Genomic DNA, 72,089 nt, shown 5'->3' with positions numbered 1-72,089 from the left:
TATAATTACATGATCGTAGGTGTGAATCTTGTAGAATAAGTGTCAATCTTGTAGAAAAATATTAAGTACTAAGTACATGTACTGAACTAGAGAACTATTAATCACCATGCTAAAGTAGATAACCATTGTCTTTATCAAGTCCACTGACTTAGCACCTTGCAAGAATCCTTGTTGCAAGTACAGAGTTCTTGCCCATAATAAGTTATCTTCTCTTTTTCTTCTTGCTGAAATTTGATGACAGGAAGAATAAGACTAAGGACTTTGAGCAACTTTGCTTCACTTAAATTGAATTTATATGCAACACTCAAAATATCATTCCATCACGTCATTGCTCCTCCTCAAAACAAAGATCAAACAAATTGTAGGTAGTCACTGAAATCTTTTTCAAGTTTGATTATTAAATTTTGTTAATTGTGATACCTACCTTTAAGGAATTACTCCTCTAATAAAGTAAATGTAATAAAGAAAAAAATTAATACAAGGAAATGCCTAAAAACAGATCAATCAAAAATATAGAATGGATAAGTACAGCTCAGTCTTGGTGAATCTTCTGTATGGAGGTGATGCTTGAAGTTATGACATCATTAAAAGTTTGAAGGAGACTAGACAGCAAAGGGAAGGCAGGGGAAAAGAGGAGAAGAAAAAGAATAAAAGAGAAGAGAGGGAGAGGGTATAAAGGAAAAAAATGGATGAAAGCAGAAGCAAGTTCAACAGTTCAAAGAAACTGTTCATTGCAGGAACAGCCAGACATTATGATCAAAGGCATGAAGATTGAAAAAAGGCAAAAGTAAAAAGAGTCAAGACTAGTCAAGTAGTTAGGAGAGTTTTATGTCTTTACAATATGAAAAATAATGGAAAAATACTGAAAGGAGAAAGGCCACTTGAAAATTGAGCACAGTAGCAAAGGTAACAAAATAAGGAGGACCTGATAGTGAAAGTATGAAAGGGTAGGCTTTGGAGTGATTTAAGGGAAATTGAGGCTTTAGAAAGAAGAGGACAGAATGATTGACAAGATAAAGGGGACAAAAGGTAAAAGGAAATGTTAAGGATGCTCCCTATTGTGGTTCAGATGCAGGTGATTAGGAAGGCAAAGATTTCAGAAGGAGAGAAGTTGGTAAAAAGTGGTTATATTGAAAGAAACTCAAGAATTCAATTTTGCCCGAGGGACATGTTGATGTACCTAGCTAGGAAGAAGTTTGGTATTAGGTACTGTAGCTCAGTCTTAGTGAATCATCTTTACTGAGGTGATTCTTGAGGGCATGATATCATTAAAAATAGTTTGAAGAAGAATAAACTGCAAAGGAAAGGCAGAGGAGAAGAGAGAGAAGGAATAAAAGAGAAGGAGAATGGTGAAAAGGAAAAAAATCAGTGGGAATAGAGGGAGAGAGTCTAAAGAAAAAGGGTTGAAAACAGAATCAATTGAAGGAATATAAATAGAAAGATTGGTAGGGATGAAAAGAGGAAGAAAAGGGAGTGAGGACAAGGGGAAGGGGATATATTATAATATATGTGTAGGAGAAGAAGAAAGTACTTCAATCCTCATGTCAAAATCAATGTCTTCTGAACTTTTCATGATGCTTTTCATTCATATTATGAGTGTACTAACCAAATCAAATGTTTATTTTCTAATTTCCAATGTTGGAAGGTTGTCTTTCCTTTATATATACTCAGCAAACTTTTAACTAAAACGAAACCAAAAACACACACTCATTTCTACTACCCTTTATAATCTACCATATAGTCTTTTGTCAATTCTATATATTTGGAATCTTAAGATGAGAATCATAATGTTTGCCTCCTGCAAGGAGAGGGAGATTGGAAATCAATTAACAAAATGACTTAAAATGACAAGTTATTATGTCCTGACATATTCTTTCAAGTAAGAATAATCTACTAGGTTTAACCACAACCTGAATAGCCCCCTCCCCTCCAGCTGCTATGGAACATCTGTTCAGATGGGTTGAGAAATGTGGTTATACAATGATTATTTTATAGAGAGCTAATTGAAATCAGGCTTTCAAGCATCTATCAGGCAAAGAGGAGTAAGACCTATCCTCTACAAATATCATTTTAAGGGAAAATAGACTTTCATAGTCTTGGATTATATCTCTTTTTTTCTTTATTACCCTAAGCATGAGGTGTATAGGGTATTCATGGATGTAAGGAGTCATTAAGAATCATTAGCACATAACTGTACAATATTTCAGAGTCCAATTCTTTTGGTACAGCAAAATAATGGTTTGGACATGTATACTTATTTTTATTCAATTTATACTCTAATATATTTAACATGTATTGGTCATCCTGCCATCTAGGGGAGGGGGTGGGGGGAAGGAGGGGAAAAATTGGAACAAAAGGTTTGGCAATTGTCAATGCTGTAAAATTACCCATGCATATATCTTGTAAATAAAAACCTATTAAAAATAAAAATAAATAAAAAGATAGGTAATAATAATTAAAAAGAATCATTACCACATCTGAGGTGAGGGTTTGCCAATTCTTTATCAGGGCTACTTATTCATTTTTGAATATCAACATAGTATTCAGTTTCAAGAAGCTATAGAATGCCCAGTGGCCATAACCAAATCTAGATGGGTTGAATCAGGTTGGGTGTAACTGACAGATCTCAATTTTGTTGGTGAATTAGAAGATTTCCTCCCCTTAACATATGAAGACTTTCCCTGATACAATAAGCAGATGAGAACAATTTATTCCAATGAATATAAAGTCAGCTGAATAAAAAAAAAATGAAAAAAAGCTTAATGAAGTTCTGTGGAGCTCTCAGAGCTTGGTAAACATCAAACATCCTAAGGTTATTCATTGTATTTTGGGCAATCACTAGTCATCTTGACTTATGACTTACCATTGCATTTTAATGACCTTGGAATAGAAAGTAAGGTTGATGACTACAAGTCTGCCTCACTTAAATCTAATTCACATATGAGTCAAGATATCATATTACAGTGTCAAAGTAGAGTGGTCCTCTTCAAAAGTGAAAGGCAAAGAATAACAATGACAATGAATTATAGGAGAACTTTGTGGATTTCTGACATATAGAGTGATTTTATTTCTCATTTTACCATTAACTTCCTAGCAATATCTCTGGAATGGATGATGCTTACATTTGAATACCTCTAAAAAAGCTCATCTTAAAAGCTACATCCAAACTAAAGGGACTAACTGGAGGAATTAAACAAAATGACTTTCAGGTGTCCTGAGTTACCTTTTTTTGTTCCATTCTTCTCTCTTGCATCATCTCTCTTTCCCTGGACCTTCTATGTGGGAGTTGGAAAACAAATAATACACATTGGGTTGGTGTTTTCTATCAGTTGATCTTAATATAACACTTTGGTGGCTACCCCATTTCTTTTTTTGTTGTTGTTTGTTTGTTTTGTTTTGCTTTTAGCTTTTTATTTTTTTTAAATATATGCAGTTTCTAACATTCATTCTTGTAAACCTTTGTATTCCAATTTTTTTCCCTCTCTTCTCCTACTCCCTCCCTTAGCAAGGAATCCAATATATGTTAAACATGTATAATTATTTTATACATGTTCCCGTGATTGTCATGCTGCACAATAAAAGTCAGTTCAAAGAGAAAAAAATGAGAAAGAAAACTACAACAAAAAATGATATTACTATGCTGTGATCCACATTCAGTCCCCCCCAGTCCACTTTCTGGATGCAGATGGGTCTCTCTGCATCACAAATCTTTTGGAATAGCCTGAATTGCCTCATTGCTGGAAAGTGGCTGCCCCATTTCTAAAAACTAATTAAGAATGGATTACCAATTGCTTTCAAATAGTAAGAAGCGCAGCACACAAATGTGACCTTAAGTAAGTTATGTCATTACAAAACCACATATAACCCTGATCCTCTAGGATATTCTTAGGTCCTGAAACCTGTCTTCTGGGCTTAGGGTTTGGAAGAAAAGCTATACCATCTAACTGTGCTGTTTCACTGAGAAATGCTCATTTTGAGTAATAATCTTTCATTTATTCCTTTAATTGTATATTATTAACATTTTATTTTTTGCATAAAAGATACGTGATGTGTTTGGAATACAGCATCAAATGATGAGATTGATGTAGGCAACAGATGTTGGAGTTTGATCATATGAAGAATCCCCAATGGCTATTCTCTTCCACAAAAGATAGGTTTATTTATGAGAAGAGGTTATAAATAAAATAAAGGATACAATAGACACTAGAAATGGTAAATATGAAGTAGAATTGGGAGAGCATTTAAGTAGACACCATAAAGGTTTTTTTTTTTTTTTTTTTTTTTTTTTTTTTTTTTTTTGTGGGTGTTAAAGAGAAGACACCATAAAATATGGGAGGATAAAAGGAAAGACACCATGAGGCTGATTGACATGGCAGGCTTAACCTTAAAAAGAGTTCAGCAAAGATGATGTGGGCCATGGAAAAATTTATAAAGGAAATTTAACCTCAGGGCTTTGATGTAACTTGGATTTCTGATTAGACACAGCAAAGTGGAGTTACCCACAAAATCCCAGAGAATAAGATATCATAAGGTTGAACTGATATCCATCAGTGCCCTTCTCTACTTGCCCCGGGGAATAATTTTATCAGTACTTCAGGCTTTCTATGCCAACTCCACTTAGTTACTCAGGTTCTCAGCACTTGTATATTTATCTTAATTCTCCTGTAAAGCTATAAATTCTTTGGGGATAAGGACTAGGTCTCATTCAATCTTTGAATCCCCTTAAGTTTTTACTTCACAGCAAACAGATATTTATTACATAGATGTGTTAGAGAAAGAATAAAGGAATAAAATCGACTGGGCTCAAATGGCTTAGAATGCTAATGAATAATCAAGTTAAGTGTATTTCCTTGAATTCCCATGCTGCCTTTATTAGAACTACTTCAATTTCTGTTGTAGAATCAAGTTTATCAGCAGAAGTGGAAAGAGTAACTGTGGGAAGATGAGCCTAAAAGTCAGAGTTAGGTTTTATTTTAGTTCTTCTATGAACTACTTGTATCATATGAGCCCAAGCACTTAAGATGTCTGTACTTTTCCCTCAATATCTCCAAAATAAGAAGATTTAATTAAATTACTTCTCTCCATGTCTATTATTCCATGATCTGTTTCTTTTTAATTGATCATCATGTAAATTCATAGGATTTTATGCAAACCATTTATGTGAGGTCATTGCAAATCTTAACACCATCATATTCCTGTTTTCATTTTTTTGAATCACTAGCAGAGTATCCTCCATTTTCAATGCTTCCCCACCCCAAAAGTCTTTCCTTAAAACAGTAAACAATGGAAACTCAGAAGACAAAAGTTAAAACACTTGCCTCTAGCTATAGTGCTATAGTGGTGGGGCAAGGAACCAGAACTAATCTTTTTCTTGGCAACCACATTTCTTTTTGATCATTAGTGAAGCTCAGGAACCTAATCTTGTATTCAGGGATTTGCCCTTCAGTATATAATCCTGAGTCTCTTTTTCCCCACTGCAACAATTGGGGTTAAGTAAAATCTGTTTTTAAGCCAAAAGGCAGCTTTGGGAATTACTAGCTCCATGGAAAATAGTCCTTTTTTATTCAGATGAGGAAATGTGAGCTGAATCTAGCTGTTCTTAAGATACAAAATACTAGCAGTGGTTAAAATAACTACTAGAAAATCAAATGATTTCTTATCTCAGTTGGCTAGAATATCAGTCATAACCTTGTTATGAACTGGTGGAGGCTATATTTAAAGGCTGGGATATGAAGCAATCAATAACTAGTAATTGAGAAACTTCCACTAGTTGTCTACAGGCTGCTAAAATGGAGTTCCATCGCACCTTTCCCTAAGTATCTCTTTCTCACAGGGTTAGAAGGAATTCTCTTCATGTTCACAGCTCAGAAAAATCTCCTTTCTTCTGTCAGAATCTTGAATCCTTCATTTCCAACCACATTATTATATTTTCTCTAAACAAACCCAAAGGGGATAACCAATTTTCTCAATCAATCTGAACTGATTTCCTGTCACATGATCCAATCCAATAACCATTTATGAGGTGCCTACTCTTTGCCAAGGCACTGTGCTGAGCACTGTGAATACACTATGAATACACTGTGAAAAAAATAAAGATAATCCCCACTCTCAAGGAGAGAAAGATATAAAACAGGATAGAAAGAGAAGTTAGACTGTGGAAAGGTGGACACCAGGGAGTGTCTAGGAAAGTACTCATCAATGTTTGTACTACTGAAAAGAGCAGTTATTCATAATTGGTCACTCTAGAACATTCCAATTACTTTGTATACAATACATTTCACTTTGCTAGAGTTCATGGAGGATTTTCTATGTTTTCTTCATCCTTAGAATATCTTTTTCTTCATTTCCCATAGAACAATAATATTCCATCATAAACACATGCCATGCCATAAACACATTATTGAGCCATTTTCCAATTGATAGGCATTCCCTCAATTTTTAATATTTTATCCTGAGAAGAAAGCTTCTGTGAATCAATCAATCTATCTATCATTGACATATAAAGAAAAATAACATATATGGATATATATGTTATTTTTTTTCTTTTTTTCTGAATCTTCTTTGGTATTTATGCATAAATTATTTATAAAACTATATAAAAATGGATAGGAACACATTGAGTAAATCAATGAAATCATTCCACCACTCCTAAAAGTAAGTGATCATTCTCTGATAAGACCTCATTTTTCAACCACAGAGTAAACTGAGTCAAATTTATAATAAATAAGAGCCATGTCCCAATTGATAAATGATCAAATGATATGATCTGTGCCCAAAAGGCTATAAACTCATGTATATCCCCAAAAGTTCTTCAATAATCTACAAAAATATATTATTCCAAATTTTGTATTTATAGTGTTTGACACAGTGAGTTCTTATTAACTGTTTCTTGGCTAATACGTTTATTTTATATTAACCAACATTTTCCCTAAAATAGCTTCCATCATTTTAATACTAATATTTTTGAATACGCATTACAATGCAAAGAAGATATGTAAGAGAAATGAAGTGAAAAATGTATGAAGAGGTGGTGGGCTAGCCACATACTTTTAACAAAAATAACAAGTATTGCCTCTTACCTTTTTAACGATAAAGTATATGAGTTGGACTAAATGGCTATTAAAGATTTAAAACTAGCCAAAAATATATAGAAAGCAAAATAGAGAGAAATTTCATTTAAAATAACTGCAAATATTATAAAATACTTTGGATTCTACTTGCCAAGATAAACCTGATAACTTTGTGTTACTTTTCCTCACTTAAATCCAATTTATGCAGTAAGCAAAAGACATCACCCATAGCAATTTATCATTTTTATCTATGTCCTGTAATGGCAGAGTAGTGTTCAAACAGCAAGTTGTAATCAAACCCTGCACACCAATGCCCCAGACCATAGGGTTCTCTTCTTCCTGGAAATAGCAGTGGAATTTGGCAGTCTGGGGTATCTGATAAGTCTTTTGAGGATTCCACTGCTCACTTTTTAGTGTGAGGAAGGAGCCAGGAAAGGTGCCCTAAAATTATCTGCTTAACCAATCTCCCAGATTACTATGGCAGGTAGGACCCCACCCTGTGGTTGAAACACACAAAAAAACAATTTACAAAAAGTTCTGCAAAGATGATTTTACTCATCATAAATACATGGAATATATATACACACTTATAGAAAAGACAACACAAAATACGGTAGATCTGAAAAACAAACAAGCAACAACAAAAAAAAAAAACAGTTTTGTTGGGAGAAAACTCAGCAGGTGTCACATACAAATAGCAGCTCTGAGTGAAAAAAAAAAGGTGGCAAATGAAGGTTAGCTTATTGAAGTTAGAACTTGAAACACAATTTTTCCTTTTTTTTTTTTTTTTTTTTTTTTTTTTTTGAGAATGGTAAAGGTAATGTGGGGCGAAGAATTTTGGAGTGATCAAATCCTCTTCAATATAAATATTCAACAAATGTGGCAATAAAACTACCAGAAGAATGACTGTCAATAGATTAGAATGCCTCTCTGAGTTCAACAGTTTGTTGCTATCTTAGAAGAAAAGATCAACCAACAATATTTGACAACAGTAGAATAAAAAAAGGAGTGGGCAGCTTTCATAGATTTTATATATAGCACAGCCTTTGCTTATAGGGTTCAGAACACTGACTTAAAAACTAGTTTGAGGAAAATAATGTAAAAATTCAAAAGCTGCTAAAAAAAAAGACTTTCACAAGAATTACCAGCAGGATATTTCATCCATCTCTAAGAAGGCAGCATTTAATTACATTAAAAGTGAATTACAAGTGATACTTTGAGACATACAAGGTCCTTGGTTCAGAAGGAAGGCAGATTAAATTCAGTTTTGTGTTGATAGTAGCAATCCAAAGCATTGTTATGGTATCATGAAGGCTATTTATAAGCTAGAGACCTATGAGGCATCTCAACTGATCAGCAATAATGCAGCCACATTGATTAGTGATAATGACATTATCCTAGAGAGATAGGCTGAACACTTCTATAGTAGCCTCACCAACCATTGCTAATCAATGCTACAGTTTTATAAATGCTACCATTTATCTCATGTTGAAGTCAATCCCTGTGTACCTCAAGTTCAAACTGAAGAAGAGGTTTTTTAATGTGATTTAGGTTACTTTCATGTGACATACCACTGGTGCTGATTCTATTCCAGCTGATATTTACAAGATAGGGACCCCATTGCTTATACAAAAGGTGATTGAAATTTGCTGGGTTATATGGCAAGAAAAAGTTATCCTCCAGGATTTCAAGAACATTTCCACTGTCCATCTCTATAAAGATAATGGAAATTGATTGCCCTGTGATAATCATTGGGAGTTCTTTTTCTTAGTTGTTGATGATAAGATTCTTTCCAGACTCAACCTTAATAGGCTGTTCCTTCAGAGAATGAGAGGAAAATGAGATATGGGAAAGGGTGAATGGCTGGTAAAAGAGAGGGCATATTTGGGGAGATTGTGGTCAGTAGCAAAAAACTTTTGAGGAGGGACAGGGTGAAAGGAGAGAGAAGAAATGGGGGTGAGTACGATTAACAATAGTACTTGTAAAACAAATTCAAAGCAAGTTTCTCTAATGGAATATTATTAATTTCTGAGAAACAATGAGCAGGGAGTTCTCAAGAAAACAACAACAAAACCTTGAAAGTCTTCCATGAACAAAATGAAACATGTTGTAAATAAAGGAATAGTGATGTTCTGGAATGAACATCTGTAAATAATTCTGTTATTCTCAATATTACAACCATCCACAGCTGTTTTAAAGATTTGTGATGAAAAAATCTATCCATATGCAGAGAAGGAGCTAATTAAGTCAGACTACAGATTGAAGCATTCTCTATTTCTCAATCTCTCTTTATTTTTAACTTAATTTTTCTTGAGGGTTTTATTTTTATTAGGGCAGGAGATCTATGTTTTCTTTCACAATTTGACTTTTATGGAAATGTTTTACATGACTTCACATGTAGTTTCCTAATGGTAGATAAGGATAAGGAAAGAAACCAAAACTCAAAATCTCAAAAACAAATGAAAAATTGCTTTTTGTATGTAACTAGGGGAAATATTAAATAAATAAAATTAAAAATAAAAATTAATAAAAAGTAAAAAAAAAATTAAAAATGGGATGATCCTTCACCTAGAAGAAAGTCATCTACATCAGAACCATTGTGACTTCAGAAAGAGCTAAAGAATGATCAATATGCTGTGTGCCAATCAGCAACTGCAGAAGGATCAGGAACATAGTACAAGTTTGTACACAATGTCTATAGAGCTTACCAAGGACTTTGATACCGCCATTGGCTTATGGAAAATTATGTCACAATTTGGTTGCCCACCAAAAATGTTCATCAGTAGTGTATATCTATTTTCTGACAGTAAGCTTGCCCAGATTCTGAAAAATGAACAATTCTCTCATGTTTTCTCAGTTACCTGTGGAATGAAATAAGTCTGTGTGCTTGCCCCCATCCTTTTTATCTAGATGTTGTCAAATATCTTTAATGAGGACAAATTCAGCATCAGGGTCAACTACCACACTAATGGTAAATACTTCTCTTTGACCAAAAGCCAAGACTAAAGTGGAGAGAAATTTGGTTCATGATTTTTTTTCTTCCCCTCAATAGTATTTTATTTTCCCAAATGTTTGTAAAATAATATATGGCATGAATTTTTGTGGGATTCTGGGTTCCAAAATATTACTCCCTTCCTCTTTTATTTCCCCTTTTTATTTCCCCCTTCCCCAGGACAGCATGCAATCTGATGTTATACATGTACTATACCTTCAAATATATTTCCATATTTTTCATGTTGTACAAGAAAAAGCAGACCAAAAGGGAAAGAATCCTAAGAAAACAAACAAAAAAGTGAAAATACTATTAGTTGATGCACATTCCCTCTTTATATTCTCTATCTAGACGCAGATGACATTTTATATCCCAAGACTATTGAAATAGTCTTGGATCACAGCATTGCTGAGAAGAGCTAAGTATATCTTAGTTGATCAACACATAAGCTTGCTATTGCCAAGTACAATATTCTCCTGTTTCTACTCACTTAACTCAGCATCAGATCATATAAATCTTTCAAAAATGAAATCCTCCTCCTCCTGATTTCTTATAGAATAATAATATCCCATTACATTCATATAACAATTTGTTTAATCATTCCCCAATTGATAAGCATCCACTCAATTTCCAATTTCTGTGCATGAGTTTTTGCTTGCCAATGCTTGTACATTCAATTCTGGTACTGAAACTGAGATGTAATAAAGTACAGATCAATTCTCTGTTGCTTGGGGTAAAAATTAACACTAAGAAAATCTAAATACTCCACCAACTAGCACTTCATCATCCATATATGACACCATTGATTACAGCAAGTGTGAACTTTTTAATATTGTAGATATGTTACTTATCTTGGCAGTATAGTTTCTAGGAATGTATACATTGTTAATCAGGATGACACACATTGACAGAGCTAGTTCAGTATTGGTTTTGTTTGTTTGTTTCTTCTAGTACCTTTATTTATTTTTAATGCATATTACTTTATGAAACATTTTGAGAGAGAAAAATCAGAGCAAAAGGGAAGAACCATGGGAGAAATAAAAAAAAGAGAAAAACAGAAATAAACATAGCATTGTTAATTTATTTTCAGTCGCCTTAATTTTGTTTCTGGATGCAGATGAATTTTTTTGGCCCAAAGTTTATTGGGATTGCCTTGGATATTAAGTGTTTTGGAAGTCTGAAGGAAAGTGTGGGAGAGAAGAGTTATTACTCTACCAAACTGAGTCTACAGAGTCAAAGCTGACATATATATATATATATATATATATCATTTCATCAATATTAATTGACTCCAATAAATGCTGGTTGAGAACCAATAAGATGTATTATATAAAAAAGTCACCTCTGAGTAAGGAAGACCTGATACTCATGAAGTTTCATGAGCTTCAAGGGCTTCCTCTTATGAATACTAACAATTTTATCATGGAATCATAGTGCTTAGAATGGGGGAAATAGAATCTGAAGGATCTAAGTTCAAATCCAACCTGAGACACTTACTAGCTATGGGACCCTGGGCAAGACTTAACCCTGTTTGTTTCAGTTTCTTTATCTGTAAAATGAGCTGGAGAAGGAAAAAGCAATGTAGTCCAGTAACTTGACCCAGAAAATCCCAAATTGGGTAATGAAGAGTCAGACATAACTGAAGCAACTGAACCAGAAAAATAATAAGTTATTAGAATGTTTCAATGCCCTAATCACTTCTCAAAGAGAAAGTGTTGACCTGAACCAATGAAAAGAGATAGCTCTATCAGGAGATCCTTCTAACAATAAAGTTCAGGTCTTATCTTGAAGCACTTTGTATCTTCTTATGTTCTTTGTCAATAAGTTGTATCATTTTAAAGTTTATAACCACCTTATCTCCTTATTTTTGCTTATAATTATAATATAGATATGATATTAATTTACATCACTACAATTCCAGAACTTGTTCTTATCCATCTTCGTTATTTCTCCCAGGTTCTTTGTTTCAATTTTCTTAATGCACTGCTACAATATTATGAACATGGACTCAGTGGGGCTGGTTTTAATAACAACCAGAAGTCTTATAAGGTAGATACAGCACCATGCCATTGAGAAAGATAAGAATTCAAATCCAGCTTAAGACTCTTAATGTAAATCATTTAACCCCATGTTCCTTATCTATAAGAAAGCCTTTAAGGCTGTGAGGATTAAATAATACTCATAAGATACGTAAGGTAATGTCTGCCATATGATAAATATATTAAAGTTAACACTATTAAATTATTTTAAATTGAGTCATCAGTAGCTTTCACAAATATGCTGACAGGCCAAAAACAAGAGGATTTTTTGGTAATGCATTTTAATCACACAAGAGATGGCTGAAAGCTAAGGTGTGGGAAGACAAGGGGAAAGATGGCTGCTGGGGGAAATGATGTGGCCAATTCTTAGACAATGGAAAGGTCCATATAGCTTCAGCATTGTGGTCTTCAAGTCATAACATGGAAAGAAAGTATGACTAAGATGATGGTGACTTAGACTTGGTTTTATTAGCTTCAATAAAATCTCTGCCATTTCTGTAACTTAATCCATAGGACATCCTTTCTCCATCATTTCCACATTAGATTAGCTCATTCTTTTCTAGCACTCTTAGATTTAATGAATATGAGAAACTATTCATTTTTGTATCATCTCAAAGATCAGATTCTGGGTCCCTATGTAACCTATTTTTTTATGGGATATTATTAATGAATGACAGATTCCAATAAGAAAATAATGGTTATGGACAATATGGCTGATTACACATGAATTTGATTTGTCAAGTGTTTCCATAGAATTCCTAAAATTGCATAAAGAAAAGCAGAAAAGTAGAAATATACAGAAGGAATTAGTATTAAGCTATAGAAAGCACTGAGACTTGGGACTTCCTGTTGGAAGATCTGTTTTTTGTTGTTTTTGTTTGTTTGTTTTGTTTTGTTTCCTCAGAGACTAGATGTGTAATACTAGGCAAATTATTTTACCTGTCTTCTTTAGTTGCTGCAATAGAAAATTCCTTTTCTCCTAGGATTATTTTGAATATTATATGAGAATATATTTGGAAGGTACCTAGAACAATCTTAACATATAATAGATCCTTATCAAATGCTTGCTTCCTTCATTATTTTCTTCCTTCAAGGACTGGGTTCATGATCTAGACATACAGAATGAGATTATACATAAATTAGAAGAATATGGGATAGTTTACCTCAAAGACCTGTGGAGGAAGAAAGAATTTGTGACCAAAGAGGAACTAGGGATCATTATTGATCAGAAAAAAGGATAATTTTGATTCTATCAAGTTAAAAAGTTTTTGTAGAAACAAAACTAATTCAGATAAGATTAGAAGGAAAGCAATAACATTTTTACGGTCAAAGGTTCTGATAAAGGCCTCATATCCAAAATATATAGACAATTTACTCAAATCTATAAGAAATTAAGCCACTTTCCAATGGATAAATGGTCAAAGGATATGGACAGACAATTTTCAGATGAAGAAATTGAAACTATTTCCAGTCATATGAAAAGGTGCTCTAAATCATTATTGATCAGAGAAATGCAAATTAAATCAACTCGGAGATACCACTACACACCTCTCAGATTAGCTAAAATGACAGGAAAAGAAAATGATGAATGTTGGAGATGTGGGAAAACTGGAATGCTGACTGGAATGATGATACATTTTTGGTGGAATTGTGAATGGATCCAACCATTCTGGAGAGCAATTTGGAACTATGCTCAAAAAGTTATCAAACTGCATACCTTTTTATCCATCAGTGTTACTACTGGGCTTAGATCCCAAAGATATCTTAAAGAAAGGAAAGGGATCCATATGTGTAAAAATGTTTGTGGCAGCCCTTTTTGTAGTGGCTAGAAACTGGAAATTGAATGAATACCTATCAAGTGGAGAATGGCTGAATAAATTGTGGTATATGAATGTTAAGGAATATTATTGTTCTGTAAGAAATGACTAATCGTATAAGTTCAGGGAAGTTTGGAGAGACTTGCATGAATTGATACTAAGTGAAGTGAGCAGAAGCAGGAGATTATTATATACAGCAACAAGAAGATTATGTAATGATCAACTTTGATGGGGGTGGCTCTCTTCAACAAAGAGATGATTCAAATCAGTTCCAATTGTTCAATAATAAAGAGATTCAGCTACACCCAGATAGAGAATTATGGGAAATGAGTGTGAACCACAACATAACATTTCTACTTTGTCTGTTATTGTTTGCTTACATTTTCTTTCTATATCTGATTTTTCTTGTATAGCAAGATAACTATATAAATATGTATACATATATTGGATTTAACATATACTTTAACATATTTAACATGTATTGAATTACCTGCCTATAGGGAAGGAAGTGGGAGGAAGGAGAGCAAAAATTGGAACAGAAGCTTTTGCAAGGGTCATTATTGAAAAATTGCCCAAACGTATGTTTTTTTTAAATAAAAATACTATAATAATAATAAAGACTCATGATGAAAAATGTTCTCCTCCTCCAGAGAAAGAGCTTTGTAATCTGAATTCTGATCTAAGCATACTATTTTCACTATTATTGTTTTCCTTTCTATGATTTTTCCTTCTTTTAAAATTCTTCTTTCACAACCTGATTGATGAGAGAAAATGTTTAATATGATTGTACATGTATAATCTATATCAGATTACTTGCTGTTTCTGGGAGGGGCAAGAAAGAAAAAAAATGAAAATAACTATAAAATATGTTGAAAACAATTTTTAAGAAGGATGCTGACCATGCACTCTTATAGGAGTAAGGATAGTTTCAGTCTTTTTACATGTATGAATAATGAATAATACATTGCTTGTTACATAGTAGGTATTTGAGAAATGCTTTACTAATTGTTTGATCAATCGACTGGTATCCTTTTGGATACTCTTATGATAATTCTATACCAGATGCTTTGAGGTGCAATTATAGCTTGAAATTTATCACTACTCATATGACCTTGGACAAACAACTTTACCATTTTTCCTTGGTTTTCTTGTTTATAAAATGAGAGGTTTGGTAGAACTCTGAGGTCACTTCTAGCTCTACATCTATGATCACATCGTCTTTGGGCTGCTGATATTTCTTTAATGGAAATGTTCACTATATCAAGGAAATCTCAATTTTCATTCATACCTCTATCCCAAGACCTTTCAATACAAAGACACACAGGTCCCCTTTCAGCTCTAACGTTTAGGGACTTAATTTTTTTTCTGCATGAATATAAAGGTAAAATCAATCAAGTGATTAACCTTTGATCCCCAAATAACTAAATGTACAACCAAACTGAAGGCTGCTCAGAGACAGTAGACAAGCAGACAAATAATCTGGTAGAAAAAAAAAAATAAGAGAAGTCATGAAGGGGAAAGTGTTGATTAAGATATCAATAAAATTAGTTTCCCATCCAAAGTTCATTATTTCTAAATTATGTAAGCATGGATAAATCACATCTTGCCTCTAAGTCTCAGTTGCTTTACCTATAAAATATGAGGGTGTGAATATAGGATTTCAGATGATGTGTCTCATCTATCAATGTTTTCTTTTTTCAATTTCTCCTCCATATCTGGGAAACTTCATTTTTCCTGGATCTTGATTTCTTTGGTTGGATGTTCCTTGACCAAAAACTTTTAATATTTTCTTTAATAGTATCATTTATTCTCACATTTTCATGATTTTAATGAAAAGAAGACCTGTTGTGATTTTTCCTTTCTTTGCTAATTTTATTTCTAAGCAAGACAAAAACACAGAGATGACACTGGGCAGATTCTGATGTTGCCTTTTTACTACTTTCTGAGATGTATTCTCATCATGATTACATTTACTCCTCTGCTCATAAGGAGTCAAAATGTACAGGTCCCAGGTTCTTTATCCCTGAAGGTTATTGAAGAGGCCATTCAGTGACTAACTACTAATGAGATTTTTCTCCCTTAAATTGGTTTCATGACAATGTTTCCTGCTAGTATTTTTTACCAATTTGTTACTGTGTTAATTTACACTAACAATGGCCATTTCAATTAATTCCAGGACATTGGTATTCTAAAAAAGGTACCCAGCATAATTAAAACATTGCCCATACATGCCAAAGACCCTTCACCCTCCCATGTAGATAATGTAAGTTTGCAAGTTCTGGGTTGTGGGGCAGTTGCAAGGCTCGCCTTTCTCTCTTCCAAAGGGGGCCTCTCTTGCAGAGACTAGAATTATATCATTTTCATAAAATTAAATAATCCCAGTTGATTAGTTAGTTCATATTCTCTGTTAAGGCATGGGGGAAAAACAGATTGGTCCAATTCTCTCATTTTAGGAATTGGGAACTTATGCGCAGAGAAATGAAGTTTCTCTTCCAATTTCATGGGGCTAGTTCGTAGAAAAATCTGGATTTGAATCTAGACCCTTCCACTCCTAACTAATATTTTTTCTAAGTCTAAAATTCTGACATCATCTCTAATAGAAAAAGTATTTCAATGGCCATGGATTATACTATATTAGTAATTGCTAGAATTTTTATTTCCTTAATTTTTGCAGAAAACTTAAAACATTATCTACTTTGATTTTTACAACTTTGGGAAGTAGTTATTACCCCATTTTGCAGCTTAAAAAAAATGGAAGAAGATAGAGGTTATATGACTTATCAATAATATCTTCTGGATAAGAAATGTATGAAGCTTGATTTGAATTCATGATTTGATGATTTTAAGTATTCTAGTTGTCACTTAATAGGCTATACATAATCTATATCTAAAAAAGAGTAAATAATAACTGAGAAGTAGTTACCAAGTATATATTTCCTTGAAGACCTCTGATTAGAAGATACCCAGAACCTCCCCAAGGAACCTCCTCTGTTCCTTGTTGGGAGAGCTCTTTTGCAACACTTATACACTACTCCTCTGGAGCAGTGTAACATATCTAAATAAACCTTTTTCACTGTGACAGTGTTTCAAATACTACAAGAGATATATCAGGAATAGGTCATTATTTCCACAAAAGTCCTTGCCACCAGCTAAACGCTCTTTACTTCTACTTATGATCATATAAAATGAACATTTCCATCTTTACCATTCTCCTGTAGATGCTCGCTATGTTATCAGATTTATTTCATTTCTAATATTTTTCCTGAGCTAGATTTTTTTGTTGGTGCTTCCCTTCTTTTTTTTAAAGAAAGAAATTTGCCTCTACAATTGGTTTTTGCTTAATGTTGTTTAAGGCAACACTATTCTCAGTGGCTTTCTTTATCTTTAATATCTTTCTTACTATTTCTACTATTTCTTACTATTTCTACTATTTCTTTACTATTTCTCATTCCTTTTCTTGATCAAAATTTTATTTAACCTTTTGAGTTATTTCTCTTTCCTCCTTTTGCTTAACTGATTCTTCATCTTTCTTTTTTCTTCTCATTGCTTAATATATTTTCATTCACTTAAATTAATTCAAAATTAATCCTTATCTCCTTTCCAATTTTTTTTTCCTTTTAGTTCCTTCCGTGTTGCTTTTTTCTAGGAAATTCTATTTTTACAGTACATTTCATTAATTTTCTTCTATTTTTACCTTTTTAATCATTTATTGTTTAACTAGCATATTGATTTATTTCTTTTTCATTGTTTAATTCGTCATGGAACTAAGTCATAATAGGTTTGAGTTAACTCATCATTATCTTCTTCTTCTCCTGCTCTGCCTCCTCTTCCTCCTCCTCCTTCTTTCTTTGTCTTCTTGCTGTTGTGCCTTGCAACAAGTACTATTCACAAGTGAGTTGATAAGGACAAAAACATCATCTCATGGTAGAAATGTACTCATTTTCCAAAACACATAGTGTAATTCTTCTCATTACTCTTCTCTTTGGCCATGTGATCTCTACTCTGGGTTCATATCTCCTTATCATCCAAGATGTTGACTTCCCCTTAGCATTCTTATTTTCCTTCCACAGAAAAGGGCATAAATTCCTCTTTCAGAAGAAGTAGTCTGTTCATAGCATCTGTACAAAAGTTATTTATTGTAATGCTGTTATGTCTCACTTTTCTATTTTCTTTCCCTTCTATTCTGCTGGTTGCAAACATTCACAAAAAATATAGGTTCTAGAGTCCTACTAAAATCAGATGAACAAATGTGTATTAAGGACACAGTTGTCTGCCCACTGGTAAGGAGAGGGGATATTTTTAAAAGAAAAGAAAAAAATAACCTTATTTTTTTTCTTGATACTCCTTCAAGAATTCCTTGTAATTAAAGACTCTTTTATTTGTTTCTGAATACCCTACCACATACTTAGCTGTCCCTGTACTATATATTTTTGAAAGGCTATTCACTTTTTTCTTTCCTCTATAGAGCAACCTTATTTTTAATTCATTGTCACTAAGGTGACCTTTCAGGAGGAGTATTTCTTTGGGTAACAAACCTAGCACTTTAAAATAATCCTTATTTCCTTTCCATAAGATCTTACTGTATCTTCTGACAAGCCTTTTCCTCTACCTCTGAGAGCTTTCAACAATGGTTTTGATGTTCACTAGGGAAATGTGCTAATTAGACAAACCACTCTCCTTGTTTGTGGATGAAGATGGGAACAGAAGTATACATACTGAGAACAGGAAACTTTACCAATGGTCACTATCACTTTAAATGAAGCTTTAATTTTTCATGTAGTTAAGTGAGCAGGGAACAGACATTGATGGAGGGGAAATTCAAAACAAAGACAGAAAAGACTCAGAGTTAAAGGGACTAAGAGGAAGACACTATTATTACTAATTGGTATATTGACTTGCATTAAATTGTCATTTGCCCCTTTAATCCATTCGATGATGGAACTTAATCAGTGACTAGAGTAATTACAGAATGATATTTACCAGGAAATCTGAAGAGACCAAGCTGTTTCCTGTAGTTGTTCTCCAGACTATCTAAATATGAGTGTTTTAAAGGGTTGCAGCTATTATTTCAGATAAAGCTGAGAATCTCCCCCTGTAACTGGATCTGCCTATAGATTGCTAGTATCTACTGTGCCCTGGCTGTCCTTCATTTCTGATATATAATTGTAGGTTGAATGTGATACATTTCATATATTTAGCCTGACTAGGAAAACACACTTGCACACAAAAACAACATAACTGCTATTAGATAATAGTTTGGCAAACATACAGAACTAAAAGGATCAAATCTTCTCATTGGATTCAAGAATATGAAGGAAATGATTCAGTTCCATGCACAACATCACCAACATCCACAATTTGGAGTCAGCCAATTAATTAATCAATAAGATGACTGTCTTGCAAGCATTGTCCCGAGCACTTAGGTACTGAATTAGTTGCTGAACAGAGCTTTTAGACACAGAAGAAATCTTGTAAATTATTATTTTCTATCTGATTGATTTTTCAAATAAAGCAAATAAGCTACCATTGTCCATAAGTAATTCTGGAGTCAAGAAAATGAGTATGTTTTTCAAGGAAAAGCCAGGAAGCCAATATTCCTGGATCAATGATTATGCACAAGGTGTAAGAAATCTAGAAATGAGGAGCATGAGTTATAAAGGGACTTTGATGTAAAAAAAAAAAAAAAAAAACAAAAACAAAAACAAAAAAACCACAAGGTTTTATATTCAATTCTGGAAGTGATAATAAAGCATTGTAGTCTTGAATAGAAGCAGTATCACAATCAGAATTAAGCTTCAAGACAACTATTTTGGAAGCTGAATGGAGGAAGGACTATTCATTGGAGAGATTTAAAGAAAAGACAATCCTCTGTACAACATAGCTAATGGTCATCTAATCTGTAGATGATTTCTGATGGTTGGGTTAAATACCTGATAATTCATTAGAGTATTGAATAACATTAAATGTTTGGGAGTTTGTCCTAATGTCAAGTTGATTTTTCCTTTCTTAAAACCTCCACTAACATTTTTTCCTCAATTCTTCCTTCAAGGGCCCAGTAGAATAAGTAATTTGTTTATCACCTGATTTCATAGATAGATATAATGCAATCTAATGTAGGATACATAGCACTATATCATGCTTTTCTATATGATTGCTTTTCTATGATACTTTTTTATAAGATTTGATTACATTTCATCCACTTATAGTATGGCTACAGGTTTTCAGTTTCATATCCTTTCATAAGCTCTGTTTGCTAACAAAAAAAACCTGCCAACAAGTGTAATTTCTCTCAATCACAGAATCACATCATTTAATGTTGGAAAGAACTTTAATAGCCATTTTCAATTTCAATTATTTGAAAGTTATAGCATTCCATATGTAACAGAGAAAATGAAAATAACTCTAGCTCACATGAGCTTGTACAGCATTTTCATCTGACATAATCTTTGTAAGTACTTTGGGATATACAGATATTTTCTAGAAGTATTTTTTGTCAACTAACTATGTAGTGAAAAAAAAACTTCTTTAATTGGCTTTAAAGTTGGGGTGGGGTAACATTTGCAATGTACTTGTTAACCTGGGTCTTTCTCTTTCTTTCTGAATCCTTCTTGCCTTATGCTTGGATGACACCAAGACAGGAAAAAAACCTGTCTTCATGTCATCCAAGGATGATATGTGAATTGAAGAATAGGTTCTTCTCTTTATATTTGTACTTTTTTTTTCTTTCCCCCTTTTTCTCTCGGTAAAATTTGAAGAGATTGTTATGACCTTTGGAAATGACTCTGAAAGATGAGAGAAGTGAACTAGTATAAGTGTGGGAGGGGAATTCATGTTGGTTTTTGAAGACCATCATATAGCACTGAGGCCCCAAGACAAAGAATAGTCTTCAAGAAACCCCCCAACAGTAACTGAAATGAGAACTGATACAGCAAAAATGCCAGTTTTGAATATAAACTTGGTAAAATGAATGCTATGGAAAAACTAAATTAAGTCTGAGACAACTCTTTTCAACCCTCAGGTGGTAAAAGGGGGAGCATACACCTGTAGTGTTGTGCAAAATATTTACTTCTAGTCTTGCCAGATATGCAAAGTAAAAATACCTTTGTAAAAACTAATCAGCGTTACTTGGATAAATGGAACTGTGTTAATCATTCACAATTAAAAATGGGAGAACATACTGAAACTGGAACTCAGGATAATAGAATTACAGAAACATCCTAATTCCATAGAGATATGCCTAGAACCTGGGGGTAGGGGATACATAATTGCTTTGTTCTGAAAATGTGAGACCAAAATAATTGGTACGAGTTACATTATTTTTAAAGCATGTCTTAAAAATGTTGGAAAATGTATCTCTCCACAGCATGGAGTGTATTTTGTAATAAGTAAAAGTACAAACTTTCTAACCAAAGTTTAACATGGGTCCTAGAATTTGAGGCAACCAAGAGAGTGGGGGGAAATGGCTCTGTAATCAGAGGAATTGGTTCAAAGCTCACTTCTCATAGCTACTACCTGTGTTATCTAGGTCAAGTCATCTCTGAGCCTTAACTACCTCATCTAGACAATGAAAGCAAAGACTAGATGACCTTTGAGGCTGTTTCTGGCTCTAGATCTTACATCTTTTGAGACAGATCAGGAGAGTTGAAAATGAAACCAAATATATATCATGGTAGAATGCCGACATTAAGCTCTAATTAAACTGAGCTGCTTGGTCCCAGACAAGATCAAATAGTAAGTCACACGGAAATATATATAATGAAAATACATCAAGGTTGAGGTGAAGAACACATTTCATGAAACAACAGTATAAACTTTTTAGATTTACATCATGTCGAATTTGTCTATTGTACACATGGGATTTTAAAGTTTTTTTTAAATGTTGCCTTATAATATAATAAGCAGTGATATCCCATAATAGAAAAATGCTTTATGTCTTAAAATGATTGATCTTAGACTTATTGTAAGAGTACATATCAGGGGATAGGAAGCCTGCAGTTATTAATGAAGTAATGTACCTGGGAAAGAGAAGGTTATATGTAGAAAGTTGTAGATAAAGAAAGAGAGAGAGAGAGGAAGGAAGGAAGGAAGGAAGGAAGGAAGGAAGGAAGGAAGGAAGGAAGGAAGGAAGGAAGGAGAGAGAGAGAAAGAAAAGAGAGAAAGGAAGGAAGAAGAAAGAAAAATAAAGAGGGAGAGAGAAGAAAGAAAGGAAGAAAGGAGGAAAGATGTAGAAAAGAATGGGAAATCACATATATATATATACTCTTTCCCATACAAACATACTCAATAAAGCCAAGGAGAGTTAGCTTTTCCCAAGCTTGAACTGTCAGAAGAAAAGCAAAGCACTGAGATTGAAGCAGTCCTCTGAGAATCCTATTGAATGGCCCCAAACGTTCTCCCAGCTGCAGTATTTGAATCAGGGATTGGTGCCAGATCAGTCCTCAAATACCTTGTAGACTATATATTTGTCTTTATAGGCTCAGATATATTTTATTATACCCCAAGAAAATGGTAGGGCTACAAAAATATTTTCTTAAAATTACTAAGCTATACTATTTCTATTGCATTGTGAGTGATACAGAATTTGGAGTTAGAAGGAGCCTTTAAAGTCAAAACCACATAATGTATAGCATGTAAGAAGTTGAATCATGGAGACCTGAATTTTAATTCCTCTTTTTACTCTCTTTTGCCATGGACTAGGGGCAAGTCAGTGGGTATCTCTGTACCAAAATGGGCATAATGTCATCTATCTCACAAGATAATTATGAGACACAAATACAATATTTTATAATTCTTAAAGAAAATAGTATAAAAAGGGAAAGAAATCATTAAGTATATACTATGTTCCAGAGACTGGGCTAAATGCTTTGCAAATATTTTATTTTCTCCTCTCAACAACCCCAGGCAATAGGTGCTATTATTATCTTCACTTAATAGATGAAGAAACAGGCACTGTGACTTGGCCAGCATCATAGAACTTATAAGTATATGAGCTTGGATTTGAATTCATATCTTTTTGACTCCATGCCTGGAGATCTATTCAGGTACTATCTATAGCTGCCTCTTTATAAATATTAACTCTTATTCTAAAGTGTCATCTTACTTCAATTAATTCTGCACATTGCTGAAAAACTATTTTTTCTAAGGTTCAGATCTGACCACATCACAGAATTATAATCAGAAAATCACAGAATTTAAAAGTTGGAAGAGATATGAGAATCCTTGTGGGCCCACAGGGAGGTGAAACAATGCTTTACAGTTATATACCAGATATATGGGCATCCTTTCTCTGATGAGAGAGCTCCAAGAAGTAAAAATCTGCTACCTCTAGTGGGAGTGCATTTTACTTTGGACAGCTCAGATTTTAGGAAGACTTTTGTATGTTTTCACATGTGCTTTCTTTAGGTTTCATCAAATCAAGAGTAAAATTTCCTCTTTACAACTTCCATCACTGCTGCTACTCTACTGGGACCAAAAAATATGAAAAAATACAAGTTTAGTCTGTTTTCCTGCTTTTAAGTCTTCCAAATACTTTAGAACAGATAACATTTCTTGTTTGTGTCTTCTCTTAACTTAAACATATTTATATTTTTTTCAATTAATCTTCACAAATACATCATGGATTAAATGCTATATATCTTGTCATCCTGTAAATGTTATTTATATCATTAAGCCATTACTCTGCAAATCACAGTGCTGATGAATCCTAGTATATTTAGAGTATAGATGTATTGCTATTAATATTTTACACATGAGGAAAATGATGGATAGGGGAATTAAGTGATTTTTTTCTAAATAATTCTTCTAAGTGCCACTGATGGGGTTAAAATTCCAGGTGAATGGGATGTTAAGTGAGGTCTACTTCTGCTATGAAGTCTTGCTGAAGTTTTTTTTTCTTCCCCAGGGCTAATCATCCTTCTTACATGTTCACTTTTAACTTACTGTTCATACAGAGTGGCTCCCCGTGACAATATGCTAATAAACTATCATGGTAGATGGGTTAAACAGCTTCAGGATAAGCAACAGACCTCAAACCCATCAGGAAGCTAGGGGATATCTGGCTCAAGAATGTGAAGAGGATGAGAACAATTTCCTCCAATGGCCAAGAAGACAGATGAACAAGAGTTGTGGAAGTCTTAGAACTTCAATAGACATTGAAGACACGTTACATCCTACTCCATAGACTCCAATAGCTCAGAAACTGAGGCTGACAACTTTGCAGAACTGTGTCCAATTCACACATAAGTCAAGACATTACCTTTGATGACAATGGTTTGCTTAAAAACATTTTAATGTTTTACAAAATTATTTACATTTGTGATATTACATTAGTTTGATATGTCATAGATGCTCACAGTTAGAATGGGCATTAGGTACATCTTGTCTATTTGATACTTTAATGGGAATCAAGGAAACATAAAGTCTTCATCTAAAGAAAGATCTCCAGTTTGAAAACCAGGACATCCAGAAACAAGCCATTTTGTTTTGGAAAATCTCTAATTGTAAGTTTTCATGACTTTAAGTTTAAAATTGGCTCAATAAACTAGCTTATTTTTGTTCTTTGTTTTTGAACTCTAAAAAAATCAATATATTTCTATCAAAAGACCTTTGCTTAAAGGTCATGTTGGAGAGGATGATTTTTCAAATAGGACAATACTATTTTTTTGATGAATTACATTTGCTATCATGTAATTCATTATCCCTGACAATATTGAGAATTCATCACAACATCCTACAGTTGTAGCTGACTACATAGAGAATATACTAATTATAGATAAAATCTAATGATTGCCTTTTTTCTATTGGGGGCATCTCCTTTAATAAACTATGCTCCTCCTCTGGGTACTGTCCATATTTCACCTTTCTGGAACTATACAGTCCAACTATGGTACATTTACAGATTCTATCCTGAAAGCTGTCCCAAAGACAGATGCAATTAAGCAGGGTAAATATCATTTATGGCTGCCAACAGTGGCTTTCAGGTCACCAAGAACGTAATTAGAAAGATTAGTTTATTCAAAAGTATCAAGGCAAATTACAATTCCTTTAGACAATATTAATATAAAATGTCTCCTTTTTCTAGGAGGTTCTGAATGATTCTATATTGTGATGCATGTCTAGGCTTGTGGCGAATAACAGTCTTATTCACTGTATGTGTTAGAGTCAATATCAATGAGAAAAATCTATTCAAGGATCTGTCATATAATAAGTGTGGATATTTCCTCAAGGGATAAAAATCACAAATCATCCAATAATATCTCTCACGTGATCTCTTTCGATGTCTTTCTGTAAGTTTCCTCCTGGAAGTTCTCCCAGTGGACTTAGGTACTTGTTTGAATCTTTTTTTTTTTTTTTAGAAATGCATAGATATCAATGGAACAGAAGAGATATCAGCTTGTTTTCCCCACTTCTCACCACATGCATGTCATGCTTTAGTCTCTGTTCCTCTTTTGAAATTCTTTGATTCTATTATTTTCTTCCCATTACCCTCTGATTGCCAACAAAATAATTATGTAATAATGAAATTTCCCCTTATCACTCAAATGTGGCTATAGTGGTTTGGGTAACTTGGAGGAATTTTTTCTTTGAATCAGTGTTTTTATTCTCCTCGGTTTCAGGTAAGTCCAGGGGAGTATTATGAATTTGATGTGTGTATACATTTTCTGAGATTTTAGCTATAGATTATATCAAGTGGTAACTTGGTGTTGCAAGGTCAACAATGACTACTTCCTTGTGGCCTCAAAGGTAAAAGTTGGACAACCAAAGAAATGTCCCTGACACTTATAATTCATTGTTCTTACATCAAACAGGAAAGTTAATATAGTCTCCATGATTGTAAGAATGCTATAAGGGTTGAGCTAGGAAAAATCATTCAAATAAATAATCTGTCTTTGCTTCAGGAATTTCCCTCCTGGCAAAAATTCCCCTTCCTCTTATTTGTTTTCCTTCTGTAATCCAAAAGAATAAGTCTAATCCTTATAATTAAAATATTTAATGCCTTTTTTACATTACTGTTATTATTAATTCAAAATGTTTTATAATTGATATGTAGCCACATAACAACAACAATGATGAGGATGTGATGATGATGATGATGATGATGATAATGATGACAACGACTATAATTGTAACCTTGGGTTACATAGAAAGATGCATTCTTCTTTTGAAGAATGAAGTGATAATCCCATGAAATCCTATCCTGCTTATACTTCATCTAGAGTATTGTTTTCAGTAATCCCTGAAATGGAACATGATTAGCTGGAAAATATAGATGAGGTTAATCAGAAATGTAAAGAACTTCCAATTTCTGCCATACCACTCATTGAAAGAATTGGAATTCATATTATTATAACTGTAGAACTGGATAGAATTTCATGAGCCATCCAGAACATCCTTTTTCTCTTCAATTTATAGATGATGAAATTGAAACTCTAATAGGTTAAATAATTTCACAATAGCAATCAGACGAGTAGTAAAGGAAACAAGATACAGAGCTAGAGGTCTTTCTGGTAAGAAGTTTAAACATTGCATTTATTTTTTCATACTCTATTTCAGTATGTTACTTCTCAAAAAAGAGAAGATTCATAGAGCATATAACTTTTACTGAGCATCTGAAAGATTATATTGTGGGGAAAAAAGTATTAGATAGATTCCTTTTTGGCTCCATGGAGCATAAATAGACACAAAGATGAGGTCATCAAAGGAAACTAAATTTATATAAGGAAATAAATCCTAAAATTAAAGTCATCCAAGATGGAAAACAATCACTTGAAGAATTTTTAATTCCCCTTTGATAGAGGGGTTTAAGCAAGAATAGTTTATCACTTATCAAATATATTGTAAATGGGAAATTTTTTTCAGATATATATTAACATCTATGCTAGTTTAGGTCCTTTTCACTTATGAAATTTTGAAAGTTAATTTTTGAATTTTTAAAAAAGTCAGATACACATTTAATCCCATTTTCTACTCAGATGCATGATTTCCATCCCTTTTATTTTGCTTAATCTGGCAATGCTTCCTACTTGACATTTCTATCCAATATGCTGGTCTGTAACACTTTATAATGCTTCTTTTTTTTTCTTTTTTCTTATACTCCCACTTGTAATAATATCACAAAATAGAAACATCTAGAATGAAAAAGAAGAACTTGGAGCTGGTAGACTTCAAATCTTTCCTTTAGTTTTAACAGTCTGTAAGTGAAGAGGTTAGTCTGATTTCTGAGTTACAGTCTCCTCCTATGTAAAAATGAATTGGTAAATCAATGAAAAAGAAAACTGTGAACTGTATACTATATTAGCTGCTAATTATTCAAATATAAATGTGAGACAGTCCCTTTCCTCCAGAAATTTATGGCAGGAAGGTTCATCAAATAAAAGAGAAAGTATGCTAAAGGAAGTTTTATTCTAAAGAGAAACAGAAATTGCAAGTTGATCTCTAGGGCACTTAATTCTTAGAAATTTTCAAGTAGTTATTGATAACTTGGCAGTGATATGTTCACAGAAAAAAGGACAAGGTAAAAATCTAGATAATAGAAGAAAAAAATCTACAGGGGATCAGGGCAGATGGAAAGATGCACCTACTGGATAAACTGGATTTCTGTATTGGAAAGGATGGAAAGGTGAAGGGGCATCTAAATGTAGCAAGTAAAGTGATCTTTTAATAAGCTCATCAATCTGGTTAGATCAGCTCAAAAGCAATATATCCAAAGTTTTTTTTTTTTTTTTTTTAACAGCAATTCAATGATATCTAAAATACAATCCTCAAAGTGATATTAAAAATCAAATGAAATAATGTTTGTAAAGTATTCCATTAGTTTAAATGTGCAATGGAATTTTTAACATGAAATAGGATAAAAGAATCTGAGTTTTTTTTTAATTAATAGCTTTTTATTTTCTAAATATATGCAAAGATAGTTTTCAACATTCACCCTTGAAAAACCAAGGGTTCCAAACTTTTTCTCCCTCGTTTGCCCCACCCCTAGATAGCAAGCAATCTAATATACGTTAAACATGTGAAATGTTTCTATACATATTTCCACAACTATCATGTTGCACAAGAAAAATCATGTCAAAAAAGAGAATGAAAAGAAAAAAAAAAGATCAACAACAAAAAAGATGAAAATATTATATTGTGATTCACTCTCCCCACAGTCCTCTCTCTGGATGCAGATGGCTATCTCCATCACAAGAACATTAGAAATAAATCACCTCACTCCTGAAAAAGGCCATATACATCATCGCTTTGAATTGATCATCACATGATCTTGTTTTTGCTGTGTATAATGTTTCCTTGTTTCTACTATCTTTACTTATCATCAGTTCATGCAAACCTCTTCAGGCTTTTCAGAAATCATCCTGTTGATTTTGTTTCTTGTCTAACAATAATATACCATCACATTCATATACCATAACTCATTTTGTCATTTACTAACTGATGGACATTCACTCACTTTCCAGTTTCTTGCCCACTACAAAAAGGGTTGCCACAGACACCTTTTCACATGTGAGTCCTTTCCCCCTTTTTTATCTCTTTTTTTACTGGGATACAGACCCAGTAGAAACACTGTTGGATAAAAGGTTATGCAGTTTTATAGTTCTTTGGGTATACTTTCAAATTTCTCTTCAAAATGGTTGGATAAGTGTACAACTCCACCAACCATATATTAGTGTCCCAGTTTTCCCACTTCCTCTCAAACATTTATCATAATCTTTTCCTGCAATCTTAGCCAAACTAAGAGATGTGCATGAGTCTTTCAAGTTGTCATAATTTGCATTTTTCTGATCACTAATGATGTAGAACACTTTTCCATATAGCTAGAAATTATTTTAATTTCACCTGAAATTTTTCCATATGTATCCTTGGCCATATATTAATTGAAGAATGACTTTTATTTTTATAAATTTGAGTTAAATCTCTATACATTTTAGAAATGAGATCTTTATGAGAACCCTAGGTTGTAGAGATGTTTTTTTTTTCATTTTCTACTTCCCTTCTAATGTAGTGTACTCAAAATTATCCATTTTTGAGTTTGAAGTCTGAAATACAATTCAAAATTTCATTCAACTTAGCTAAGCTTCCTCCTTAATTTCATCCTCGTTTCTAACTTTCTCTGCTCATAAAGTTTTAATTGCCTTTTTTTTTTCCTTTTATTTCTATCACCATCATTGTACTCCATTATTTTTCTCTACCTCCTCCTCCATTTAAGAACAAGAAAAACATATAACCAGTAAGCACATTTAAATAAACCCAATCATCATGATGATCATGTTCAGAGTATATGTGTCCTTTCCAATCCTTAAGGACATTACTATCCTGGCAGAAGGGCTGAAATATGTTTCATCTTCTAGAGTTATGAGTAATCATTGCTATGATAAGAATAAACCAAAAGTTGCATATATAAAAGTTGTTTTTTATATTGTCATTTGTAAATCTTTATATTGTGTTTCCCCTTTATTCCACCTCAATTCATATCAAAGTCTTGCTTGCTTAGTAATTATGCCATTTTTTCTTTGATGTGGAAGCTCTAGATTAAGGACATGCCATTCTGTAATTTTTTTTTCTTTTTGTCTCTATGTTTGTTTTGCTTTTGCTTGTTTCAGAGAGGAATCATTAAACACTTTAAAAAATTTTTCATTTCATGTTCTGATTTGAATAATTCTGACCAATTTTTTCATGGCTTTTTGAACAGTGACCAGGCCATTAAAAAATATCATGATTATCATGAACTTTAAAGATATTTAAATTATCTCTCTTGATCTTTTGATATCTTTTTTTTTAAATTAAGAAACCTTACATTTTCTGCTTGTCATTCTTTCAAACATATCTTGATATCACAGATGAATTAACTTCTGTTTGGTCTATTTTAACTTTCAGGGACTCATTCCATTCTATAAGGTTTGCCACTTTCAATTCCAAAAATTGTATTCACTTTCTAATACTTTTAGAAAAAAAAAATCACACACAAAAAATCTTAACCTCCTGCTCTTTATTCATGTAACCTTTGTAAAAAATCAATCTTTCCCCCCTTGAGTCTTTGCTTGCACTATTTAAGAAGTTTCTGTTCCCTTTTTGGAGTTTTTTTTTATCTGTAAGAAAATTCCATAGACATCATTATCTTCTTCAGGTTTTTTGTAGTTTTGTAAGTTTTCCAGTTAATTAAATCGAAGCTTTATGTAAAGTCTAGGATCCAAATTCTTTTCTTCTATTTTGTTCCTGTATTGCCTTATTCCTGCAATGACATAGATGTCCTAGTCTCTCCTTGTTCAACCTCCTGTCTTCCAGGTTCATTTGCTAGACTCTAGTCCTATACTAGCTACATATTTCAGCATTCTTTTTGCAAGCAGCAGCAACAACAAGCATAGTTATTAGATCTTTTGAAATCTCCTAAGGCCCTTTGTCTACTTGAAGTGTTGTTTAAATCACAAGAATTGAATCACTGGGTAAGCACAGTGCTATCTAATTATTTCTCCCCTCTTTTTCTGCATTTCCAGTTCTTTTTGACCTGTTTTTATCCAACTATTCCTGTATAAAGATCATGTTCCTTATTAGAGAAAACTAGATCAAATGAAAACTTCAATAGTTCTTGTTTTTTCTTAGACATTATTGTCAATGACTCACCTATTTCAAACATTTTGTCCAGTCTAAAAGAAAACAAATGGAAATTCCCATTTCATATTGTCCCTATTTTGTTTTCCTTTAAAATTATAGTTCTCATTCTATAATTATGAGATTATTAAGGGATTACATTACATCTTTAGTATCTATGCCACAAGGTTGCTTTCAAGTTCCAAAGAGTATATAGATGTAAGTCATTTTGAACACATTAGCACATTATATATAAATGTCAGTTTACAAGTGATAATCACTTGGTCCCTTTGTAGAATTCATTATTCAGAATTTGTTCTTGATTACTTACTTATAAGGCACCCTTTTATATGAAATCTTCCTTTAACTAAAATCTCTAAATGATATTCCTTCATGATCTTGTATCTATTATGGTTATAGTCTTATATGGACATGTTGCTTTCCCCTTCCCAGACTAAATTAGAATCTAAGTTCTTTGAGATCAGTCTATTTCTCTGTATGTGTCCATTTCTCTGTCTCTTTCTCTCTCTGTTTGTCTCTCTCTGTCTCTCTTTTTCCATTGCATCATTATCATGTTATAGAGATCTTAAAATATAATACATAGTTGTCACATAATACATGATTATCAGTAGTTTAGCTGTTTTTGCTTCTCTAGTTTAATTAAAACATATAATTCCTATGACATCTCCCCATTCTGTTAAAATGAATAGATAAGTAAATAAAAGAACACATTTTCTTATGATTATTGAGTTTCCCCTATGTTCACCTTTCTCATTTCTGTGACTCATCTTTCATATTGATTAAGAAAGAAGAGTCATTTAAATCATTTAAAATTTAAAGAATTTTATTTCTAAAAATCTTCTCTAAATTGATACATTTTTGCCTGTAGACGTCCAGTGGATCATTGTGTCTAATATTTTCCATGATGTGTTTAGAGCCCATAGTCCCTATATCTAAAGAGCAATGTCAAACCTACTGGTTCTCTTGATCTCTCTCCCTTGCACAGATTCTATTTTAAGTATTTTCTCCTTCTAAGTTTTTCACAATTTCCATTTCAACATTCAGGTAATTTTTTTTTTTCATTAATGGTAGGAATAGAAGAGTGCTTCCACTCATTTTTATTTCCCCATTTCCTTATGTCAGGTAAATAATTTAACAACTACTCAACTCTTTGTGTGTGTGTGTGAGTAGAGAGAGAGAGAGAGAGAGAGAGAGAGAGAAATAAATATAATATGGAACTTGTTTTTGCATTTTAGTTTGCTTAATTGAGCAAAATAATAATGATAATAGCTAAATTTATTTACAAGGCTATTTTGCAAATTAATGTGATAATGATCATAAAATGTTATATGAACATCAAGTATTATGATTAATCCTTTTGCCACATCCCTTAAAATTGTTTAATTGTTTATTTGTATATGATATATCTCTCCAATATTTGCAAGCAATGACTGACGCATGTTGTTATTGGTACATCATCCTCATCCTCTTTCCTTCTTTTCTGTTTTTTTTTTTTTTTTTTTTTTTTTCTGAGGCAATTGCTTTAGTAAATTGCCAGGGTAACACAGCTAAAAAGTATTAAGTGTTTGAGGCCGGATTTGAACTCAGATCCTCCTTACTTCAGGGCCAGCACTCTATCCACTCCATTTTGCTGCCCCTGGTACTTCATCCTCAAAGGGGATGGTGACAGTTAGGTGATACCATGATATGTCAGTGAATTGTACTGAAGTGAGTGAGGGCTGGGCAAGGACACCTGCCTTACTTTTCCTACAAAGCCATCTGAGTCCAGTGGCAAGATATAAAGTGAAGATGACAGTAGATGAAATTGGAAGCCTTGGACTTCTTAACTAAGATCTTCAACATATCTCTCTTACTAGGGCTTAATTCTTTTTGATTGAAGGAAAAAGTAATGATTCATTTTAGGGGGGACTCGGTTTTCTTCTGTAAAATGGGAGGCTAGATGATTTTTAGATTTCCTTCTAGATATAATTTGTGTGACCTAGTGGGATATAATAATACTATGAGGTCATCAATAGAGGGAGAAGTTACCTTGAGAAAAAGAGAGCAGGAAAGAATGCTAGCTGTTGGCATTTAAGTTTGGAAGAAAAGGTAAGATGATGAACAGAATAGTAGCTGAAAGGATCTTCAAAAGGGTAATGGGTTTACAAAAGAAAGGAGGGAAAAGGAGGGAAGTTATGAAGAAGGCAAAGGGAGAGACAGAAACAAAAATGAGCACTGAGCTGGAGTGAAGGGTCAACTTTTTTTGAGCAGGGAGGGCTTTCATGCTTTTCAAAAGGATGAAGCTCTAGTAACAACTTCCATTGCTGAAGGACAAAAGAAAGCTGAACACAGATTTATGAGCATTATTCAGGGACACTTGTCTCCATTGTGTATCAGAGAGCACATTCTTTGCCAGTCGAAGGCCCAACACCTCGGAAGCTGTACCAGCTGAGACAGAGCCTCAGGATGATCAGCCAGCCCTTCAGAGGCAACTTCCTTTCTTAGTAGAGCTTGAGACAGCACCAGGTGTGCGTAATGATGGTAAGTGCCTCCTGTTGTTGGAGCTTCCATCACTGCATTTGTTAAATGGCATTCAAGGATACATGGTCATAAATGAGAAGAGTAGAATTTAGTTGACAGATCTGGCCAGGAGACAAACTTTCCTATTTTGAGATATTACAAACACATTTATGCAGAAATGCATAAACATACATATATATTTAATCACGTGTATGTGCCAATCATTAAATGTGCTACCTACCATATGTATAGATGGGTATCCATATGGATTTACACACATTTGTACAATTATACATATGTGTATTGTGAAGATATATATGGACAAATAATATGTGAATATTCATATTATAACTTTTTGTTTCACTGCACGTATGCAAATGAATATATTTATGAATATGTATGCACATTCACATATATGCACGCAGATATTATGTGTGTTAGCATGGATGACATGGTTTGGGTTCAGATCTTGTAGTTGTATGTGGATATCTCCTCCATAAAGACAGAACTTCTATCTCTGAATACTGATGGGCACAACTTTGGCAAGGAAACAGAGTGATCTAATTTCTGGGGCTTGGATAATTGGTATTTACTTATCCAATAGCATCTATAACTCGTTCTCAATAGGAAACTTCCATTATAGTCAGGGTAGTCTTCTTAAAGTATGCTGTAATCACTAACCTTATTATTCTGAATTTCCCATACTTTGAATATAACCCAAACCCATATATTGATCATCAAATTAAATCACATTTAGAATGTTTATTTAATGTTGCCCACCTGCCAAACCATATTCTCTTTTGAGGGATACAAAGGAAAAGAAAACATAGACTCTTCCATGAAATGGCTCATATTCTAGTGCAGACTATTGCATGTTGACTACTGTGGATAAACAATATATAAATACATACCAATATGAATATATCTGTATATATATATATATATATATATATATGTATGTATATGTGTCTGGATATACTTATATCTATCTATCTACATATGTTGAATAGAAGATAATCTATAAGGGAAGGCACAGAAATTAGGGAGGACTAAAATACATATCTTGCAGAAGGTCAGATACTAACTAGGTGAGTTTGAAGCAAGCTAGGCAAGCTAGGAAGCAGAGATGGAGGATGTATGAGGTGTTTCCCAGTATGAAGGACAGATGGTGAAAAAATAGTTATGATATGGAATGTATTTCTCCAGAAAGAGTAAGGAGACCAATATCACTGAGTACCTGGTGGAATGGATGACTGGAAAGTTAGAAAATGAGACAGATTGTGAACTAAATGAATCCAGATAAATCACTTCATTTCTCCATATTTTAGTTCCATCATCTGTTTAAAAATATTGCTTAAATTTGATATCCTTTAAGGTCTTATAGGCAGCTAGGTGACACAGTAGATAGGACATCAGACCTGGGTTTAGAAAGACCTGAGTTCAAATTCAGACTCAAAAACAGTATAAGCCTGAGCAAGTCAGTTAAACATGCTTTCCTTGATTTCCTCTTGTATAAATTGAGCCAAAGAAGGAAAAGGCAAACCATTGTAATATCTTTGGCAAGAAAACATCAGCATCACAGAGTCAGACTTGATCAAAATGCCTTAACAACAACAACAACAAAAAGAGTACCTATGCCTAAAGTCTTTTTGTTTTGTTTTGTTTTGTTTTGTTTGTTTTGTTTTTTTAATTCTGGATTTCTTGAAATAAAGATTATATATTTCCCTTTTCAAGTAATGAATTTCCATTAAAAAAATCATATTGACTTAAATTGTAAATTTTGACTTTTGGGGGTGGAACCAAGAAGATGGAGAGGAGACACGTTTCTTTCTGATCTTTTCCTACAACCCTCAGACTAATTAGCAAATCCAGCCTCAAAATTAGCTTGGGACCAGCAGAATCCACAAATATTGGGAGTGCAACAAATTTCCAGCAGAAGATAATTTCAAAGTTGGCCAGAAAAGGTCTGTTTCAATTGTCAATGGAAGAGAGGCAGCCAAATTCAAGCAGGTTGAGCACAGACGCCAATGTAGGCAGTGCATAATCCCTTGGGTGGAACAGACTTGGCATGCAGACTCTGCATGGGAAAGAATCTTTGGGGAGAACTCTACAGCAGTGTTGACCACTTTGCTATGGTTGCAAGTCAGTAGATCAGCAGAGAAGTTATAAAACATCCAACACAGACACAAAAGGTAAATAATGAACCCTAAAATGCCAGAACCTCACAGGACCTGGCCATGTCCACCTAGCACCAGGAGTAAGTTAGTACTGTCACAGCACAACTGTGGCCCCTTATATAGGAAGCCACTGCTTGTAGAGGAAGCTTGGAAAACCTCCCCTATCCTAAAAGGAGAACTTAACTTTTTTGGAAAAAAAAAAAGTAAAAAAGTAAAGAGAACAGTGACCATAGAAAGCTTTTATAATGGTGAAAGAGAAGAACATATTTCTAACTGTAAGGAGACTAAAGTCAAATTGTCTTCAGATGAAACCACCAAAGGTGATGTAACTTGGTCCCCATTAAACAAGGCACTCCTAGAAGAAATTAAAAAGGCTCTTAAAAGAGAGGTAGAAGAAAAATAGGGGAAAGAAATGAAAACTTTGCAAGAAGTTTTGGAAAAGGTTTACAACTCATTAAAAAATAGATTTGATAAAATGGAAAAAGACAACAACTCCCAGAAAAACAAAATTTGTGAAATAAAAAAGAAAATAACTCCTTAAAAAGAGAATTTATGAAAATATAAAAAGAAAATAACTCCTTAAAAAACAGAATTTGTGAAACTGAAAAAAATTCCATAGAACAAAACAATTCATTTAAAAATTCAATTGGTTAATGTCATCCTTCCTTTTGAAATCCAACAGCATTTATTATCCTGCTATCACATATTTTGGCCCTTTGCATGTACTTCCTTGCCCATTTGCTGAGGGTTGGCCTGGAGGAAGATATGGAGAGTTGCATTTGGAGTCAGGAAGACCAGAGTTCATGTTTTGCCTTTCATGTAGATTGGTGTTGTGATTCTGCTGAACTGGGCTTCTCAGTCCTATAGTTGACTCTTTAAGATGATAAGTTGTATTACAAATGGAAATTCTTCACTGAAGACTGCCTATACCAATGACATCACTAGCCATTATCTTGGTTAGCTAACATTTCATGTATGGATATCTTTTCTCTCCTTAGAAAACTCCTTAAAAATAGAAAACTTACCTTGGATTTCTTTTCTCCCCCATGGTACATAGAACGTTTCTATATTATATAACATGAGATAAACAAGATTTTAATGATTTGTTCATTAAAAGTTTTAAAATATGTTTATGTTGATATATATGTAGATCCAGCTCTCTTGATTGTTTCTATTAATGAGCAAAATAAAGATTGAAAATAATAGTTTAAAAAATTCAGTTGGAAAAATACATAAAGAAGCTAAAAAAATAAATGAAGAAAATAATTCACTAAAATTCAGAATTGAACAAGTGGAAATGAATGACTCGATGAGACAACAAGAATCAATCAAACAAAACCAAAAAAAAAAAAAAGGAAAAATTAGGAAAAAATACCTGAGAAAACAATTGACATGGAAAATAGATGTAGGAGAGATAATCTAAAGATTGTTGTACTTCCTGAAGACCATACTAAAAAAAAGCCTACACACTATTTTTCAGGAAATCATCAAAGAGAACTGACTGGAATCATAAGATAAAATATCCATTGAAAGAATTCACCAAACACCTCCTGAAAAAGACCTCAAAATTAAAACTCCAAAGAATATTGTGACTAAATTTCAGAATTTTGGACCCAGGAAAAATACTGCAGTGAGACAGAAAGAAACCATTCAAATACTGAGGAACCACAATAAGAATTACTCAGGACTTAGCAGCTTCCACCCTTAAAGGATCAAAGAACCTGGAATCTGATATTCTGAAAGGTGAAGGAACTTGATTGCCCTGCTAAACTGAGCATTTTCTTTCAGGGAAAAAGGATGAACATTCAATGAAACTGGTGAATACCATTTATTTTTTATGAAAAGATCAGGGCTAATTTGACCTCCAACTATAGAACTCAAAAGAGGATAAAAAGATTAAAAAAAAAATCCTGAGAACTGTATTTCTATTATAGATATAAAGAGTTCATGTATAATCTGATTTTACTATTATAATATATAAAAAAAACAACTAGAGGTTTAAAGGGGATTCTAACAGAAGAAAAGGGGAAAGTGGAATTAAAAAGAGGGAAATTACATTTTAGGAAGAAGCAAAGAAAACCTATTTTAATTGAGGGAAAGAAAGGAGGAGGATGAATATGGTGTGAATCATCTCATCAGATTTGGCTCAAAAAATAATGTTAGATATATTTGGTTTCACCAAGAAATTTCTCTCATCTTATAGAAAAGTAGTAAGGGAAAGGGGAAAAGGGAAGGGGTAGGATAAATAGAAGGGAAAACAGAAATAGTAGGGGAAAGCTATAAGAAAGGGGGTCTCTAAAGGGAGAGGAATGTATGAGGCAAGAGATACTCATAAGTAAAATTCTGGGGAGGAGGGAAAGGAGAAGAGGAAAGAGAAAGGGGAAAAGGAAAGAGAAAAGTATAATTTGGAATTAATAAGATGGTAAGAAATAGAGAATTAGTAGTTTTAACTGTACATGTGAATAGAGTGAACTCACATAAAGCAAAAGCAGATAACAGACTGGATTAAAAGCTAGAATCCTACAATATGTTGCTTACAAGAAACACATTTAAAGCAGAGTGATGCATACAGAGTAAATGTAAAAGCCTGCAGCAGAATCTATTATGCTTCAGGAGAAGTAAAAAAAAAAAAAAAAAAAAAAAAAAAAAGGAGGAGCAGCCATCATGATCTCAGATCAAGCAAAAGCAAAAACTGAACTAGTACTATATCTTGCTAAAGGGTACCATAGATAATGAAGCAATATCAATATTAAACATATGTAAATCAAGTGGTTTAGCAGCTAAACTCTTAAAGGAGAAATTAAGAGACTTGCAAGAAGAAATGGACAGCAAAATTATAATAGTGGGAGATCTCAACCTTGCTCTCTCAGAACTAGATAGATCAAACCACAAAATAAATAAAATATAAGTTAAAGAGGTATATAGAATACTAGAAAACTAGATACTATAGATCACTGGAAAAAATGGAATGGAGACAGAAACTAGTTTATTTTCTTCTCGGCAGTTCATGGAACTTACACAAATATTGACAATATATTAAGACGTAAACATTTCAAAGTCAAATGCAGAAAAGCAGAAATATTAAATGCATTTTTTCAGATCACTATGCAATAAAAATTACATTCAATAAAAGGCCAGGGGAAAATAGACCAAAAAGTAATTGGAAACTAAATAATTTCATCCTAAAGAATGAATGAGTAAAACAGCAAAGCATAGACACAATCAATCATTTCATCCAAGAGAATGACAATAATGAGAAAATATACAGAAATTTGTGGAATGCAACCAAACTGGGAATAAGGGGAAATTTATATTTCTAGATGCTTATTTGAATAAAATAGAGAAAGAAAAGACCAACAAATTGGGCTTGCAACTAAAGAAGCTAGAAAAAAGATCAAATTAAATCAATCAAATACAAAATTTGAAATTCTAAAAATAATAGGAGAGATCAATAAAACTGAAAGTAAATAAAGTATTAAATAAAGAAAGAAAATGAAGGGTTGCATTTATGAAAAAAAAACAAAATAGACACACCTTTAGTTAAATTGATTAGAAAAAGCAAAGAGGAAAATCAAATTGTTAATCTCAAAGATAAAAAAGGAGAATATTATAAAAATGAAGAGGAAATTAGATCAATAATTAGGAGGTACTTTGCTCAAATTTATGCCAATAAATTTGACAACCTAAGTGAAATGGAAGAATATCTACAAAAATATAGATTTCCCAGATTAACAGAAGAGGAAATAAATTGCTTAAGTATTCCCATTTTAGAAAAAAAAATAAATAGAACAAGCTATTAATCAACTCCCTAAGAAAAAATCCCCAGTATCAGATGGATTTACAAGTCAATTCTACCAAACATTTAAAGAAAAATTAACTCTAATACTATATAACCTATTTGAAAAAATAGGGAATGAAAGATCCCTACTTAATTCCTTTTATGGTACAGATATGGAACTGACATGTAAATCAGGTGGGATGAAAAAAGAGAAATAAAATTATAGAACAATATCACTAATGAATATTGATGCAAAAATCTTAACTGAAATATTAGCAAAGAGATTACATAAAATCATTCCCAGGATAATTCATCATGACTAAATAAGATTTATATCAGGAATGCAGGGCTGGTTCAATATTAGGAAAACTATTAGCATAAGTGACTATATCAATAACCAAATTAACAAAAAAAAAATATGATTTTCTCAATACAGGTAGAAAAAGTATGTGATAAAATCCAACACCCATTCCTATTAAACATACTAGAATAGGGGGAATAGCCAAGATGGCAGAGAGAACTCATGCTTAATTCTGAGCTCCCTCCTACCCTCACCTACTGATTACTTAATTCAGCCTCAGAAAAAGTGCCTGGCTGGTAGAGTCCATGAATATTGGGAGTACAATAAATTACCAGCTAAAGATAACTTGGAAGATTACCAGAAAAGGTCTGTCTTGATTGGACGGGAGGAGGCCAGTGCAGGCAGAGAGGCAGAACACTAAGACTAGCCCAGGCTGAACAGATCTGGGGCAGGGTGCAGTCTCCATATGTGGAGAATTTGCAGGGAGGACTCTACCATAGCTTGTCTGCTTTGCTTTGGTTGCAAAGCAGTAGATCAGCAGATAACTTACACAAATGCCAAAAGTAGAGCATAACCCAAAATGCCAGAGTTTAACAGGACCAGGCCACACTCACCCAGCACTGGGAGTGACTCAACACAACCACCGTGCAGCTGCACAGCCACAGTCCATTTATTTATTAAATAAAAATTAAAACTGTAGCCTGAGAGTATTAGCAAATATTACTAATAATAAAACATAAGTAAATAAATAAAGGACTAGCTAGACTGCTAGATAATTGTAGCTTCTACAAAGTAACTATATTTTCTGTGAGCTAGATTGTGCTCCATCATCATTATGTGCTTAGGAAACCCCATCAAAAGGTAAATCAGGATCCTATGAGATTATATCAGTTTTGGTGTTCACACCTCATTAATATCCTCTGTATACTCTGTCTCATTGATTTGAGTGCTGTAGGCTGGAACAAACAACCAGTCCTAAAGCCTTCATTTAAAAAGGAGAACCAACTTTTCATTTCCCATCAACTGTACTTCTTGGATCCAACTTTAGCATGCATCATCTCATGTTGTTTATCTTCTCCTGCTCCATTTCTTGTTTTATCCTTTATCTCTATGCTGTGTTCTCACATTACATTGTAATCTCCTTGAAAGCAGGGAATTACTCCCATTTATTTTTCTTTTCTGTTTTCAGGACTTGAATTTTCCTCTTCAATATTAGCACAATGAGATGTACACAGTTGTCATTTAATAAATGCTTAGGGTGCTTAGGGCTTTGGAATTTTCTTTAGTTTGCTTATAATGTGTACTAATTATTTGCATAGATGCATAAATATGGCAGATTGGTTGTTTCAAGTAATTCAAGTTATTTTGATAGAAGTAGCTAATTTAATTGACATAATCATGATCTAAAATGATTTTGAAATACCAGAGGGAAAAAGGGAAAAAGAAAGAAAGGAAGAAGGAAAAAAAGGAAAGAGCAAAGGAAGAAAGGAAGAAAGGAGAGAAGAAAAAAAAGGAAGGAAGTAAAAAGTAATAATTTATTAATTATTATTTACAAAGCACTGAGGATAAAACAGAAAAGTAAAACTGAATGCTAAAGAGTTTTTATTCTATTCTACATATCATAGGAATCCCCCAGAATGTATTAACAATAGAAGTAACCAACTTATTTCATTGGAGAACTCCAAAGATGTTGGGTTATTGGGGCATGGGTTGCAGTATTGTCTCTGAAAGAATTAAGGCTCAAACCACTTCCAAATCAAGCATGGGCATTTACTTGGGATAAGGAGTAATATACCCTGATCACCGAATCCTTAAAGGAGAGGGACAACCCAGAATAATGAGGATGAGGATTTATATGGAGAAAAGAAAACAAGGGAAAATGGGAGAAATGGGGAGAAGAGGAAAATTACATCTTCTCAGGAGATTTCTGCATACATTTGAACAGTCTCAGAAAAGTCTTTGTGATTGTATTAAAGTATACATGTAAAAAAGTATAAGAGGTCCTTTTGTTCTAGTGAACTCCAAGAGACAGAGAGAGGATAATTGGGGTTTAAGTAGCAACTCAGATTACATCAATATTAAAGAACAGCAGATGGATTGGAGATGGAGAGACTTGGAGAATGGAGACCAATGAGTAAGAACATTTTACATTTTTTGAGACTTGGCTGTGTGGAGAATTACCCAGAAGACTTTTTGGTTTCTCCTACTTGCTAATGTTGTTTCTTAAAATAATTTGAAATGGTTTTCTATATGCTTTGCACTAATTTTCTTTCTCTCCTTCCTTTTCCTTTCCTTATAATGACATAGTAATTGCTCAATAATTCCTGGCTCATTATTGACTATTGTCCTTGAAACCTCAGTGTCTTGCATAAAATAAGCAATTAATAAGTATATATGAAATTGAATTAAATCATGTCAAACTGAATCATATTGATTTAAATGAAATGAATTGAATATCACATGCTTTCTCCCTAATTAGGTTGTTTTCTCAGTTTTCTTCATCAACAGTATCACCTGTGGAAAGAGGTAATATCACATCAGCATCCACAATTATTCAATAAATGAAGGAAGACTTCAAAGATTGGTATGATTGTATGAAGTGTTAAGGGACAAATTTCTTTTGGATGTCCTATAAATTCAGACAATATTTGACAATGAAATTCTCAAGTTTTTTAATGTCTCAAGATTCTGAATTTGTCTTGCTCACCAATGTGCTTTAAGATACCTTTAAATTGTGGACCAAATTTTCAGGATCTCAATGTAAGCTAATGCTAAAGAAATTTATAAAGTTTTCCAAAACCAATGTTACATGATGGAAAGTATCACAGATTATATCTGGGTTCAGTTCCACACTCATACTAATTCTGTCACCATGAGAAAAATCCACACAGTTATCCACAAAATGAGAATGATAATTTTAACCAATAGGATTGTGGAAAGGAAAACACTTTAAACCTTACACAAGAGAAAGATAAACTATAACTATCACAAGGTGATCCATGACATCTTAAATGATAAGAAAATAGTAGACTTTTTTTGGTCAGTCTAATGGTAGATTTTTTTTTTTTTCTGGGAACATAAGAGGGTTACTACATACCCATCTGGATTCGTGAAGTCAGTATAAGATAATTGTCATAAGAAGCCAATTAAGAGTAAAGTGAGCAGCCATTTATTCATTGACAGAAATCTACCTCAATCCTGACACTAGACTTTTCTTATATAAAGATTTTTAGGGCAACATTTATAAACTAAAAATTATGGAAAGTAACGTGTGAAACAAAAACAACTTCATAAAATACAAGGGATTATACAAAAATGAAGAATATATTTGTTGAAGGAAAATGTGTGTTATTGTCTACAAGCAATAAATATGGAAATTTCTGTCAGAGTATAGGTGGTCTCAAATTTAAAAAAAAAATCTTCCCACTAGACAAAACATCGGGAACTTTCTCTGGACTCTGAGAACTTTCATAGCCAGCAGCAAAGTCTTTTGGTACCAATAAGAGATGAGAATGAGACACAAAAGGAAATTAACTATCCCCACTGTGTCTTTTAACTCACTTATAGTAAAGTAGCAGAAGTTAGCATGCTTTGAGAGAGAGTTATTTTTAACAAGGAGAGGGGAAGTGGTCTTTATGCTATACAGATGTCGAAGAAAAGCATGGTGGGATAGATACCAGGGAAGTTTTGTCTAGAAAACTAAAACAATAGCAGCAAGGGGTTATTCCCTGGAAACTATCTACCTCAGAATACTTGCTGAAATCAGTTTCAGATTTAACTAGAATGGAGTAGCTTTATCCAGTTCTCCCACAATAACCACACAAAGGACCTAGAGAAAAACAACAACAAAAAAGAAGAAACATTTTCTGTCTTAACTTTTATATATGCAGACTGATGGGTAATAAATATTAATGAATAAAATAAGTAAGGCAATGCTAGCAAAATAGCCAGTAGAAGTGGGAAGAGGGGTGTAGACTGGAGAGCTGTCAGGTGAGACACTTGCTGGTTGCTATGACATTTAAAAAATAGACTTTTTTTCTGAAAGAAATTGTCACAAGGGTGATGGTTGATATGTAGCCATTTGAGGAATTTTTCTAAAGAAAAAAAAAAAAACAAAAAACAATGGTTAGGAATAAGGATGTTTTAAGTATGAGGGTAAAATCAGCTTAAATCAGATCTCAAAACCCAGGAGACACGAAGAGAACAAAACTTGGTTCATGATCCTGCAAAGGGAAATGGTTTCAAAAGAGAAAGTGATTTATATTTATTTTAACATACTTGACATGTATTGGGCTATCTGTCAGCTAAGGGAGGGAGTGGGGAAAGGAGGGGGAAATTTGGAATATAAGATTTTGCAAGGGTTAATGTTGGAAAATTTACCCACACATATGTTTTGTAAATAAAAAGCTTTAATTTAAGAGAGAGAGAAAGAGAGAGAGAGAGAGAGAGAGAGAGAGAGAGAGAGAGAGAGAGAGAGAGAGAGAGAGAATATGGTTTATGCAATAGTTCTTTAGTTTCAAAGTTGCTAGAGCCCCAAACTATAAATAGCTAATGCCTTGAAAAGCTCTGGATAAGATCCTAAGTAAAGTTAGAGAACATCTAGTGAGGAAAACCAAGGTAGAAGTAATAAAAAACAAAATATATCTATTTGATCCTAACATAAATTTTAAAAATAGTTATTTCAATCTATCTTAATAGTTTGAATTTCAAACTATTTTATAGTTATTTCATATTGTGAATATTATTTCATAGTTCAAATTAAGCTATTTTAATAATTATTTCATATTGTAACCTATGGAATAGAAGTCATAAAGGTAGGGAGGCAGTATTAACTTGGATTTTCTTTCATGTGACTTTCGATAACTCATTTAACCTCATTTATTGGATCCTCGTTTGTAAAACAGATATAATAACATCTTATTTAAAAAGTGTCAAACATACAACTGTAGCATTCCTAGTATGTCTTCAACCAGATTAAAATGTAAGTAGAAAATAGTTAATGAAATTAATAAAAATGCAATTAAATCAATACAATAAAATATGGATTATAAAGTCAATATGTAGCCCACGGGGATTCTTCTATTTCATTTAATGGTGTCTAATTATTTTAAAGTTGGACTATCTACCTTAATTGTGTGTCAGAATTCAATGAGAAAATGTGTGAAGATAGATATAGAAATAATATATGTGTGTAATATTTCCTTATGCAAGCTAGGTTTGATGCTTTTTCAGATGACCAAAGATAGAAGCACACATACAAGAAAGATCGACTTTTGGGGGAAAATGTTTTGCAAAATATGAAAGTTACTTCAAGCTTTTAATTATTATTACATATAAAAAACAAAGTTCTCAGTCTATATAATGTAAAGAGATAAATGAGATTATTCTTGAGTATACATTTGGCCTTTCACTTATTATCTATATAACCTTGTATGAGCCATTGAAGTTGTTCCTCCTTATCTTCTTAGCCTGAAAAAAAGCCTGTGCTAGGTGTTCATTAATATCTCTGGTTCTAGATTTTTGAGCTTATAATAGATTTCTAAATTCTACAGCTGTTTTAATATTCTATGATTTTGTACACTTTAAAGGTAGCTGGGTTCATATATTGAGAGATAATGTAATCTATGCACACATACATATATGCATGGAGACTATCTATCTATCTATCAACCTATCGATCTAAAAATATTTCTTCCTTCCTCCCTTCCTCCCTCCCTCCCTCCCTCCCTTCCTCCCTCCCTCCCTCCCTCCCTTCCTTCCTTCCTTCCTTCCTCCCTTCCTTCCTCCCTTCCTTCCTTCCTTCCTTCCTCCCTCCCTTCCTTCCTTCCTTCCTCCCTCCCTTCCTTCCTTCCTCCCTCCCTCCCTCCCTCCCTTCCTTCCTTCCTCCCTCCCTTCCTCCCTCCCTTCCTTCCTTCCTCCCTCCCTCCCTTCCTTCCTCCCTCCCTCCTTCCTTCTTCCTTCTTTCCTTTTCTTTCTTTGTTTCTTTCTTTCTTGTATATGCATAGAGATTATCTATCAACCAATCAATCAATATTCCTTCTTTCTTTCTTTCTTTTTTATGCATAGAGATTATCTATCAAGCAATCAATATTCCTTCTTTCTTTCTTTCTTTCTTTCTTTCTTTCTTTCTTTCTTTCTTTCTTTCTCTTTCATTACTGGATTATTTGGACATACCAGCAGGGAATACAATAATTACAACAACACAAGTCAGAGTCAGACAGTCAAATCTGTACATTCTAAGGGAATGTCAGTATGAAAGGGATATTTCATGGCTCTAGACTGAGTAAATTTCAGAGTTAGGGTCAGGTCATTTCCTTGGCTGTATCAATATGTTTAAGCAAATGGCTTCCCCTCTTGCATTGATCCCCCAGGTTTACTGCGAAAACATCAGTGCAGCCTTGTAAATAAAATATATATCAAGCTTTGCTTTTGGAAAGCCAGAGATAACACCAGAAAGTGTCAACACAAGATTACTGGAACCCAGAGGGAAATGATTTCTCAATAGAGATAGCCACAGAGCAATCTCTCTGTGACCCAGCTGAGGCCATTCCCCTCTGTGCCAACACATTCAAGTGAAATAGAGAAAACTAGTAAGGGGTCCCTTAGGGCATTTCCTGAAGGGAGCTACTATGCTTAGCAAAGCATCCACTGGAGCATAAAATGACTTTTTACTTTTGCATTTTGGGTCAACTCTCCAAGCTATGAAGGATACAACACAGGGCAACTTCAGGTTAATTAAATCACTAAGTTAGCATGGGCAAAGAGAAGAGAAATCCATCAAAAATGTCTAAAAGGGATATTGAAAACAAAAAGGTATTTAGAAAAATGCTGAGTTTAGTCATAATGGGGACAAGATGAGGGTTAAAACCATGAAAAGACAGTTCATTAGGGGGACTAGTAGTGGTAGTAGTAGCAGTAGTGGTGGTGGTGGTGGTGGTGGTAGCAGTTGTAGTAATAACCAACAAAGAATTATATAAACATTATGTGGATTGTTTAATAAATTTGAAGGGGATATAGCTCTAAGAGATATTACTTACACATGGGATAGCAAAACAGGGATGCAAAAATATTTATAGTCCCTATCATCTAGGTAAATATACTTAAGATGAAATTGAATTGGGGAAAATGGAAATTTTAAACTTCCCTTCTCCCCTAAATCCATTTCAACAGCTCTTAACATAAATGTTACTAAAAAATTACATTAGAGAAAAATCTGTGGATTTCTATGGTCTGTCAGCTCAAAAATCAATCCATAGTGGAATATGGCAGCCAAGCCAGTCAATGTAATCTAGGTTTACATCAAGAGGGACAGAGTTTATAGAACCAATAATCCCAATAGACGTGACCTCAATCAGACCTTATCTACAAAAATGAGTTATATAAGGGATATAACATTTTTGGAAAGTCATGGATCATTAATTGACTAGAGAAGGTTCAGAGGAAATAATTTTCCAGGGAAGAAGTGATAAGGGCCTAAATTAGAGTGTGGATTGCTTAAGTGTAGAATGGATAAATGAGTGAGATGTTCTAAAAATAGTATTAACATAAAAGGCAGGAGGGGAAAAGAAATCTGATGTGATTAGCAGCAAAACAAAACAAAATAGGACAAAACAAAACAAAAATCCAAAAACATTTTGAAGGTTATTTTAAAAAGAAACAGAGAGTATTAATTTTGGTACTGAACATACACATTTATTACATGAACTATAAACTGGTGAGTCTAATGTGTTCAATTATGGATGGCCCAAGAATTCCTCTAAGCAAAACAACAGACCTCAAGCTTAATTCAGTCTCCAAGTTGTTTACCATGCAGTGACTTTCTCTCTGACATTCATAATCCCTTACACTTAGCTGCCAAAGGTCTAAGGCAGGGTTAAATGGCCCTCCACAGAGAGACACTATAGAATCATGGCAACTCAGAACCTGATGGGACATCCAAATCCCTCTAATACAACACAAACAAAAACTGGGATCAACTCTAAAGCATCTACAACATGTAATCATCTGGCTTTTGCCTGGGGAGGCAAGGCCAGTTACAAAGATGATGGCTGAGATTGACAATTATATTCATAGACCATGTCATAAAACTTGATGACTTTATGAAGAGGAATACCAAACCATTCATTTGTAAATATATAAGAACAATAATAAATTCAAACCTTGTGTGGTTCCTGGATCAGCAGGCAAAATCTATGCATTTATTCAATAGTGTTCTTTCCTTCCCCAAAGACTCACTAAGCTCTAGACTTGGTGCTGGGAAAGTACTCAATTATCAAAAAATCTTATTACTTAAGCACCTACTACATTATAGGAATATCAAAACAATGGCAATCAAAGGTGAAAAATGAAAAAAAAAAAACAACTTATAATCTAGAAATTTGCAGAACACTGTCTATTTCTGATAGGCCATGAAACATGGAAGGAGTTGGATCATTAATGCTGCTGATTAAAGAAACATGAGAACTGATTCCCAAAAAAGAAGTTGAAATCATGAGCAAGAAACTAAAATATTTAAGACATAAGCTCTTAAATATTTTTGAGCATGGACATTTAGATATTCTGGAGAAACCCATGGAATTGTTATCAGACAAAATTTTCAAGTGCATTAGATATAATGGATGCAATTAATATGGAACTGATGAGCTAGATACTAGTCATGCAATTGTTCCAATTTCAAAAGTGAAGAAACTGAGACTAAGAGAAGTCATTTTCTCAAAGTCATTCAGTTTGTAAACACCTATGGTGGGAGTTGATACCAACTCTGATCTCAGGCACTTTTAACTTCATCATATTAGATTGTATATGATGGAATAAATCTGGCAAGCTAAAAGAGATTCTTTGTTATATTGTGACTTAGTTACAGAGATTAAGACACTTGAACGTTATTGATGGGCACATAATGGTGTATGATGTAGGACTCTTCTCACTTCAAGGGTGCCAAGAAAAGTTTTTACAATCTGATTTCAGTCTATAATTCATGACATCATATAGTATTCTCCTTTGGAATATCTATTTTCTATGTAAACTAGTTGACCTCTTTGTGTCATTGCATTGATTGACCTGTTCTACATCCTTACCTCTGCCTCATAAAAGTCACTATCTTTCCACAATGAATTCAAATCATCTACTTCCTTACATCTTTCCTGTCTTTTAATTACTACACTCTACCCTACACCAAATTACATTAGGATTACTTTATTTTAAAATATATATATATATATATATATATATATATTTTCACCATTAAAATGTAATTTTTTCCCCTAAAATTAAGTCAACTAACAACAATATTTACTGTGTGCCTGTAATAATCTAAGGCTAAATGCTTAGAGTATAACTACAAAGAATCAAATAAGGAATTAAATTTTGATGAGGAAGGCAATATGTATGTAAAGAAATAATCATAAAGAAAAAATCTAAATATTCATAAAGCAGTTAAACACAAAATAGTTAGGGATAGAAGCCACAGTTATTTGTATTAAGAAATGGTTTGAAAAAAATATGGTTTTATTTCTTAAGAAAACAGGATTCTCTCAGGTAAGGCTAATAAGTGAGTAAATTCTAGCCTTGTCCTACAATTCTAGCCTTTGGTGGGCAAATAGAACAAAATTACAGAGTAGAGAGCTACAGAGACTTTGTGTGAGTAACATGAGAATGTCAATTTGACAAGGAAGGAAGGAAGGAAGGAAGGAAGGAAGGAAGGAAGAAAGAAAGAAAGAAAAAAGAAAGGAAGGAAGAAAGGAAGGAAGGAAGGAAAGAAAGAAAGAAAAAAGAAAGGAAGGAAGGAAGGAGAAGAAAGAAAGAAGGAAGGAAGGAAGGAGAGGAAAGAAAGAAAGAAGGAAGGAAGGAAAGAAAGAAGGAAGGAAGCTATTAATAAACAAGTGGTTTTATTTTTTTTTATTTTTTTATTTTTAAACAAGTGGTTTTAAAAATGAATAGTGTACTTGAAGAAAAATGTGTGTTTTTAGATAAAGGAATTTATTATAGAATATTTCTGGTTTCACTTAAATCAAATAAATCTATCCATACTACCAGGGAGATAGAAGACTTTTTCTAACCTCTGGAATCCTCTATTTTCAATTGCTAAGATTTTCATGACCAATCTGAGACAAGAATAAGATACTGAAGGATATCAGCTGCTGTACCTGTGTCCTTCAGCTCACTTATAACATCATAACTAAATATAGTATCCCTGGGCATCATATAAAAGCAACATAGCTTTATATACTTTTCCAAAAGAACCAATACAATTACTTGGCAATAGGGATTTTTTTCTTTGTCTTTTTATTTTCATTTCCTAGCATTGTCCCTGCTATGGAGCAGATTATTAAGTGTTTGTTGCCTGAATAAATGATAACGGGTAGAGTGATGGATTTTGAGACAAGAAGCGTTGAGTTAAATTTTTTTCTCAGACACTTAATTTGCTGTATTATTCTGGGTAAGTTACATACGCTGTCTACCTGAAATGTGCTTTCTCTCTCTCTCTCTCTCTCTCTCTCTCTTTCTCTCTTTGCTGAGGCAATTGGTATTATGTGACTTGCCCAGGGTCACACAGCTAGGAAGTGTTAAGTATCTGACGTCCTATTTGAACTCAAGTCCTTCAGACTTAAGGGCCAGCACTCTATACATTAAACCTTCTAGTTGCTCCTCTTCTAATAATAATGAAAGTGTTTCTCTCTCAGATATATTGTAATAATCAAACATGAAACTATATAAAGTGTGTTACAAACCTAAAGCACAATACAAATATTATTCTTATAATTACTGTTGTTATTTCTGATCTTCATTAATTTTTTTTGCAAAACCTCTATAATTTCATTTAATTTAAACTAGTAGAAAATTTTATAGCTATATAATATAGTTATATCTTTACCTATCATTTATATTCTATGAAAATAGAATTAATTTTTAGGTTAATTACAAGATTATAATAAAGAATTTTGAGCAGAAAAGAGACAGGATAGAAAAGTAGACAGAGTCTGGACATGATGTCACAAAGACTCCAAGTCCAAAACACACACACACACACACACACACACACACACACACACTGAGAAAACAATCAAACTACATTATAGAATACTCCAAAACAATTATATTTTTTCAACAATCCAACAGATTAAAATATTTCTAAAGCTTAATCGCACACTTAGTAAACTGAGAAAGATGATTAAAAGATCTAAACTATTATTGGAAAAGAGTTATGGGAAGACTGGTAAAGCATGCCAATGCATTGTTGGTAGAAATAGGAATAAAGACAAATAATTTGGAAATCAACTTATAATTATACAAATCATTAAAATATCCATACCCAGAGATCTTAACTCTACTAAGTATATACTCCAAGAATATTATTGATAAAAAGAAAGCATATGCAGACACATACAATGCATCCATACACATATACATGCAGAATAAAAATAGACATTGTAGAATAAAAAAGACATTGAAATAAAGGGGAAATGGATAAACAGATTATAGTACATGAATGTAGTAGAATATTTTGCGTTAAAAGTATAATGGATATTCTGCATCATGGGAAGAACATTTACTGATGCAAAATGAGGTTAAGAAAGCCAAGAAAAGAAAATACACAATGGCACAAATCACAAATTGTAAAAATAAAATGCATGACATTGATAAGATGATTTTTTAAATCACCTTTCAAAAAGTAAAAACAGAACTATACAAAAGAAGAACTATGAAAGCCATTCTCATTCCAATCCTTTACAAAAATGTGATATCCAAAGTTGTGGAACATTTCATATATTTTAAGACTTTTTCAAAATTTTGATGAGTTTTGCTGATTTTTTCTCTTAATTTTTTCAATGATTTTTTTTTTCTTAAGTAGGATTATTCCTTCAGAGAAGGAGGAAGAGGGATATGGGGAGAAATTTTGGCAATATGAAAATGTAGAAATCAAAGTTATACTTAAGGAAGGAATAAACAACAATGCTGAATGTCATCAATAGCTTCGGCAGGATAAGAAGTACATGATCATGAGATTTGGAATTTGATTCTTTTTGACAGAACATTTTCAAGATTGTTAAGAGTGAAAATCAAAAATGAAAAGTACAAAGGACTATCTACTAGGTCATCTTATCTCCCCTTGAATCTTTTCCACAACTTCAGGGCATAATAATGTCATGTATACTATTAAAATAATAGGCACTGACCTTTACATAGTACTTTAAGGGTTAGGAAGCATGTTTAATATAGATTATGTCTTATGATCCTCAACATAACCTCAAGTTATTATTAAACCTATTTTATGAGTGAGAAAACTGAGGTTCAGGGAAGTTAATTGATTTTCCTATAGTCAAAGAGTGTCAGAGATGGGATTTTAAATCAATCATTTTCTGACTTCAGGGCTAGTGAGGTTCCTATTATACTCAGAAATCTCTCAGTATAATTGGTTCTACCTCAAATATTTATTACCTATTTCTTAGATAAGAACATAGGATCTGAGCTGTATGGAACATTATAGTACATTAAATCCAATTCACTATATATATATATATATATATTAATATCTATCTATCTATATCTATCTATATATATATATATTGAGATGACTATTGAGTACCATTTTGAAGTGTCTCAGGGTCACACAAATAAGAAGTTTATGAGGCAGGAGTTGCATTTAGTTCTTTGTTACATCAAATTTAGCACTCTTTCGAGTATTTTTGTATCCCTCATCTTTCTTAATATGACCATGTAAAAATAGTAAACTGCAACCAAACCTTATGACTTCCTCTTGTCCCCCATAATCTGAGGCATGTTATTCAATATGGTACTGAGTAAAGAAACTATTTTAACTGTTTTCTATAGTTTATATCCACTGCATTCCAAATAGGTGATGAGCTCAAAGATAAAAAAAAATGGTGTATTTTGGTGTATTTGCAATGTATTGTATAACAGAAACTTGGAGAAAATATTCTGCCTCGTAAACATATTAGTCTGTGATACTAAACAAATCAATGAATCTTTCTTTACCTCATTTTCCTCATTTACAAAATAATTGTGTTGGGTGGCCTACAAGGTCACTTACAAGCCTAAATCTATCATACTATGATCAATTAGTTTAATCTCTTCATTTTATAGATAAGTACACTGAAGCTCACATGATTAAATAATTTCCCCAAAAGTCAAATAAACATTTTCCAGTTACATTATTTGTTTTTATCTTTTTTTTCTGGTTATATATATATGTGTGTGTGTGTGTGTGTATATATATATATATATATAGATATATATATATATACATATACATATATATTAACTTTAAAATACATATCTCTTTATAAATCATGTTGAGAGAGAAAATCAGAACAAAGTGAAAAAATGTTTTTTTTTGTTTGTTTGTTTGTTTTTTCAGAGAGAAAAACAACAGAAAAAAGAAGTGAATATATAATGTATTGATTTACATTCAATCTCCACAGTTCTTTTTCTGGTAGATGTAGTTTTCTAACCAAAGTTTATTGGGATGGCATTGAATCACTGAACTACAGAGAATAACTACATTTTCTTGTTGTACCTGTGTACAATATGTTTCTGGTTTGGCTTGTTTCAATCAGCATCAGTTCATTTTAAATCTTTCCAGGTCTTTCTAAAATCAGCTTCTTTATAATTATTTTATAAAATAGTAAAATTCCATTATGTTCATATACTTCAGCTTTTTCAGCCATTCTCCAATTGATGGGCATGTACTCAATATCCAATTCCTTGTTATCACGAAAAGAGCTGCTACAACTGTTTTTGCACATGCACATCCTTTTATGTCCTTTCCAATTTCTTTGGGATACAGACTCAGTAATGGCATTTATGAGTCAAAAGGTATATGCAGTTTGAAAATCCCTTGGGCATAGTTTCAAACTACTCTCCAGAATGGTTGAATCATTTCAAAACTCTACTAACAATGCTTGTGTCCCAGTTTTCCCACATACCCTTCTATGTTTCTTATTATCTTTTCCTGTCATCTTAGCCAATCTGAGAGGTGCAAGATATCTCAGAGTTGTTTTAATTTGCATTACTGTAATCAATAGTGATTTAGATTATTTTTTCATATGGTTATAAATGGCTTTAATTTATCATCTGAAAATTATCTGTTTATGTTTCTTTTTATCAATTGGAGAATGAATTGTATTTTTATATTTTTGACACAGTTCTTTATATATTTTTGAATTGAATACTTTTATCAGAAACACTAGTTGTAACACTCCCCTTCCCACTTCCTTTTTAATTTTGTTTGTGTGACTTTTGTTTGTGCAAATATTTTAATTAACATAATAAAAGTTGTCCATTTTGCCTTTCATAATATTTTCCAGTCCTTTTTTGGTCATAAATTCCTCCCTTCTCCAAAGGTCTATAGGTAAATTATTCCTTGCTCTCCTAATTTGCTTATGGTGTCATCATTTATACCCAATTTATATATCCATTTTGACCTTACTTTGGTATGTGGTGTGAGATATAAGTATATGCCGAGTTTCTGACATATTGTATTCCACTGTTCTCAGGAATATTTATGAAATAATGAATTCTTATGCCAGAATCTGGAATGTGAGAATTTATAAAATCCTAGATTACTATAGTCATTAATAATTGTGCTGTGTGTCTAATATATTCCACTGATCCACCATTTTATTACTTAGCCAGTATCAAATGGTTTTGATGACTGTTACTTTATCATATAGTTTTAAATCTGGTACTGCTAGGCCAATATCTTATATATATTTTTTTTCATTAATTCCTTATTATTCACGATCTTCTGTTCTTCCAGATTAATTTTGTTATTAATTTTTCTGGCTCTATAAAATAATTTTATGGCAGTTTCATTAGTATGGCAACAGATCAATTTAGATAGAATTATCATTTTTATTATAAAATCTCAGTCTACCCATGGGCAATTTATATTTTTCCAATTGTTTAGATCTGACTTTATTTGTGAGAAATATTTTTTAATTGTATTTATATAATACATGGCCTTATTTTGGCAGGTAGACACCCAAATATTTTATTTTGTCTACAATTATTTTAAATGAAATTTCCCTTTTTATCTCTTGATGTTGGGCTTGCCAGTAATATATAGAAATGGTGATGATTTATGTGAGTTTTTTTATATATTCTGCAACTTTGCTAAAGCTGTGAATTTTTTCCAGTTAGTTTTTGGGTGATTTTCTAGAATTCCCCAAGTATATCATCCTATCATCTGCAGAGAGTGATCTCCTCATTGCCTAGTCATATTTTTTTTTCTTTTCTTATTGCTAAAACCAACATTTTTAGTACAATACTGAATAATTGTGATGGTAACGGGATTTCTTATTCCATCACTGATCTTATTGGAAACATGTCCAGGTTCACTCCATTACAAATAATGTTTGCTGTTGCTTTTAAATAGGCATTGCTTTTTATTTTAAGGAAAACTAAATTTATTCCATGATCTCTAGTATTTTTAAAAGAAATGGGTGATAATTTTAATCAAAAGATTTTTCTGTATCTATTGAGATTATCATGATTTCTATTAGAATTATTACTGATAGGTCAATTATGGTAATAGTTTTCCTTTTTTTTTAATTTTATTTTTTTTATTTAATAGCCTTTTATTTACAGGATATATACATGGGTAACTTTACAGCATTAACAATTGCCAAACCTCTTGTTCCAATTTTTCACCTCTTACCCCCACCCTCCCTAGATGGCAGGATGACCAGTAGATGTTAAATATATTAAAATATAACTTAGATACACAATAAGTATACATGACCAAAACATTATTTTGCTGTACAAAAGAATCAGACTCTGAATTATTGTACAATTAGCTTGTGAAGGAAATCAAAATGCATGTGTGCATAAATATAGGGATTGGGAATTCAATGTAATGGTTTTAGTCATCTCCCAGAGTTCTTTTTCTGGGTATAGCTAGTTCAGTTCATTACTGCTCCATTAGAAATGATTTGGTTGATCTCGTTGCTGAGGATGGCCTGATCCATCAGAACTGGTCATCATCTAGTATTGTTGTTGAAGTATATAATGATCTCCTGGTCCTGCTCATTTCACTCAGCATCAGTTCGTGTAAGTCTCTCCAGGCCTTTCTGAAATCATCCTGTTGGTCATTTCTTACAGAACAGTAATATTCCATAATTTTCATATACCACAATTTATTCAACCATTCTCCAACTGGTGGACATCCATTCAGTTTCCAGTTTCTAGCCACTACAAAAGGGCTGCCACAAACATTCGTGCACATACAGGTCCCTTTCCCTTCTTTATAATCTCTTTGGGATATAATCCCAGTAGTAACACTGCTGGATCAAAGGGTATGCACAGTTTGATAACTTTTTGAGCATAGTTCCAAACTACTCTCCAAAATGGTTGGATTCGTTCACAACTCCACCAACAATGCATCAATGTCCCAGTTTTCCCACATCCCCTCCAACTATCATCATTATTTTTTCCTGTCATCTTAGCCAATCTGACAGGTGTGTAGTGGTATCTTAGAGTTGTCTTAATTTGCATTTCTCTGATTAATAATGACTTGGAGCATCTTTTCATATGACTAGAAATAGTTTCAATTTCTTCATCTGAGAATTGTCTGTTCATATCCTTTGACCATTTTTCAATTGGAGAATGGCTTGATAGTTTTCCTGATATTGAATGAACCCTGCATTCCTGGTATAAATCACATTTGTAAATAATGTATTATCCTGCTGACAAATTGCTGTAATCTCTTTGCTAATATTTTATTTAAAATTTTTGCTTTCATATTCATTAGGGAGACTCATCTGTAATTTTCTTTCTCTGTTTTGATTCTTCCTCCTTTAGGTAATAGTGCCATGTTTGTATCAAGAAAGTGGCAGGACTCCTTTTTTATTATTTTTTCAAAGTGATTTACATAGTACTAGGATTGATTGTTCTTTAAATGTTTGGGGGAATTCACTTGTTAATCCATTTGGCCATGGTGAGTGTTCATTGATAGCTTGTTCAATTTCTTTGTCTAAAATGGGATTATTTAAGCAGTTTATTCCCTCTTTTTAAAATCTGGGCAAATTATATTTTTGTAAATATTCATCAACTTCAATTAGATTGTCAGATTTGCTACCATAAAGCTGGGCAATATAGCTCTTAATTATCACTTTAATTTCCTTTTTAATGGTGATTTTTAATTTTTAATGCTGGTAATTTGTTCTATTGCTTTCCTTTTATAAATACATTAACCAAGGGTTTATCTCTTTTTTGTTTTTTCATAAAAACAAGTCTTAGATTTATTAATTTGTTCAATGGTGTTTCTTAGTTTCAATTTTATTAATCTCTCCTTTGTGCTTCAGAATTTCTAATTTGATATTTAATTGGGGGTTTTTATTTTGTTCTTTTTATAGTTTTTTTATTACATTCCCAATTCATTTGATCTTCTCTTTCTATAATTTATTCATGTAATTAAATAGACTCTACTGGATCTATTTTTGAGGTGGTTTATTTTTCCAATGAGGTATTTTACATTTCATTCCATTTATTTCTCATTTTAAAAAATATGGTTGCTTTTTGATGTCATAGACTTATTAGTTTTCATTTGCCCTCTTCCAATTTTTAATGTGTGATTTTCTTCAGTTAGTTTTTGTATCTCTTTTGTCATCTGATTAATTCTACTTTTCAAGGTTCTGTTTTCTTCAATGGATTTTTTTTTGTTGCATTTGGCCAATTATATTTCTAAAAGAATTACCTTCATTGCTCAAGTTGTTAAGTCTCTCTTGCATGACTCTAATTTCTGTTCTCATTTTTCTTCTCCCACTTTTTTATTTGCACTTCCAAGAAGACTTTGAGCTTGAGAACAATTCCTATCTCTCTGTGGTATTCCTCTTTTGACATTTTGCCCTCATCTGAGTTGGTGTTTTGGTCTTTCCTGTCACCATAGTAATTTTCCATGGTCAAGGTTTTTTTTTTCCCCTGTTTCTTATTTCTTTTCTTTTTGTATTTTCTCACTCTTTTTTTTAACTTTCATGGTTAACTCTGCTCCTGGATAAAAAGGATGTTATTGCAAGTTTCTGGCGCAACTTTGAGCCTTGCCTTTGAGCACATGTTTCCCTTGTGTTTGCAGAGGGTAGCTTTATCTTCTCTTTCCAGGACATAGTCTGCTTTCTAATAATTTGCCTTCTGAGTTGGGACTGGGGACTGTCCTACTGGTTTGCTTTGTTATTGAGCAAGAACTGAGGGTCTCAGTGGCTGATATACTGTGATTAAGAACTTTTCACTGCTCTCACCAGACTCTGTCTGAGCTAGGCTGAACACCCCTTTCATCCCAGTGAGACTAACCTTTTTTGAAGTTTTCCAATTTATCTTGAGCTGAAGAGTGGTTTCATTCTGTCAGACTTTGTTCAGAGGCTTGGTTTCATGTGATTTTTGAGGGAAACTTGGAGAACTCAAGAAGCTTCCTGACTTTGCTTTGTCATCGTTCTTACATTATCTCTTCCACTGTCTCCTTCCACTAAAAGGTCACCTTTAAAATTTTCTATTGACCTCTCTGTCCATCATACTGATTTTGCTACATCACAACACTGTTTTGTATTTTATATATTTTATAAAATATGTTTATTTAAGGTTATATATATATATATATATATATATATATATATATATCCATGAATAGAATCACTCTCACAATTATAAGGAACTGGACTTTGTAGCTCATGTGGTAGCACAGCTTCACTGTTGGGAAATAGGGATTTAACAAAAGGAAAACTGTCAAAGCCTTACATAGATTTTTTTTCTTTCTTACTTTTTATTTTCAGACATTTTGACAATGGAGTTTCAAGATTTTCCATTGCGCATCATGTGTGCATTTTCTGACAACAATGGTGGACCATTTTTGCACTAGTTAGCTATGATAATTTTGAACAATATACTTCAAGCCCAATGATGGAATGGATTTCTCACTAGAGGATTAGTAGGAATTTATAAATACCTTTTAAAAGCAAGGTAATTAGACTGGCTTGAAGAAGAGGTCAATGAAACAAAGTAATCCATATGGTAACTTGCAGTGTTCATCTAGATTATGAATGATTCTTATTTTTGAGACTAAGTGAGAAACTTTCAAGGGAGACATTCTCAAATGTTTCCAGAGAACAGATATATTCTTCATCTTATGAACTGCCAAGAATATAAGGTCAAAATTGTAAAATACATTCTTAGATGACATCCTCAGAATACCAAATAATAAAGAATGCAAAGAACAAAGGTATAACAAGTAGCTTCCATCTTGCTGGAATTCCTCCAACAAAGGACATGGGAACACACACACACACAAAGACACACACACACACACACACACACATATATATTAATATATATATATATATTAATAGAAGATATTCCTTTTAAGTTATTAGCTTGAAAAGATGGTTTCTAAGATCTATTCCTGGTTGATAATATTGGGAGAAAACAAAAACAAAACAAAAAGTATACTAACAATTAGAGAAATATCTGGAATTACTATACACTACTTCAGAATCTAATGAATGTTTCCCTAATGAAGCTCCTCAAGAAAATGTTGGATGCCCACTTGGTAGGGAAGCTATGTGCATATGTTTATATGTGCATCTTACAAGTATATATGTGTTATATTTTAGTTCATTGAACCAGGTTATTTATTTATTTATTTATTATTTGTTGATTCCAGTACAATTTATTGGAAATGAAAAGTAGACTTTAGTACAATTTATTGGTTGGTGTTTAGTTCTGAGTGCTGCAGGATACTTTGAGTATGTATGGTGGGGTAGTATGGTAATTTGTGTCTGTCAGTCCTTGAAAAATGGCAAACTTATGATACATAAATCTAGCAACGAGGTCATGTTTCACAAAGAATCCAATAGGTGCTAAAGTTTTTTTTTTTTAATTTTAACAGCTTTTTATTTACAAGTTATATGCATGGGTAATTTTACAGCATTGACAATTGCCAAACCTTTTGTTCCAATTTTTCCCCTCTTTCCCCCCACCCCCTCCCCTAGATGGCAGGATGACCAATACATATTAAATATATTAGAATATAAATTAAATACAAAATAAGTATACATGTCCAAACCGTTATTTTGCTGTACAAAAAAAAAAATTAGATTCCGAAATATTGTACAGTTAGCCTGTGAAGGAAATAAAAAATGTAGGCAGGCACAAATATAGGGATCGGGAAGTCAATGTAATAGTTCTTAGTCATCTCCCAGAGTTCTTTCGCTGGGTGTAGCTGGTTCAGCTCATTACAGCTCTATTACAACTGATTTGTTTCATCTTATTGCTGAAGATGGCCAGGTCCATCAGAATTGATCATCATATAGTATTGTTGTTGAAGTATATAATGATCTCCTGGTCCTGCTCATTTCACTCAGCATCAGTTTGTGTAAGTCTCTCCAGGCCTTTCTGAAATCATCCTGTTGAACCAGGTGCTTATTTAGAAGAGTCCCTGAGTAATACAATTTTAAAATGGTAGAAAAGTGAACTAGTAAGTGTATCATTTAAATACCCTTTATGTAAAGAATGAATCACGGAAAGAAGTCTCAGCTTCTGGAAACATGTTCCTCCCACACTTTATATTCTGAGATTTAAATTTTCTGTTGACTTCTTGCTATTCACTTACTCCTGAAAATCGTGTTATAGAAACGTGTTTTAAAATATCATGAAGACTGCAGTAATGTGAGTGTAAATGACATTTTAAAATGTGGAGCTCTGATTAATGCAGTGACCAGCCATGATATCACAAAATTGGTTATGAAGCAAGCCTTCTTTCCAAACCAGGAGAATGGCATTGAAATACAAATGGAGACTGATCAGTACATTGTCAATCACAAGTAAAAGTTTTTGGTTTTTTGCTGCATTTATTTGTAAGAAGGGGGATGTTCTGTTGGAGATTAGGGAAGTTGTTGGAAAGTAAATATTATATATTTTCTGACTTAAAAATATATTTTAAAAATTATCAAGTAAATTTGTTTATTTCCTTTTTTTGTTTTCTAATGGAAATACATTTTTGTATTATTTTATTCTTGTAATTCATACCACACAAATATGTATGTGAGAATACCTGTGCTTATCTACATTCCTAGAAGTAGATACTTAGAGATATAGAAAGATTGATAAATAGATAGATTGATTACATATATACACTGATCAATGGTAACAGGCATGCAAGGAAATAAACTGAACATTGTAGGTAATCAAATTGCTGAATAAAAAGTCAGAATTTGAACTCAGGTCTCCCTGATTCCAACTTAATAATTCTTTTCATTTATTTGTATTGGTTCATACTTATTTCCAAATATATCAAGGAAAATGACCATTCCAAGAAAGCAAAATATAGATTCCTGCATTTCTTTACTGTTAGAAAATTTCTTTTGCAAAGTGAGAGAGTACATCACACAGGAAGAAATAAAGCACTTTGGCACTTGAAAAGGCTATTTTTTTAGACATTAATTCAGTTTTCCCCATTCAAATTCTAGCTGAAGAGCTTGTGATTACCTAAATTTGTTCCTATGCAGAATAAAATCTCATTTTATTTGATAAGTGCCCCACTTTTCTAACTTCTTTAGCTTTCTTACTGATTTTTTATTTGGAAATTTCAGGAGACACAAGGGATATTTACAGAATCAGTACGTACTTGCTCATCCTCAATAATGACAAATCCTTCACTTTGCATTTAAAAATTGAAATTCCAACTTCCCTGCTGTTCTACTTGAAGCAAATATGCTTTGCTGTTTTTGCAAGAGCTTCCTGGTGAGAAGGGGCTGTCCAACTAGCAACAGAGACTTTCAATGTTTTCTTTAACATAGAAATCTACTGAATTCCTTTATTTCTCTTATTCTCTTGACTTTGCTAAAAACTATTTTTTAAAAGTTATCTGTGAAACAGATTTAATGGGGAGAGAAGAAATGGATTGTTCCTTCAGCCAGCATTTCACTGAGCACTGGAAAATAAAACACCTTCACTTGTCAAAAGCAATTAATAAAGATAACATTTCCACATAATGAACTAAGTTCTTGTCTTCCTTTTTATGGTCCAAATGTCCATCATTTATCTTTTGTTTTATCTCTCCTCCTCCACTATCTTCCCTAACTATACTGCTCATGCATTTTGCTTTTCAAAATATGTTAAATAGTTTCATATGAAAATTAAGTTTATTTTAAAAGTTTAAACCTACAGGACAATTAAAATTTTATATAATGTTTTATCAAGGCATAGGATGTGTTGCCTTAACTAGGCCTTGTAAAAAGGTTTGAATTCTAAGAGAAGGAAACCTCCAATGATATGCTATTGCTTCTTGAATGAATTAGAAACTGTTTTTGTTAATATTTGATTGACTCTACATTATTGGAATACATTTTATTTTATATGTCTATACATAGAAAACTAAGAGCAAGGAAAGGAAGTTCTCAGGAGGCAGTTTCTATTTACAAATAGAATGCATTTCATTATAAAAGGCTAAAGTGAGAAGGATCATTTTTGCCCAGTCCTAGAAATGAGAAGCACAATACCTAATTTCGACAAAGACAAATGGACCAATCTGGCTGTGCATTTGAGAGTATAAATGGTCCAATGGGAAACTGTTCTGGAAAGGAAGACTGAATTCAGATTAAGAAAGGATTTAAATTTCAAGGTGAGGAAATTTTTAAAAAATTTTCATGGAACACTTTTAAGAACAGAATTTTAGACACAGGAAATCTTTATGGTCATTGAATCAAATCTCCTAATTTCAGAGCCAAGGAAGCTAGATTTATTGTAAAGTTCTTGCCTGATAGATATTAGGTCTTATACTACTGATTTGACTAAATTGTCCTTATTAAAGTGCTAAATTGAGTTCAGATTTTTTCCTTCCCCTTTGTTATTCAATTCAACTAATCTCAGTTTTATGATAGTCAAAAAAGACCTCAGTTACAATTAAGACTAAACCATATCAGAAAAGAAAATCCTCACATAAATATCAACCTGCATTGGACAGAGTGCTTGCTGTTGTTTGTTCTTTGTTTTCAGAGAACCAGCGACATGACATATAATGCCATGACTTGTAAGTGAATTGGATTTAAGTGAGGCAGAGTTGGGCAAAGTCAACATCCTCACTCTGTCTTCCAGAATCATAAGAATCCAGTGACAATATAATTCCATTATATTAATACACTGTATCTGTACAGTGGATGACCATGACATCTCTGGTTTCTGGGCAAGCTTCAAGTGTTACACAATATGTATTTCAGCCACCTCATGGTCATTGGAATGAATTCATCTCAGCTGACTGTTCTATTGGAAGGAAGTCTTTACACTTCACATTTAACTCATCAATGGTTTTGGAGCTGATTGATTACCTTCAACATGGCTTACTTTTTGACCTAGAAAAAAATAACAATAAAATTCATCTGAAAGAACAAAAGGTCAAGAATTTCAAAGGATCTAATGGGAAAAAAACAAAAAACAAATGAAGATGGCCAAGCTGTACCAGATTTAAAACTATATTATAAAGCAGCGGTCATCAAAACCATTTGGTACTAGCTAAGAAATAGACTAGCTGCTCAGTGGAATAGGTTAGGTTCACAGGACAAAATAGTCAATAACTATTGCAATCTAGTGTATGACAAATCTAAAGACCTCAGCTTTTGGGATAAGAATTCACTATTTGGCAAAAACTGCTGGGAAAATTAGAAACTAGTATGGCAGAAACTAGGCACTGACCCACACCTAACACAGTATACCAAGATAAGGTCAAAATGGGTTCATGATTTAGGCATAAAGAATGAAATTATAAATAAATTAGAAGAACATAGGATAGTTTACCTCTCAGCCCTGTGGAGGTGGAAGGAATTTGTGACCAAAGAAGAACTAGAGAACATTATTGATCACAAAATAGAATATTTCAACTATGTTAAGTTAAAAAGTTTTTGTACAAACAAAACTAATGCAGACAGGATTAGAAGGGAAGCAGTAAACTGGGAAAACATTTTTACAATCAAAGATTCTGATAAAGGCCTCATTTCTAAAATATAGAGGATTGATTCAAATGTATAAGAAATCAAGCCATTCTCCAATTCGCAAATGGTCAAAGGATAAATAGACAATTTTCAGATGAAGAAATTGAAATTATTTCCAGTCACATAAAAAGGCACTCACTCCAAATCATTATTAATCAGAGAAATGCAAATTAATACAACTCTGACATACCACTACACACCTCTCAGATTGGCTAAGATGACAGGGAAAGGAAATGATGAATGTTGGAGGGGATGTGGGAAACCTGAGACATTTGCTGTAATTGTGAACTAATCCAACCATTCTGGAGAGTAATTTGGAATTATGCTCAAAAAGTTATCAAACTGTGCATAGCCTTACATCCAGTAGCATTTCTCCTGTGATTATATCACAAAGAGATCTTAAAGAAGGTAAAGGGAACTGTATGTGCAAAAATGTTTGTGGCAGCCCTTTTTGTAGTGGATAGAAACTGGAAATTGAATGGATGCCTATTGATTGGAGAATGGCTGAATAAATTGTGGTATATGAATGTTTTGGAATATAATTATTCTGTAAGAAATGACCAGCAGTGTGAATTCAGGGAAGTTTGGAGAATTACGTGAACTGATGCTAAGTGAAATGAGCTTCAAAATAATACTATTATAAGCATCAATTCTGATGGAAAGTGGTTCTCTTCAAAAATGACATGATTCATACTAGTTCCAATTGTTTAGTAAAGAAGAGAATCCGTTAAACCCAGAGAGAACTATGGTAGATGAGTGTGGACCACAACATAGCTTTTCCACTCTTTCTGTTATTGTTTGTTTGCATTTTTGTTTTCCTTCTCATATTTTTTTTACCTTCTATCTAGATCTGATCTTTCTTGAGCAAGATAACTACATAAATATGTATACGTATATTGGATTTAACATATACTTTAACATATTTAACATGTATTGGACCACCTGCCATCTAGGGGAAGGGTTAGGGGAAGGTGGGGAAAAGTTGGAACAGAAGATTTTGCAAGGGTCAATGTTGAAAAATTACCCATGCATATGTTTTGTAAATAAAAAGTTATAATAATAATAATATAAAAATGGCTTAGTTTTCTGTCAAGACAGTTGTTGAGGTGACTACCGTGCAGACTACATATTGGGGTGTATGAAGTATTCAGGAACTAACACCTCTGCTGCTGACCCTTTTGTAGGGCTCCTCACCCACTTTAGTATCCTCTTGTTCACACAACTCTTACATGGGGTTCCAAGATGTGGATTCATTGTGAGGGGAAACATACTCATCTCAAGGGAATCTATTCAACTTCTGACTATATCTCAATGCCAGGATTCCTTACAAATTGAATTTGCTTCCAAAGAAATTTCTTTCCTTGCTCCTGTGTGTATAATTCACCATTGTGTAGATTAGCATGATAATAGCCAGAGATTCCTGCCAATCTATTTGAACACTGGAAATTTGTTTTCACCTTGTGTGGTTGGCTAACATTACATTTAATCTGTCTGATTCCAGAGGTTTGAACCAAGGAAGGAGTAAACCTTACAAAGAAGGAAATTAAAATTAGCTATCAAAAAAAAAAAAAAAAGAAATAACAATAGCCACAACAACTTTATCCAACAAGAAGAATTTTCTGGAAATAGAAGGGGATATAATGAGGGATGGTAAGTTCCTTCTCACTGGAAATTAAAACAAAACAAAATAAGAACAAATAAACAAACAAACAAACAAAAAAAACTAGATGATCACTTGTTAGTTTTGTTGGACTATTGTCATCCTTATGTGGTAGATTACAATGGAAGACCCCTGAGGTCATTTACAACTAAAATTCTAATATTCTTTGAGTTAGAACATACATTAAAGTCAACTAGAATAAAAGCCTTACAGTACCTATGAGGTAACTGTCTCAGGGCAGAGAAATTCTTTTGTGCTCCTTAACATTGCTTTTCTTTTCAATTTTTAAAAATATGATTCCTTCTTAATTATTTTTTTAAAGAAACAATTAGTAAGATGATTTTAGAAAGATCTATAGAGACTTACATGAACTGATGCCAAGTGAAGTGAGCAGAATCAGAAGATCATTATACATAGCTACAGCAAGATTATAGGATATATAGGATGATCTATTCTGATGGATCTGGCTCTTTTCAACAATGAGATAACTCAGGCCAATTCCCAATGGTCTTGTGATGAAGAGAGACATATGTACCCAGGGAGAGCACTGTGAGAACTGAGTGTGAATCCAATATAATATTTTCACTCTTTTTTTTTTTTTTGCTGTTTGCTTATATTTTGCTTTCTTTGTCATTTATTTTTCCATTTTGATCTGATTTTTCATGTGCCACACGATTATGAAAATACATAGAGAAAAAAATGTTAAACATATATTGCATTACTTGCCATATAGAGGGGATGGGGGGAAGGTAGGGAAAATTTGGAACACAAGGTTTTGCAAGGATAAATGTTGAAAATTATCCATACCTATGTTTTAAAAATAATAAAAAAAATACTATTCCTCTCCTTGCATTGTATAGTCCATTCAAACTCAACAAATTTCTTTCCTGTGAGGATGTATTGCACTCTTTTAGTGGACCTTTATTGTTTTTCTCAGATCCTATGACTTCTCCTGCCCCTTTTGTCCCTTGGATTCCAGGATTTTATAAATCCTGGTTCAAAGATTTTCTTTTCTAGAAGCCCTTTCTAAAATCCTTGGTGCTTAATAATGTTTCCCCTCCAAGTTTTCTATAAGACTTTATTTTGTGCCTCTCCAATATTAACCAATGCTCACATTTGTAGTCATCTAATATTCTCAAAGGATTTCACAAAGAATGTTCCATTTAAGACTTATTTTAGCCCTGTGAAGTAAGGATTCTTATCCTCATTTTACAGTTGAATAAATTGAGGTACATAGAAATTCAATGACTTGCTTAATGATGTACAACTAGTAAATGTCACATATAGAATTCAGATCTAAATAATTCCAAATTCAAATTCATCACTTTACCTGTTATTATGTGATTTATTAATAACTTGTCTGTGAAATATGAGCTTCTTGAATGCAGAGACTAATTCAACATTTTTCTTTTTTTCCATTCTAATAATTGTCAAAAAGTTTGGGACATAGTAGGTGATTAATGCTTTTATTGACTAAATACAAGCAAATCTTTATATTTTCTCATTAAATGTTATGTTTAATATGAATATATGTTAAATAGCATGAAAATTCCATGAAGTTAGGGACTATGTCTCATATAAACTTTTTTTTTTGACTCAGTATAGATCTTTGTAACATAAAAAATAGGTGTTTACAAAATGCTTTTTGATTGATGGATGGATGAATGTACTAAAATGAACTGAAACCTTTATTCAGCTGACCTCATTGGAAGTCTGTTCATTTCATAATTGAGAATATAGATTTTCATGAGTCTATGAAAAATGTGGCATGAATTATCCAGAAAAATCTTTCTTATATTAAAATTATACTCATTTTATTGTAACAATTTACAAATAATGTAAAATGGTTAATACACACCAACTGAGTTGCCTAAAATCTACAAGCCTATGCTTAAACTTAAAGTGTTTAAAGAGTTACTTAGAGCAGAGGTGTCAAATGGAAATTGAGAGAAATCTCTATGGGCAGTATATTATCTTAAAAACCCAAAAGATTATATTATTTATGTGATATCTCTTGTGTTTTTTTATTTATTTTGTTGAACATTTCCAGTTACTTTATAAAAATTGGGATCAAACTAGGGTGAAAACAGAGAAAGAAAATTGTACACCAACTTCCCTAATGAATGTTGATGCAAAAATCTTAAATAAAATATTAGCAAAGAGATTACAGAACATCATCCCAGGATAATACTTAACAATTAATTATGATTTATATCAGAAATGTAGGGCTAATTCTGTATTAGGAAAACTATTAGCCTAATTGACTATATTAATAACCCAACTAACAAAAATCATGTGATTAATTCAATAGATGGAGAAAAAAAAACATTTGATAAAATCCAACACCCATTCTATTAAAAACACCTGAGAGTATAGGGATAAATTGACTTTTTCTTACAATGATCAGTAGTATCTATTTAAAACCATGAGCAAGCATCAGGTGTGATGGAACCATTCCCACTAAGATCAGGGGTGAAACAAGGTTGCACACTATCACTATTACTATTCAATATTGTATTAGAAATATTAGCTTTGGAAATAAGAGAAGAAAAAGAGATTAAAGGAATTAGAGTTGGTAATGCGGCTGTTCTCATAATAGAAAAGATTAAGGTCAGTTACATTGATCTTGTGATAATGAGAACCATCTGTACCCAGAGGGAGGACTGTGGGAATTGAACATTTTGGATGACAGTAGCATTTTCACTTCTTTTGTTGTTGTTTGCTTGAATTTTATTTTCTTTCTTTTTTTCCCCTTCATCTGATTCTTCTTGTGCAGCAAGAAAATTATATAAATATGTAAGCCTAAACCATTAAATAAAAATTGGGATCAACTTAAACATTTTTGGCAATTTCTGTTCTTTTAAAAATATTTATTTTTTTGGTTATTTTAGTTATTTTAGTCTCAAATTCTATTTTACCCCTGCATCTCCCTTAGCCACTGAGACAACAAGCACTACGTTATCAATTGTACATGTGAAATCTTGCATAATATATTACTAAATTAGCCATTCTAGGGAAAAGCAAGGAAAATAAAGTGAAATATTTCAGTGTGTACTCAGAGTTTTATCTATTCTTTCTTTTGAAAGCATTTCTTTCATAATGAGTCTATTGGAACTTTCTGGGATCAGAGTAGATAAGTTTTTCACAGTTCATCATTACAATATTGACGTTAATGTGTCAGTGATCTGCTTCTGCTTGTTTCATTTTGGATTAATTCATAGTATTGTTGTTGTTTTAATAAAACTGCCTCATGTTGGCATCCCTTATGTAATATCTTATAACATAATAATAATCCATCACAATTATATTCCACCACTTGTTTAGTCACTACACAAATGACAAATATTCCCTCAATTTCCAATTATTTGGCAGCACAAAAACAGGTGGTATAAATAACTTTTGAAAATATGGATACTTTTTTTTTCCTTTGATATCTTTGGCATATAGATCTAATAATGGTGAATCAATGAATATGGACAATTTTATAGTCATTTGCAAATTTTCCTTAATTGTTCTCTGGAATGATTGGACCAAAGTACAACTCTAGCATCAGTTCTTTAGTATACCTATCTTCCCTTCGTCCTTCCAGAATTTATTATTTGTTGTAGGTATGAGTGGTTTAAATTTGCATTTCTCTAATAAATAGTGATTTAGAATATATTTAGTATAATATAAAAACACTGATTTTTTTCCTCTTGCCTGTTCATATGTCTTGACGATTTATTAATTGGAGAATGGATCTATTTTGTTTGACTAAATTCCCTATATATTTGAGAAAAAAAAAAACATTTATCAGAGAAAATGTCTATGATATTTTTTTTGTTTTTCATTTTCTGAGACATTTTATCCAAATGTAGTCTCCTTGCTTATCCTTTTTAATTATTTCTCTTTGCTTTTGCTTTGTCTGAGATCATGATTGCTGTTCCTATTTTCCTAAAATGAAAAGATAATAAATTCTGTTCCATATCCTTATTTTAATACTGTGTGGTTTTTTGTATATCTTTTGTAAACAACATATTGTTGAATTCATCTTTCTAATATATTCTGCTATCACTTGCATTTTATGAATTAACTTATCCCATTCATATTTACAGTTATGATAAATATTTGTATATTTCCCTTCATCCTATTTTCTTCTGTTATCTTTCTTTCTCATTCACTCCCTCCCTTTGTCTTATTAATCCTGATATTCCTCTAAAGTCTCTTCTGATCCTGATAACTATCTCCCTTAATTTGTTTTTTCCATTTATCATTCTATTTCTTACTCATATCCCCTTATCTTTAGGATCAGCTACATTTATTTATTCAGCTAGCCACACACACACACACACACACACATACACACACACACATATTCAGTTTGGTGAAGGTGTGTGTGTGTGTGTGTGTGTGTGTGTGTGTGTGTGTGTGTGTATATTCTTTCTCCATTGAACCAATTCTAATTAGAATTTATTTCACCTTCATTTATGCCCTTCACTGTAACAGCTCTGTGCACTTTTTCATACTAAATAAATCCCCCCATTCTATCCTTCTTTCCCCCTTTCTCTCAGTGTATCCTTTTCCCACCCCTTTATTTTTTAAAATGTCCTCTCAATGTAAATGGCTCATTCCCAAGGTCTCTGTCTATGAACATGGCTTTTAACTTCTCCAATAATTATAAAATTGTTAAGAATTACATGTGTCACCTTTTCAAATAAGAATGTCAACAATTAATTTTATTGAAGTCTTGTGATTTCATTCGTGTTTACTTTTTTCATGCTTTTCTTGAATCTTGTGTTTGAATATCAAATTTTCTATTCAGCTCGGGTCTTTTCACCAGGAATACTTGAAAGTTGTCCATTTCATTAAATATCCACTTTCCTCTCTAAAAGATTATATTCACTTTTTCTGAGTAGTGTATAATTGGTTGTCATCCAATCTCACCCTGAATTTTCATTACATTATATTTGAAGAATTTTTAAACTTTTTTTCAGGCAAATATTGTTAGAGTTTTGCTGGGTTGCTATCCCTAATGTGTCATCTTAGCTCTGCCCTCTAGCAAATACATTTCAAACTAGTTTGGTTTACACTAGGAGGAAAGAGTGTGAGAACTCTGGTGGAAAAGGAAGTTAAATCATTTGCCTAGTGATATTCTTGCTTCTGAGTTATCAGATTATAAGTTTGAAACAGGAATGGATCTTACAGGACACCTAATTATACTTCATTTTACAGATGAGGAAACTAAAGACTAGAGAGATTGAGTCATTTATTAAAGTCACAAGTAGATTAAATGAGGGGAAAAACAGGCCCTGAATTAAGCTTTTAGAAAATGACCTAGAATTTTTCTTTTTAAGTTTTGTCTCAAAGAAAATAAATTGGAATATTGGTAGAAAGAGAGATATTTATTTAAAGAAAGGCTACTGTATAACACATACTCCAGAGTAGAAAGTGTGGTCCAGAAATATAATTGGAAGGCTTTAGTAGAAGTTGGATGGCCATATATTATCAAATATAGTACACTAGTTAGAGTTATTCCTTTGAAAGTAGGAAGAACTAGTCTTATTCCCTAGCATTAATTATGAAGGTGACAAACTCAAATAGTCTTTTGAACATTCTGATATAAAAAAGAAGACTAATTATATTTATATTACATCTATAGTGACTTCCAGGGTTGTCCAGAGTGTCAAACGAAAGCAAAAACGTGCAATGTTTTGGAATTCTATGAAGTTTTATATAAATGTTAGCTAATAGTGATGCTCAGATTAGCCAGCATATCTTGAAGTTCCCTTCAAGCTGTAACAATTGATGTAATTTATTAAATGTAAAGATGACTAGACTCAGACTCAAGACTGAGAAGAGTGTAGACTCAAGGCTTTGTTACTTGTGTATAATGTTGGGCCAATCATTTTATTCAGGAAAATGAAATGTGGCACGATGAAATGGGGGTACCACAAAAATTTGGCTTTGGAATTAAGACACATAGGTAAATTTGACCTCTGACACTTTTTTCCATTGTGAACTGATCAAATTACATGAATCCTCTCAATCTTAGTTCTTTATCTGTAAAATGGGGGGAAATATCACTTTCCAAATTTAACACACATAATTAATCTAAGGAATTAGATAAAAAATGAATTAAATCACTAACATACATTTCATCTTCCTGTATTTCCTCCAATGCAGGGATTTGGAACATCTTTGCCAGGAGCCATTTGGATACTTAAAATATCATTTTTGGGTCACATGAAATTATCAACTTATAGAACTCAAGGAGTGGAGGCTGTTCTACCTAGCATTCAGCTCATCACCTGCAATTCATCGTGCAAATGATTTCAAGGGATTTATATGTTTCACGAACTGGAGATTCTCCTGCCTAATTCAGTATAAAATGAAATTTTGACAGCAGATAAGTTTTGAGGTTCCTCTGACTTTTTGACAACATAATTTATATAAAAATAATCATCATAATTTATATCTAGTAAGAAAATATCTGTAAAGTGTTTTACTATAATTAACTATGAGAATATAGCTATTTTTTGGCTATACAATTGGATTAAGAGATTAGAGTGGTTTGTTTGGGAAGACAGAAACAAGAGAAATGGTATGCAAAGCATAGAGTTTGATTTGATGAACATATACACACAGATATTTATATACATACACACATATAAAGCACATATAGTTCAATTAAAGGAAAAGTTTGTTCCCTTCTTTTATACAGAGACAAAAGAATAATAAAGAGCGACATTCAAAATAATGTGAACTATATGTACTTATATGTGTGTATGTATATAAACATCTGTGTGTATATGTATGTGTATGTATTATATATATGCACACACAATCTACATACTCAAATCTGTGAATAACATTTATATGATCTATCTATTCATATCTGTATATAGTTATGTAACTATTTAAACAAATATATGAAATCTAAAATAGTAATGTATATGTACAAATGTATATGAATATATCTAAGTTCATACTAATATAAGCTATAGATATACATACACATTATGATACCTATATATGTACTCTATTGTATTTCTCAATGCCTGTAGGTATATTTGTGTATGTTGATGAGGGCAACATGATTTGCTCATAGTTACACAATGTGTATATGCTTCCCTAAGCTCACGTTGAGTACAGGATTCAAAGAATTGAAGGCCGGTCTCTTCT

Source organism: Sarcophilus harrisii, chromosome 2 (assembly GCF_902635505.1).
Source record: "Sarcophilus harrisii chromosome 2, mSarHar1.11, whole genome shotgun sequence".
NCBI lineage: Eukaryota > Metazoa > Chordata > Mammalia > Dasyuromorphia > Dasyuridae > Sarcophilus > Sarcophilus harrisii.
This window is presented reverse-complemented; position numbering follows the sequence as displayed.